The sequence below is a fragment of the Procambarus clarkii genome, chromosome 31 (genome assembly GCF_040958095.1).
Source record: "Procambarus clarkii isolate CNS0578487 chromosome 31, FALCON_Pclarkii_2.0, whole genome shotgun sequence".
Lineage (NCBI taxonomy): Eukaryota > Metazoa > Arthropoda > Malacostraca > Decapoda > Cambaridae > Procambarus > Procambarus clarkii.
The window spans coordinates 6,795,881-6,867,969 of NC_091180.1; the positions used below are offsets into that span (position 1 = coordinate 6,795,881).

The 72,089-nt window shown below is 45.9% G+C and overlaps 1 protein-coding gene across 2 annotated transcripts; it reads right to left on the reverse strand.

The window, feature by feature from the left end:
- Nucleotides 1–13,132: 13,132 nt before the first annotated feature.
- On the reverse strand, nucleotides 13,133–56,538 carry nrv3 (nervana 3). Of its 2 annotated transcripts, none has more exons than XM_045743037.2 (7): nucleotides 56,350–56,538; nucleotides 23,750–23,896; nucleotides 18,555–18,674; nucleotides 18,273–18,454; nucleotides 17,729–17,848; nucleotides 17,110–17,272; nucleotides 13,133–13,872 (listed from the first exon to the last, which is right to left on the reverse strand). In XM_045743037.2, exons 1-7 carry the CDS (start codon nucleotides 56,462–56,464, stop codon nucleotides 13,769–13,771), a joined length of 951 nt encoding a protein of 316 aa, XP_045598993.1. In that variant the 5' UTR covers nucleotides 56,465–56,538; the 3' UTR covers nucleotides 13,133–13,768. The 2 variants fall into 2 exon arrangements, with proteins under 2 accessions (XP_045598993.1, XP_045598994.2); XM_045743038.2 differs by lacking the exon at nucleotides 56,350–56,538 and adding an exon at nucleotides 55,974–56,109.
- Nucleotides 56,539–72,089: the final 15,551 nt, after the last annotated feature.

Consider the following 72,089-nt stretch of genomic DNA (forward strand, 5'->3'; position numbering starts at 1 on the left):
TGGAGTTCATGGAAGTTGGCATAAAATCTATGAATATTCCACTGAAGAATAGACATTATCAAAGAGAAAGGACAGTAACAGAACAAGAAAGAAATAAATGTAAAGAGGAACACAGTTTATTAAAGAATCTCAGGATCAGGAGCAGGGTCGGCAAAATCAGGGTTAGGGGGCATGGATAAATTTAGTAAGGATAGAGGGAAGGGAGCGAGAGGACAGACCAGAGGCGGACTGACGGGGTCCGGAGGAGGAGACAACTGAGAGGGGCAGGTAAGGACAGCTGGAGGAAAGGGGGCAGAAATCAGGGAGTTCACCTCAGCAAGGGCAGCAACCGAGAAGGAATCGGGGGCGAAAGAAACCTCCATATCTGGAACAGGGGGTTCGACCACTGAAATGGGAGGGGATGTAGTGACAGAGTCAGAGGGAGGGGGCGAGGAAGAAAGCGAAATCTTCTTACCCGCTGGAAAGGAAGGAGAGGAGCCAGGCTTACATTTCTGACTCGAGGAAACAGGCATTCCAGTAACAACGTACCGGGCGACAGACTCAATGGTCTCAGCAAGAGAAGAGGAACGGGAGCAAACAACACGAAGATTGCTGGGAGGATGATGGATATCAGCCTGGACAGACAGGTGGCGTGGAGGGTCAAGAGACTGGGGGGGGGGGGTCGGGAAGAAAGAGTGGGGGGAGATGGGGAAGAAGACAAAGGAGATATGGTGGACTGGGTAGAAAGGGAGGAAACCTCAGATGGAGAACCGGGAGGGAGATCTTCCAGGACAGGAGGCAAAGGAATAGGGGAGGAGGTGGTGGCTGTGGCCGGGTTGAAGGCCTGGAAACGGTTGTGAGACTGAGGAAGACGGAAAGGACGAGTAGAGGTAGAACGCAACATGCGAGCGTAGGAGACGCCCGCGAAAGGGGTGAGACGACGAACTTGGCGTCTCGCTTCAGGAAAAGACAGACGATCATGGTGCTTCAAGTTGAGGACGGCTTCCTCGAGTTTGTAGTGCATACACGAGCATGAGAAGGTAGGGTGGGCTTCACCGCAATTGAGGCAGCGAGCCTGGGGAGAAGTGCACTCGAGCTTAGAATGACTATCGTCCCCACACATGGGGCATAGATATACAGTACTGGTGCATTTGAGGACACCGTGCCCGAACTTCCAACACTTATTGCAAAGTCTAGGAGAGGAAATGTACTCCTGAATGGAGCATCTGGCACCAGCAAGAATAATAGAGGGTGGAAGGGCCCTACCTGGTTGATACCTGGTTGATGGGGTTCTGGGAGTTCTTCTACTCCCCAAGCCAAGCTTGACTTGTGAGAGTTTGGTCCACTAGGCTGTTGCTTGGAGCGGCCCGCAGGCCCACATACCCACCACAGCCCGGTTGGTCCGGCACTCCTTGGAGGAATAAATCTAGTTTCCTCTTGAAGATGTCCACAGTTGTTCCGGCAATATTTCTTATGCTTGCTGGGAGGACGTTGAACAACCGTGGACCTCTGACTGTTTATACAGTGTCCTCTGATTGTGCCTATGGCACCCCTGCTCTTCACTGGTTCTATTCTGCATTTTCTTCCATATCGTTCACTCCAGTACGTTGTTATTTTACTGTGTAGATTTGGTACTTGGCCCCTCCAGTATCTTCCAGGTGTATATTATATGATATCTCTCTCGTCGTCTTTCTAGTGAGTACATTTGTAGGGTTTTGAGACGATCCCAATAAGTTTAGGTGCTTTATCTCGTCTATGCGTGCCGTATATGTTCTCTGTATTCCCTCAAGTTCAGCAATCTCTCCTGCTCTGAAGGGGGAAGTGAGTACTGAGCAGTACTCAAGATGGGACAACACAAGTGACTTAAAGAGTACAACCATTGTGATGGGATCCCTGGATTTGAAAGTTCTCGTAATCCATCCTATCATTTTTCTGGATGTCGCAATATTTGCTTGGTTATGCTCCCTAAAACGTTAGGTCGTCAGACATCATTATTCCCAAATCCTTTACATGCTGTTTTCCTACTATAGGCACATTTGATTGTGTTTTGTACCCTGTATTATGTTTAAGGTCCTCATTTTTACCGTACCTGAGTACCTGGAATTTATCACTGTTAAACATCATGTTATTTTCTGATGCCCAGTCGAAAACTTTATTAAGTTAATATCAGCTTGAAGTTTTTCAATGTCTTCAGCCGAGGTAATTTTCATACTGATTTTTGTGTCATCTGCAAAGGATGATACGAAGCTGTGACTTGTATTTTTGTCTATATCTGATATGAGAATAAGGAAAAGCAGCGGTGCAAGGACTGTACCCTGAGGCACAGAGCTTTTAACTGCGCTCGGACTAGATTTTATATGGTTGACTATTACTCCCTGAGTCCTGTTTGACAGAAAACTGAGTATCCAGCGTCCTACTTTACCGGTTATTCCCATTGACTTCATTTTGTGTGCTATCATGCCATGGTCACATTTATCGAAAGCCTTTGCGAAGTCCGTGTATATCACATCAGCATTCTGTTTTTCCTCTAATGCCTCAGTGACTTTGTCGTAGTGCTCAAGTAGCTGTGAGAGGCACGATCTTCCCGCTCGAAATCCATGTTGGCCTGGGTTGTGAAGGTCATTGGTCTCCATGAAATTGGTGACCTGCCTCCTAATCACTCTCTCAAATACTTTTATTATGTGCGATGTTAGTGCAACTGATCTATAATTCTTTGCCGATGCTTTGCTCCCTCCCTTGTGTAGAGGGGCAATGTCTGCTAGCTTTAAGTGCATCTGGTATCTCCCCCGTGTCCGAGCTCTTCCTCCACACTATACTGAGTGCCTGTGCTACCGGCACTTTGCATTTCTTTATAAATATTGAATTCCATGAATCTGGACCCTGGGGCCGAGTGCATGGGCATGTTTTAAATTTCTCTTTCAAAGTCAAGTGCGCTCGTGTTGATATCAGTTATATTTACAGGGGTTTGAATATCCCGCATAAAGAAATTGTCTGGATCTTCCACTTTCATGTTGTTTATTGGAGTGCTAAACATGTCCTCATACTGCTTTTTTAGGATTTCACTTATTTCTTTGTCATTCTCCGTGTATGAACCTTCACTTGTACGAATAGGTACAATACTGGCAGTAGTTTTTGCTTTTAATTTGGCATATGTGAAGAAGTATTTTGGATTTTTCTTTATTTCCTGAATTGCTTTCTGTTTTAACTGCCTTTCTTCAGTTTGATATGAGTGTTTCAATTTCCGCTCAATTTCTTCAATCTCCCTATTTAAATTGTTCAGTAAAGAGAAGAGAGAAAGAGAACTTGAAGCCATGATCGATGGCCCAAGACGACACGGCATCAATCGCAAGTTGAAGCCGGCGCTGAAGGAGAGGCGAATCATCACCCTGACAGCAAAGGGTAAAGATCATCGACATAGAGAGCGGAGAAGACGCCTGAAGGAAGAGAGGAAAGACCATTGAGGGCAACCAGAAAAAGAGTAGTGCTCAGAACACTACCCTGGGGCACACCTTCGTATTGCTGACAAGAGGCAGAGAGAGCGGTACCAAGCCGCACTCGAAAGGAACGACGGGAGAGGAAGCTGCGGAGAAAGAGAGGGAGATGACCATGAAGGCCAAAAGAATGAAGCTGGGATAGAATATGATATCGCCAAGTGGTGTCGTAAGCCTTTTCCAGGTCAAAAAGGACGGCAACAACGGACGGTCTTCGCAGTAAAAGCAGTACGAATATAGACCTCCAAGTTCACCAGGACATCTGTTGTGCTGCGGCACTTGCGGAAACCAAATTGAGAAGGGAAGAGAAGGTGATGGTGTTCCAGGAACCACATCAGACGAACGTTAACCATACGTTCAAAGAGTTTGCAGACACAACTTGTGAGGGCAATAGGGCGAAAGTCCTTAAGGGATGTTCGCAGAGACCCCGGTTTGCAAACAGGGAGGACAACGGCATCGAGCCAGTCCTCAGGGACTGACGACGACTGCCCAGATCCGATTATACAGACTCAGTAAATACTGAGACGTGCACGGAGGGAGATGGCGAAGCATCTTATAATGAATACCATCGGAGCCCGCCGCTATAGAACCGCAGAGGGCCAGGACAGAACGAAGTTCAGAGAGAGAGAAGGGATTGTTATAGGGAAGTCGAAGACGATTGCAGAAATCTAAAGGACGAGACTCAAGGACAGGTTTACGAAGAAGGAAAGATTGGGGAAAATGAAGACCAGAGCTAACAGAAGAAAAGTGGGAACCCAGTTCGGAAGCGACCTGCAACGGGTCCGCCACAAGAGTACCACGGAGGTGAAGGACTGGTGAAACATCGGGAACAAACTTACCCGCTGTCTTGCGGATACACTTCCAGATCTGTGGCAGAGGAGTTTCGGACGTAATGGTGGAGACATAAGATGCCCAACATTCACGTTTAGCCATACGGATGGCCCTACGGGCCACCGCACTCGCCTTCCGAAAGAAAAGAAAAGAATCGGCCGTCTCCCGACTCCCGACAGCGGTGTCTGTTCCAGGCTGCACGCTTACAGCGGACAGCGCGAACACAGTCTGCATTCCACCAGGGAACGCTCTTTCGTGGACCCCGAGAGGAAAAGTGAGGAATAGAGTGGAGGGCAGCTTCGAAGACAGTGTCATGAAAAAGGAGGAGAGAGCGAGGGAGAGGTCAGAGAGAGCAGCACTGAGGGTAAAGAGGTTCGAGTCCGCTTTCGCAAACTGCCACCTAGGGAAGGAAAGTGGAGGGCGAAAAGAGAAAAAGGTAACAAGGATGGGGAAATGGTCACTGCCATGGAGGTCATCAAGAACCTGCCACGTGAAATCTAAGTAAAGATAAGACGAGCAAAGAGAAAGATCAAGACAGGAAAGGGTACGAGTCCAAGAGTCCAAATGCGTGGGCTCACCAGAATTCAGAAGAGACAGGGAAGAAGTAAGAGGATAAAAGACTCAAGAAGGCGACCCCAGGTGTTCGTCAGAACATCACCCCAAAGGGAATGACGGCAATCGAAATCACCCAGGAGCACAGGCTCCGGCAAGGAGTCCAGTAGGTGTTTCAGATCAGGAAGAGAAAGCGGGATACTCGGGGGGAGATAAATGGAACAAACAGTGTACCATTTCCCCACAAAGATACGAGCAGCAGAACAATGGAGAGGCGAAGGAAAAAGTAAGGGGACAAAGGGAACATCAGAGCGAATCAAGAGAGCAGAAGAGTTAGGAGCCCCAGCAACAGCTGGGGGGGGGGGTGGAAAAAGGAATAGCCACGAAAGCGACCAGGTGCATGCACCAAGCATCGGCTCCTTGAGACAGACACAAAGGGGCGAAAATTGCGAAATCAGAAGTTGGAGTTCAAGGAAATTGGCGTAATAACCCCGAACATTCCATTGACCTTCGCCCCCACACAAAGGACAGAGAGAGACAGTCCCAGAGCAGCGGAGGGCACCATGCCCAAACCTCCAGCACCTATTACAGAGCCGAGGAGAAGGAATGTACTCCTGGACAGAGCACCTGGCACCAGCAAGAATGACAGACGGCGGAAGGGTCCTACCATCAAAGGTAATCTTCACAACCCGAAGGGGTTTATGGCGACGACCACTAGGGGGGGGGGGGGACGAGTAAACAGTAACACTTCGGTTTCAACTCTTTTTAACCCTGCCATAGCTCAGTCGATTAAGGCAGTGTCTGGGATGCTCCCGGACGCAGGTTCGAATCCTCGTCACTGCCCTTGTGGATTAGTTCATTTGATGCATCACGTTAGTGTGATCTCTGTGTGTAGAGATCAAAGTATTTGGCCCACGAAGCGGGACCAAACAGGGCTTGATATGCATCAGAACGGGAAGGAATCGAGGGAGTGCGGCCATGTCGAGGACGGCGTTGAGAACCCCCAGAGAGAGAGGGGTTAAAAGGCGCAGTAGTCAAAACAAGAGACTGAGCCGTGCCAGGGGATGGGGAAGTCACCACTGGGGGCTTAGGGCTCGACCCAACCACAGAGGAGGGAGGGGAGATGAGGGGAGTAGTCAGAGGCCAGAGGAGGAGGAGCAAGGTCGGGGCCCAATGCAGCGGAGGCTACAGAGCCCGGTCTTCCAATACGGACCGACTCGGGGGCATGGTCACCCACCCCCACGAGCCTGAGAAAGTAAATGAGGAACAGAATTAGACATAGGTACGAGGAGAAAAATATTCATTCACGAATGTGCCCCCACACCCACCATGGAGCCACAATTAGAGGCAGGACACCCAACAAGAAGCTATCGCCGATCATGCCGGGGCCTCCTAGGGGTGCGTCGTGAGTATACGCCCCACAAACGCCACCTTAAGAACCGTCAGTCCGTCGAGATCGGGTTCAGTGACGAAAGGAGGATTGACGACAAAAAGTTCCCCTCGGTCTCGACGTTGGGTACTACAGTTCTACGGGTGCAAGAGTATGCCTCCTCAAGCACCCGGGCGTCAAAAGAGAAGTCCAAAAGAATAACCAAAACAAGCAAAAGGTCGGCAGGAAATGACAAACAGATAGGAGAAGAGGGGGGAGAAAAACGAAACATAAGGAAAAGGAAAAGCGATCCGGCACAATTAGAGAAGACAGCAGCAGGAGCATAAGGCCACAAAAGGGACAGAGGACCGTCCCACGGAGCATCACACTTTGGGCAGCCGTTCACCAAGCCCCCTCACGGCGCCAACGGGCCGGATGGGAAGGGGCACGAGATACCAAATAATACATACGTGGAAAATACTGGAGGGCCAGGTCCCAAATCTACACAGTAAAATAACAACGTACTGGAGTGAACAATATGGAAGAAAATGCAAAATAGAGTCAGTGAAGAGCAGGGGTGCCATAGGCACAAACAGAGAACACTGTATAAACATCAGAGGTCCGCAGTTGTTCAACACCCTCCCAGCGAGCATAAGAAATATTGCCGGAACAACAGTGGACATCTTCAAGAGGAAACTAGATTGTTTCCTCCAAAGAGTGCCGGACCAACCAGGCTGTGGTGGGTATGTGGGCCTGCGGGCCACTCCAAGCAACAGCCTGGTGGACCAAACTCTCGCAAATCAAGCCTGGCCTCGGGCCGGGCTTGGGGAGTAGTAGAACTCCCTGAACCCCATCAAGCAGGTATTAAGCAGGTAATACATACCATGGTCTTTGTATCTTTAATTGCAAGCTGATGTGTGTACCTTAATGTTTAGCTCTATTAAACTGAGCTCTACTTAGATCTGGAAAAATGAGAACCAACATACCTGGCAAACGTTACCTAATAGGAAGACTAAATATTTGTGGGATTACTCCAAAACCCCCAATGACTAGTGTAGGACAAAAATAATTCTATTTAATACTGGCTCTACCACACCCTTACCAGTCAAGGCCCAAACATCCTAACTCCTGCACAACTTTTATACTTGCTCTTTTGTCTCCAAACAATTACTCTGCAGCCAAAATTAAGTGGGAAAATAACATTTAGATCAACTCTTAGAGTTAATTGTAATTCCTAAATTCATATAGCATGTTAAGAAGTATGATGACACGTTTAAAGGCGAGAAAAATCCATAGGAGCTGTGATGAGGATTCAAACCTATGTGGTGGATAGTTCCAGGCGCACACCCCAGACAATCAGGCCACAACTTGACTATGTTGTGGTACCTGTCTGGGGCGTGTGCCTGGGACTACCTCCGAAAAGCAGATGTCTTGCTCTCTGACTCTCTCACTTATGCTCCTCTGACTTCTAACCCTTTGGATCGCATCAAAACTTCATTTAACCGCAAACTAAGACAGCTCTCTAGTCTTTGTCCTCCTGACTTTGATCTCATTAAACGTTTCCGTGTCATCTGCCCTTCTCTTCCTTATTTCTATGGTCTTCCTAAGACTCATAAACCTGGTGTTCCTCTTCGTCCTATCATTTCTTCACGGGGCTCTGTCAGCTATCCTCTTGCCTCCTGGCTCGCTAAAACCCTGACACCTTACCTTGGCACTTTTTCCCCTGCCCACCTTCGTCACTCTCAGGACTTCATAAAGACTGCGCCTGCAACCCTCTTGTAAGATGCTTAGTCGTGATGTCGACTCTGTTCACTAATGTTCCGCTCGATGACGTTCTCTTTCCTCAGACAGAAGGCGTCTGAGGGCCTTCTTCCTCTCCCGTTTCCCACTGACGTTTTCCTCGAACTCATTAGACTGTGTTGACTAGCTTTCTCTCTTTCAACGGTAATTATTACACTCAAATTTTCGGTGTCGCTATGGGTTCCCCTCTCTCCCTTGTTCTTGCCAATTTCTTACATGGAATACTTCGAAACTACTGTTCTTCCTTCTATTGATACTCGTCCCTCTCTCTGGCTTAGATATGTTGACATTTTTGCTTTATGGCCTCATGACAGTCTTTTCCAGCCTTTCCTCTCCTCTCTTAACAATCTGGCTTCTATCCATTTCAAAGTTGAGTGGAAATCTAATTCCCTCCTTCCTTTTCTTGACGTTCACGTTCACAGCTCTGTGTCTGGGTTCTCTTTCTCTGTCTACCGTAAACCCATGCATAGTGGCATGTACATTCACTTCTTTTCCTACCATCCTCCTTCTGTTAAGAAAAGTGTCCTCGTCTCTCTCTTCCTCCGCACTCTACTGCTCAGCGACCCTCAGTTTCTTGATTCTGAAATTGCCTATCTACAAATCATTCTCTCGTTTTGGTTACCCTTTGCATTTCATCAACTGTGCCCACTCTCAAGCAAAACGCAATTTCTTTTATCCTAAACCTGCTTCCAACACTAGTAGCACTGTACTGTCTTCCCTTCATATCTGAACTCAAAACATTACCAATACCTTTCGTCCTCTTGACAAAGCTCGCCTTTTGACAAACTAACACACTTCGTAGCAATCTAGTTCACACTGCTGCTCCTGCTTCTAATGCTGCTGGTGTCTACTCTATTTTCTGTTCGTCTTGTCCTTTCCAATACTTTGGCGAAACTGGCCGTACACTGAATGACAGACTTAAAGAACACAAGAGAAGTGTAAAGTCTACAGACACTTACAATGCTCTCTACTGTCATGTGAGGGATTCTAATCATCCTATTGATTGGTCTTCCTCCAAAATAATCTTTCCTGCCTCTACTCTACACAGACGCCGTCTTGTTGAATCGGCTCTAATACACAATGTACCAAACATGAACTTGAGTCCTGGCTTTGTTGCTGTGAACTCTTCCCTTTCACAGTATATACTTAAATGCTCTAATCTTTCTAACAAACGTGACCTAATATAAGCTTGCCCTTCCATTTATCTTTCTTTCCTTATCTTTCTGTTCTCTATTCTTTGTTTTCTTTACGTTCCCTTACTATCCTCCTCTTATTCCTATTACTATCTCCTCATTCGGTGGTTATAATAGGAGCTGCCTCGTATGGGCCAATAGGCCCTCTGCAGTTCTTATTCCTACTACAGTACTATCTCCTCTACTACACTTTGCTCCTCACCTCTCTCTAGCCTATTTATTGCCTGCATCTACTTCCTCTTCACCCCACCTCCGCCTCCATCTGAAGCCTGGAACTTTACTTTAGCAAACTGGGACCGATTTCAAAACCTCATTTCTGAGGGCATAGACACTATGATCTTCCCGAAGACATTAATCAGGCAGAACAAGAATTTGTCAAAGCGATTCAAAGTGCAGCCAACCACTCAATCCCACTGAAAAAAAAGTCCACCGGACACCATAAAGATCATTGGTACTATTGCAAATGTGTCAAAGAACTCAACCATAGACAACAGAACAAGAAAGCTATACAAAAAGCAGCCAAGTGACCGCAACAGGACCTTACTTTGTGAGGTCAAGGAACACGTGCATCGAGAGACCAGACAAATAAAAGAAAAGTGGCTGGAATGGTGTTCACACCTGAATGAACACACCTCTCAGATGTGGCAGCAAATTCACCGAGCCAAAGGGAATAAAACACCTAAAGCTCCACACCCCAAGGATCCTCAACAAGAAGCCGAAGTACTGGCAACTAGGTTTGCAGAGAGCAGCCAGCAATCAACTTCCACCAGATGTATTAGCAGTACAGATCGGACTAGAGGAAGAAAGGTGGCACAGAATCCTTACAGCATGTTGAAGTCTGACACTATTGCCCCCTTCACACTGGATGAGCTCAATCGGGCTAAGAAAAACTCCAAGGATACATCCCCTGGAGCCGACAAAATAACCTATAAAATTATTAGAAACCTCGGCCCAGAGGGAGACGCTGCATACCTAAGGTTAATTAATTTAGCCTGGACTTCTCAAACTAGACCTTCTGCTTGGAACAGAGCAGACAGTGCCGATCCCAAAACCCAAAGATCCAGCTAATCCCAGGCCCATCTCTCTACAAAGCTGTGCATCCAAGACAGCCGACAGAATGGCACTCAACAGACTGGAGTGGAAAATGCCTAAACTGCATCATATGTATGCCTATAGAAGAAGGGTTGGCACAGTGGAATGTATTACAACTTTGTTAGCCCACTTGAATGACAAACCAGGAATGCTGATATTCCTGGACCTCGAAAAAGCCTTTTAACTGGCTAGCGCCCCAGCTATTCTCTGCTGCCTCATTGACAAAGAGGTCAGAGGCAACCTGCTCTCCTGGACCAAAAACTGTCTCCTAAACAGAGAAGCAAGAGTAAAACTTCATGGCACAGTAAGTACAAAAGACATGAAAATGATACACCGCAAGGAGGTATTCTCAGCCCTCTTCTCCAACTGTTTAATAATAGAAAGAATAATAAGGTTGAAACTTCCACATCACTGCAGGCTGCTAAACTACGTGGACGACTTTGTCATCATAAAAGGAAGGGATGCGGCGCGCCTTGCACCCAATTGCTTAGACTACATCAGTAAAGAGGCAAAACAGATTGGGATCAAACTCAAAGGCCATGCCCATAAAAATAGCAAAGCCCAACATCCAACTCACAGTACAGGGTCAACCAATTGAATGGGTGGACACCTATCAGTATCTAGGAATAATCCTGGACACATGAATTTTAATGCTGAGGTCACTTACTTGAGAGTGAGAACTGCGGCCCGGACGGCAATCCTCAGGTCGCTAACCTCCCTCTCTGGAGGAGCCAATCTGCAAGTCCTTCGCATATACTATGTACAGGCAGTCAGATCAGTGATCGATTATGCCGCACCTGCACTCACAAATCTATCACACCAACAATGGAAAAAGCTTGAAGTTGCCCAAAACAATGCTATGAGAGCCGCACTGGGAGCCCCCATGTGGACCAGGCTTGAAACTAAGACTGAAGACAGGTTTGCCCTCTCTACAAGAAAATATCACAAAGGACAGCTACAATTATCAATAAGATAATTATTTCTTCTGATTCAATCCCAGTACGGCAGGCCTTGGTGGTTGGACTAGGCCAAAACAATGGAAACTTTAGGCCTACAAGAGCAGGAAAAGTCCTAAACAGACTACATTTAAAAAGCATGATTCTTGATAGAGAGTGATCATCCACACCCAAATTACACTCCTTCCGCACCATGGGAAGAGCCTACTTTCAAAATAGTAATAGAAAGTCTCCCAATGAAAAAGGCCGTCTATGATCCGACAATCCTAAGGTACATAATAGAAGAGCAAATGTATAGCACAGCAGTAGCCACCCACATCTTCACAGACGGATCGGTGGACACAATATGAGTGCTGGCGCTGCTCTTTGCACGGCCAGCGTACAGGCATATTGGAGACTGGGAGGACTAGTATCAACCCAAACTGAGCTGTTTGCCATACAACAGGCATTCGCATATGTGATTGCACAACACACTCAAAATGCAATCATACACACACTCAAAAGCTGCACTTCAAATACTAGGACAAAAACAGTGGAAAGATAATGTGGAAATGGAGCAGTCACTAAAGGCAAAGGACTCGACATAACCTTAAACTGGATCCCATCCCATGTTGGAATCCCATTAAATGAGAAAGCTGATGAAATTGCTAAATTAGCAACTCGTCATCCAGTGATACATAAAACAATTCAACCCAGCCTATAGAACATGAAAAACATCACCAAAAAAACTCTCACACCTCAACAAAGCCTACCTGCACCAGAGAATAGCTGAAGGTTCGTCCTCTGCAACATGGTATCTTCAGGCAACCAAATTAGAAAGGTTAAATATCCCAAAAGGAATCCACAGGGAAATAGCAGTTAGGTTATATAGACTACGTCTAGGTTACAGATGCAACTGGGAGATTGGTGAACCCCGACAGAGAGAGTGCATCTTCTGCCAAACTGTCACAGAAAAGCCATTACTTCACTATCTTCTGGAATGTGAAGCAACCAACGACCTTAGAAGAACTTTAGGAGTTCCTGAATCTTGCAGTGGCCACCCTGAAGCCATCAACACAGCCACTCTCCTGGTCAACAAAGGTGTCCAGCAGCTGGACGCCCTCAAAGATTGAAGCAGTATCCTCCCCCACGATAACAGCTTGATTAAATGCAACCTCAGAATACTGAAAAGAATTACTGAAAAAATAATTGTACCACTTACGGGCTATTCATGCCCGTGCCACCTCTTGGGTGGCTTAATCTTTATCAATCAATCTTCCTCTTCACAATCTACTCGAGAATGGTCCAGGACGGGCCAAAACGTCGTCGTCCCTTCACCTAGTGTGTGGTGTGGTCTGGTCAACTTTAAAGCCTCATCACTGCTATGGATTTTCTCTGATACATCACATTGTTATTACTCTGTTTACAAGGTATTACCAAAATGAGATTTCCCAGCCATGTACAAATTCCAAGAATTAATAGAATGAATTAATATTATCTATAACATTCCTTTAAAATAAACTCAATTTAATTCTACTTTTATGACCATTATCTTCAGGTACATACTATTACTTAAAACTATTTATGGCATTACTAGCCAACTTCATGGTATTCAAAACAACTTCATAATCTTCAAATTGTACCTAATGAACTAGTTTTGAATTCGTGTGGGGTTGCAAACAGCTGCGTGTAACAGCCTAGTTGATGAGGCCACCAACCAAGAGACCTGGTAAAAGATCAGGTCATGGGGAAGCTGATCCCCAGAACCACCACAAGGTATCCATCAGGCTGACGTAGTTACAGCTACAGTACTGCACTGCATTAACAACAACAATGTGTGCTTTAGATATTTCACAGCAGTTTCGGATCTCTAGCAATAAAACTACGACACTGGAGTTAAAATCTTTATTGCTCAACAGAACAATTTGTTAAAATCCACTTTCCAAGATGGACCCCCAATTTATTTTTTAAGTTATTCTGCCACCCAGCGAGTCAGATGCTACTTAGGCAACTAGGTAATACAATCAGCAGCCATGCCAAGTATATACGAGGTTTTGGCTTGACGTCATGAATCGAGCTAAATGACCACGTATGCATCAGTGACACGCTGGGCAGCAGGTGCTCGGTCGATTGCACGAAATATAATTTCTCCATAAAAGACTATTTACATTAAATCAAACCAAGGAATTGCAACAGGACTACTGTAGTTAAGTTCTCTACGTACTGCACACAGCAGGATTAATTACAGTTACACAAAATTACACAATAATAACCATTAACAATCTTGAAAATTTTTAATACACTCCGTTTGGTCACAAAACGGAAATTACGATACAGTACATCAGTACTACGACATTACCAGTGTTGCCTCAAGGAGCAGGAACAGTAATGCACCATTTTACACCTTCACAACAATAACAATTTACAACAACTTTATATAGCACAAATTATAATTTAATAAAAAAAAAAACCACTGTTCCTTGAGTAGGTATTTAAAGTCCAGCCCCGGCTGGTGGAGTGAAGTTACTAGTCCTTCATCAACTCGAAGTGGACTAGACCAAGACGATCCTGTCGATCGTGCTTTATATTCTTGGCCCATGCACGACATTCTATGTTGATGAGAACATAGGCTGCAAGGAAAGCATTTTAATTGAGAAAATGATCTAAATTTTATTTGGTTGTTTTAGAAGCACATGTACAGTATCCCATCACCAGCAATACAAATGCCACTATTAGGTGCAACATGTATTCATAAATACTTTTCAACAAAATTGGGAGTGGATGCTGGGCTAATGTATGCCTCAGGTTTTGAGATCTATTCCCTTTTGGAATGTTGCAACTGATGCACCCATTGTACTGAACTGGTAAGGGTGTTCTCCCTTCCTAAAGCTTATTACAATACTTTAACAACACATTTTAAATTGTTCACCATTTGTCTCCATTCCTGACAACCTGTCCCAATGGTCCTGTAGCATCATTGTGTATCCCTCACTAGGTATTAACCTTTTAACAAGTAAGGCATCTAAACATTCACATGTACAATACTAACTACTCTGAAACGTCAAGAAATAGGAAACGGTGGTGGTTAAAACAAAGCTTTGCAGAATCCCATACAGAACCATCATATCATCCAATTACAGTAAGGAAAAATATGGAATATAAAATACCCTAGGAAATGAACAGAACCACAAGGGCCGTGATGAGGGTTCAAATCTACGTTCGGGATGATCCCAGACGCGCCATAGTCGACTGCGCCACGACATGGTAAAAGAATTTCAACCGGGAGTGCTATTGCCCTCATACGGACCCCGCAGCCTCTCCTAGACAAACCGGGGTTTTACACAACTCCCCCATGCACCCAGGCTCTCAAGCTGTTCGCCCTTACTTCAATACACAGAAATCACAATAGTGCAATACATCAAATGAACAAATCCACAAGGGCCGTAATGAGGGTTCGAATCTCCCGGTTGAAATTCTTTTACCATGTCGTGGCACAAGCGACTAAGGCGCGTCTGGGATCACCCCGGACGTAGGTTCGAACCCTCATCACGGTCCTTGAGGATTTGTTCATTTGATGTATCACGCCATTGTGATATCTGTGTGTATACCCTAAGAAAGTTACTGATACCCTTTTAATATACAATTACAAACCATAGGAGGCAAGAAAACTGGTTTAAGACAACTTGCTACAAAGTGGATTATTAGGTCTCAAGCAGCAACATGTGGCTATAGTAAAAGGAAGACTAGGTATAAAAGAAATGAGATGCAAGATAATCAAGAGGCAAACATCAAAGCTTTTGTACAGCCACATACCTAAAGAGGGACTCACTAAGAGGATGTAGCTTCACAATGACTAGGATGGTTAAAGACTAGTACAAATAACCTAGTAGTAATGTACTAAAGTTCAGGAACTGGGTAGGAAGAAAGCTTTTGGCTCGGACTCAATCTTGCCGTGAATTTTTACAGTATTATGCTAGGCAGCGAGTTTTCCCCCATTGCAGCAAACTTTAATTCCACAATGCAAATTAACAAATTATCATATATGGAAATTGCTAATGTGATCACCCTTATACAAAAAAACTAATGTCACTAAACTAGACCAATGTCAAAGTTCTTTGCCTATAATGCATTGGAAGAACTGAAGAGTTTGAGCATGAAATTGGTAGGCTTACCATTCCTTTACTGGCAGGAAATGTTTATACTGCCCCACATGAAATACTAATGCAACTTTGAGAAAGGTGGTGTAGTTTGGAGTATCCTGGGATTTGTCACCACCTGTCTAGCAATAAACGGATTAACATAACTGTGGTGAGAGATCACACACACACAAGGTGCAGTGGAAATCAATGCTGTGATCCATTATGATGTTTAAATTTGTGGAATTCAAAAACTAAGTTATGACTGGTGCAACTACTAATGCAATGATGGAAGTAAAGATGGCTACTTGGCTAATGCCCATCATAAAAGCAATAAGGATGAGAGCACAAAAGATGATCCAGGAACATTACAGACAAGAGTAGATGGCTCCTACAGACCAATATAACTAATGTAATTAAACACGGCACCTGTGCAATAACACCAAAATATCCTATGACAAATTTATTAAAGTTTGACTAGACTTCAGAAAACTACACAGCTTAAATCAGATCAACCCTCAAGTCTCAATGTCAAAGATCAAGAACTTAACAATTACAGAAGTATGGAACAACAACCGAGGGGATTGTAAAAGCAGAAAGTTGAAGCCAAGTCTTGCAATGTTGGAAGAAAAACTGGAGATGCATGTATTGAGGGGAAATCTATAGTGGAAAAAGTTAATGAACATTAGAAACCGAATATGGACATGGGAGAATGATCAAGATCAGTTAAGACTAATGTCAAAAACATTTAAGGAGTGGAATCGCCTGTATGCGATTTTTTTTTAGGTCAATTAGCAACTCCAAAAAGTAAGAACACAAACATTAGGAATGAAAGCCTCAGCACTTGCCATGAACTGTAAACAAGCATATGCAGCAAATGCTCCAAATACATTAAGAAATAATTCAGAAAATACACAGCATGCATCAGACTAACCCTAAAATATGCAGCACCTCCAATGAATACTTTAAGGCCAAAATATATTGGGTTTCACAAAGTCCATATATCTGGTATTAGGATAGTATCAGTGACAAAGTTAAGCTATAACTGTGCCAAGCAACACTGTCTTCCAGATATGGCAGAATGAGAGGCCATGTGGAAACAATACTAGTCAGACTTAGCAATAACTATTTAGTGTACAGGTATGGTAACTATCAGGAGAAAGTGCTAAGCCATTACAACTATATGGCACTTGGAAGGGATAAGAATACAAGGATTTGACACAGGACAGAGGAAAGGAGTGGTGCCCAACCACTTTGATGGGGAATTTAACGCCAACCTGCAAGAAATGTGACCATCCGAGCGCAAGTGGTTGGACAGCCACTTAGTGTAGAGGGTTGTTACTACCCTAAGGTTGTCCTACCTCATCACACAAGTTTAACCACCTTGCACTATACTCCTTCCATTCATACTATACATATTAATTTTAGTCTAACTGGGCTGTAACCAAGCAATCCCTTTTAATTTGTTACAGGTATCCTCTATGTAGCTTTTATTTTAAATGCAGCCAATTGTAAAGCAAAAGACTAAGATACCTACAGCTACAGATTGGAAAAACAAAAGTTGGAAAACTGTTCCCAATAATAAAAAACAATAAATTTTTGTACAAAATCATGAAAAATTTACTTTTAAATTTGACTGTGCACCATTAATAACTAGCAACTATCCGCACTAAAATGTGAAAATGCCATATTCTTCACCAAACATTGACCAAAACCCCCAACAATACTTACAAGCTGGAGCGTTAAACTGGACTGCAACTATCGGCGAGAGGTAGCCTGGATTGTGCATGTAGGGGAAGTAGTAGGCAGGGAACCCTTGCCAGGGAGAGTAAGTGATGGGTCCTATGTACTCCTGGTCGGCAGGATTCTCTCCCTCGCACGACACCCAGATCATCTGACCGGTGCAAGAGGGAAACATTAGTCCAACAATGTTTAATGAGCAACAACGTTTAATGAGAATTGTTCAATAAGATTTGTTTCCTAACACTGAAATAAATTCAGATGCTAATTCTGTGACTGACATTACTGTATTACATTTTATCCACCTGAAGTACACAAACTAATATATAAAATACTGAAGTTTCCAGCAACAAGCATGGTTTAGATTTATTTCCTTATTTGCTCAAGTTTATGAGCCTGTCTAATTGACATTAAGATTTTAATTAGAGAAAAATGCCCACAATTTGTGCAGTCTACCTTTACAATAATTGGCAATTAAAAATATTCCATACTATGCCATATGTATAAATGGCTTTATACTTTTAGAATTTAGTTTTATAAAGATTTCTGTAAAAAGTACATCAAGACAAATGGGAATAAGGATACCGAAGTAATTCGACAAAAGCCATACCCTCGGAATTTTGCCCTGGTTCTCTTCCATGCTCGTCTTAATGTGATCTTTCAGCGACTGTGGCATCGCATCGGGTAATTCATCCAGCTTCTCGTAAACTTCTGGTACCCACTTGATCATCTGCAAAATTTTAACAAGCACATTAAATAGTTCAAGAAGCCTGCCATCAAGTAAAATTCTGACTAGTACTAATGATTACACACTTTACAATTCCTTTAGACACCATACATCCTTTGGTAACTGTCCTTGACCGAGCGAATGGTGTACTACCATCAATATTTTCAAGAATGAAAAATAATTACAAATTACATTAGAACAAATGTGTTATCCAGTGAAAGCTAGAGCGGGGGAGCATGCCAACGTACCGTGCCACAGGAATTGTTGCTTAAGGCTAACATACTGTATATCCTATTCACAGTCCATTATTTGTAATTCTGGTCATCGGTTTGCTATACCCGAGACATTTTACAGATTTGTTAAACAGGAAAAATATATTACATTAAGATAACGTATGTACAATTAGTTCTTAACGAGTGATAGTCACCTTATTGAGCTTCAGAAGAATACAGGGGGATTCACGCATATAGCCCCAGCTCTCTCCCTTCTGACATCTATCAGTAAGCCAAGTGTCCTGGAACTTGCATACTTCTCCTTCCTTTGGTGGGTTATCTTCAGAACAGTCTGTTATGTGCTGGCCAGAGATCTGATCGCTTGTCCCTTCATAAGCTAAGGGGTGGTTAAATAGTTATTGCAGAAGCTGTTAAAAAAAGAAAGACTATTGCACATGTTAACATTGTTGCATTTTTAAAGACGTTCAGTAACTTACGCTTGATGAATCGGTTAAGAGAGTCTACCCAATGCTTAATGTTGTCATTATCACCATTCTTGTACCAAATTAACGTCGATTCTACGTTTTCATGACGCGGCAGTGGACGGAAACCCATAGCTGAAAAAAGGTACTTTTTAAATCGCTTGTTACACAATTTTATGAACAAGTTAAATCAAGGAAGGTGGAAGCCTTATTCACAAATAAGGGAGCAAGTTGTCATAACACTAAGCTAGTACTGTTTAGCTGTAATGTATAGAAATAATGAAAAAAAATAAATCATTTATTCTGAACCCACGAATCCTCAATTTAGCATCTGAATACTTTTGATACGAGAACAGTTTTCAGGATTTTTTGTTTAACCACTGAACTGCACAGCGTGCCTGCAAGTGCTTGACAGGGTGTGAGCAACGCACCTCCGGGATCTTTTAAGTATAGCATATGATTCAAAACTCCCACGGCTACATGGGGTTCACATCAGCTTCTTCAGGGCTCTTTTAAACAGACGCCATTTTTTTTTTTTTAAATCGTGGACCACATTCCCAGGCGTGAGAGCCTCAGTACTACGTGAGCAACTAAGGCTGGCGCACACAGCACGAGCTCACAGCACTGCTGTTCAGCTTGTGACCACAGCATTGCCTAATAATTTCAAAATATATATGTAACTGGTATTAGCCATGATAGTATTACAGAAGGGTCTGAGTGTGATAATGACCGATTCACTGATATTTGAACATTGTACAATGCTGTTCACGATATTCACAGCAATATTTCGTCCATCTAGGAATCTTCAAACAACTTCTTATGCTCCTTTACAAAATAAACTTGGTCAATTATTCATTTACAGAATTTAGTGACCAGAATTGTGATACAGTAGCAGATTGTGGTGATAATTAGTGCTAGGTGTAGTATTGTGGGAGGAGGAAGTTTGGTGAGGGAATCGAGGAAGCATCACTGTGTGGCAGCCACTTCTTTTGTTCACAATACTAGCTTAGTGGTTTGCTATGGTGAACACACATGTGCATGGGTATATGCAATGTGTGTATATAGTGTAATAAAAGGAGTATGTTGAGAGGAGCCATTTTGACGAGGGAGGTGGTGTCGTACCCGTAGCATCATCAGCTGGCTGCTGTGTGATTTGTCAAAGTGTATGGTGACCACTGTGCTGCTTGGACAATACCAGCTTAGTTGAATAGTTATGGTAGATACATGCGTAGATACAGCAGTCTCCGTGGTGTAGTGGTAAGACACTCGCCTGGCGTTCCGCGAGCGCTATGTCATGGGTTCGTATCCTGGCCGGGGAGGATTTACTGGGCGCAATTCCTTAACTGTAGCCTCTGTTTAACGCAACAGTAAAATGTGTACTTGGATGAAAAAACGATTCTTCGCGGCAGGGGATTGTATTCCAGGGACCTGCCCGAAACGCTACGCATACTAGTGGCTGTACAAGAATGTAACAACTCTCATATATATCTCAAAAATAAAAAATATACAAAATGTGTGTAAATAGTGTGTAAATAGTGTGTAAATAATAAAAACAGTATGGTGGGAGGAGGAATGTTGGCGAGTAAGATAGATGTTAGAGGAGTGAGGGAGGGAGGGCTGGTTGGGTGTGGCAGCTCACTCGCAGACTTCTGAGTGTGTTGATGGTGAATGTACAGTGCGAGATAATGTATAGTGTGTAAATTTGTTAATTAATATACATAAATGAACATGAAACATTGGATATATGAGCAATATATGTGGACACATTTGTGATGCATGTAACACTGTCTTGAGACAGTACGGATGTTCTACCGCCATAATATTGAGTACGTGTTCATTATACAGTACATAGGATTGATAAGAAAAAACAAAAACGTATTTGGAAATGTATGCAAAAAAGAGAAAATATATATTTGTGGCAACTCACGCATGTTGAAGCTGGCGCGCGACTACCTTCGGGAGTCTACGTCATGGACAACCAAATCGTGATGTCACACGCCATTTTCCGGACCCCATTGTCGGAAAACCCGACACCATTTTCTAATATTAATGCAATATGCAGAAAATATTGCTGCTGTTGTATACACAAGTTAACCCATAGAAAATGTAGCTTTTAGTGGAATTTTCCGTCAATAGAAAACAGGATATCATTGCCACATAGTACTATAAATTCACCAGCTATTCTGTTGGGAATTATTCTTAAATACAGTAGTCTTTGGACTTATTACATCATAAAAACATTCATTTGAATTAACTTAATTATTAGTATTATAATAAAGTAAATGTGACTTCTATCAGTTACTGACATCTGGACAAGGAGAGCAAGGCATCAGTGGTGGAGAGAGGTCAGCCATTGTAAAGACCAGAGTCGTTGGAGCAAGTTCCGCTTCTATAATTCTCTTGGACAAAGTGTTATGGAGATCAAATTAGTGCTCTACCATCAACACGCAGTCAACCACAAGGAAAGTGTCTTTCCAAAATCTTATCCAAGTCATTATTGGCCAGTAATGTTATGTTAGATAGGATTATTTCCGGTTAGAACACGAACGATCGACTCAACATGTAATTAAGCCTTGGTCCTTATATAATATAGTGTTTTCTCCGATATAGCTGTCATACATTTGGATTCCGGCTTTACAGCTAGTGCCCTTTGACAGGAACAAGAGGAAGCAAGAATTAATCTTGGTACATCAGTTACTTGGGTGATGGAAGCTAGCCTCTCACGAGGATAATTTGGTGTCTACATCCCAGTTATACCTGGTGGACTAAGCCTACCATACAATAAGATTTCAATTTCAATTTCATAAGATAAGGCACCTCCTCAAATTTATTCACTAATATATGTAGTTTAATACTGTAGTTTGATTGGCTGCATATATATAAATTTAATATAAACCCCCTAATGTGTAAGGATCGATTTGCAAGAAATATTGCAGAAATACAGTCCACTTAACATCATACAAATTGCTATCGAAATACAATAGGGGCCTCAACTTACGATGCTAATCCATTCCCAGAGACGGATCGTAAGTCGAAGCAATTTTTCCCATAAGAAATAAAGGGAATTGAATTAATCCGTTCCCCACCCTCCAAAATATTAACATACACATACATTTTATACTGAATACAATTTTTTCTAACTACAATACAGTACCTAAGTTTATCTTACCTTTATGGAGGGCTCTTGATGGCGTATGGAAGATGGTGATGAGTGGGGAGAAGGAGAGTTGTTACCATTTAGAAGGGGAGTCTCCTTCCATTATCACATCAGGCAGTGGTGATTTCTCTGGGGTGTACTCTCCTATGTTTTGCCTGAATACCACTAGGCCCTGGATGTGGTTCAGTGCTTGTTTGTCTCACTACAAATTTGCCAAGAGACATTTGTTTTTCCCTTCATTTGTCTGTAATGATGCATCACTTTTGCACCCATAATGTCCTTTTTCTTAGCCAGTATGGTGGATATCGTTGACTGAGATTTATTGTACTGCCTAGCCAGTTCAACAACCCGCACACCATCTTCATATTTACGAATGATCTCGTTTCTGCTCTATGGTCATTTTTACATGGGATCTCATGTTGAGCCTTACCAATGACTTTCCTGGGACTCATGGTGTTATACATAATTACTTTAATGTTCAAAACGCAAAAAATCACCAAACGCGGAATTTCTTATAGGCGCGATCGTTACTAAGCGGGCAGCTGTAGTAAACAGTCAGGTCGGACCGCTTGACCGGGAACCATGCACTCTGTCGACCCAAACGTGTACCAACAAATATCGTATGTCGACGACACCATCGGTTTTTAGTTTTAGTTTAGTTTGAGTTTTTAGTTTTAACTTAATTACAACAAAAAGACATTCATAATTTGTAATGTTTTTATAAATTATCAAAAAACAGCTAAGAATATAGCAATAAGCGAGAACCTTTTGATAGCTGGGAAACTATTGAGAATAGTTTCAAAATAAAACAATCCATTCCATCAAGGAGCCACAAAGTTCAAGCAGTTTTTTCTAATTGTATGCAATGGCAATGATCAACCAGGCTGAGACTCATACGTCAGGCTGCGAGCAGCAGTGTCCAACAGCCTGGTTGATCAGTCCAGCAACCAGGAGGCCTGGTCGACGACCGGGCCGCAGGGACGCTAAGCCCCGGAAGCACCTCAAGGTATGGCTGAAACATTAAGATTGCTCTACAAGACACGTGTCATCATACTTCAAGCTTACATTTATATATTCAGTACTCAAATTGACAAGTCAAAGAATTGTGGAGTGTTCAACACTGCTTAAAGAATGATACCTTTAGAAATATTTCAATTTGGTCCAACAGCCTGTTTGGAGTAGCCAGCAGGTCCAGTACAACCCAGTTAGTAACTTCTTGCATGAACCAAATATTCTCTTGGACCCCTTCCATTTTTGTTTGGGGAACATTTGTTACACTTGTTGGAAGCATATTGAATAGCCATGGACCTTTTGAAGTACAGTGTTTTCCAATTGTGTTTATTGTACCTCTACTTTTTACTGGCCCTATTCTGCATTTCCTACCTCCTCTTTTGCCCCCAGTATGTTACCATATTAGTGTGCAAATTCGGGACCGTGTCTTTCAGTATCTTCCATGTGCATATTATGTGATGCCGCCTCTTTCTAGGGAGCACATTTTGAGAGCTCAGAGACGGTCCCAATAATTAAGGCACTTTATAGTGATCCATGCCATGTATGTTCTGTATTCCCTCTACAGTATTTCAGAAATCTCCTGTTTTGAGAGGAGTACAGAACAGTGTTTTAGGCAGTGTGATGGGATCCCTGGATTTGAAGGTTCTCAATCCATCCTATCACTTTCCTGGGCAATTCAATATTTGCTTTCTTATGCTCACTAAATGTTAGGTCATCTGACATTCACAGATCCTTTACACATTTTTCTTCTGCGAACAAGCCTGAATGGTCCCCAGGACTATAAAGCTGTGAAATGTTTTTACATCAATACCCGACACTAGTGATACAATGTAGTGGTGCAATGACTGCCTTGAGGTACATCTCTCTTCAGTGTTGGGACTTTGTTTTAACATACATACGCATTCTGAATATAAATTATCATGCAAGGTTACCACACTTTGGTTCTTGATTGAACAATGTATGACACCAGCTTAAAACTATGCCCAAGTTTTCAATGCCTGTAAACAATTCCCTTCCCCTCCTAAACACACTGACATCTCACCTGGGTTTCGAAGAAGGGATCCTCCACCACCGGGGGTGTACTTGGGAAGATGGTTGGTGTCTAACGTTTGGTAGAACACCGCCATCATAATGGCGAAGAAGCCAGCCAGGCATGCGTAGAAAATTACGTAGAACACGCCAATCTTAACTGGAAGATAAAAACAAAATTTGTAAGTATTTAGCTAACAATGGTGTTTCAGTAGATATACTGTACTTAACTGAGCAAAATTATGAACCAAGGAAGTGGTAAAAAAGTAAAAAGCTCTACTTATGAATTCTTGAAAGCAAGGACAGATGTCTAGTCTATATAAATAAAAATGGAAATGTTCGTTTGTTCAAAATCGGTAATCTCCAAAAGTTCTTCACCGATTGCTTTGAAATTTTCACACAATGTTCCATTCGCATACAAGCAGGTTTTTATATACATATTATATGGCTGTCACGTCTGAAGGAAAAAAACATGTTTTCTTAAAAAACTGTTTTTCATGTGTTTTTCATGTGAGAAATCTTCAAAACCTCTACCGATTGCTCTGAAATTTTGACACGTTGCATTCGAATAGGAGTGTATTTCTATACTGTACCTACTATATACATGCCTTACCTGTGACCGTAGAATTTTTTTTTTTTTTTTTTTTTTTTTTTTAATGCCATCTGTTGGATGTAAGAGCAACACATGCTGTAATCTCCCAAAGTTCTTCAACAATTGCTTTGAAATTGACAACGTTCCATTCGAATATGCGCATCTTTTTACATACCTACAGTATAGATGCCATCCTTGTGGCAGGTAAAAACATGCATTTTTGAAAAACAGCGCCATCTGTTGCACATAATAGCAACATGCACGCTATATGCAGGCGATGAGTCACAATAACGTGGCTGAAGTATGATGACCAGACCACACACTAGAAATTGAAGAGACGACGACGTTTCGGTCCGTCCTGGACCATTCTCAAGTCGATTGTGACAATCGACTTGAGAATGGTCCAGGACGGACCGAAACGTCGTCGTCTCTTCAATTTCTAGTGTGTGGTCTGGTCATCATGCACGCTATACTAAATGTCAAATTCCATTTCAATTTTTCCGATTGCATCGATAAATTTTATTTTGGTAGGTTTCTTTTTTTTTTTTTTTTAAATTATTTTGTGTGACATTGTGTTGGAATTGAGCTGTGTTTTCCATACCATTCATTTACTAAATATAAGTATATATGCCACACCTGTGACAGGTAAAACTATACATTTCTTGAAAAACGGCACCATCTGTTGCATGTAAGAGCAACACACATGCTATACTACATGTTACAATTCCATTTAAATGTTTCTGATTGCATTGATAAATTGAATTTTCATATTGATTTATTTTCATTTTGATTTAATTATTTAGTGTGAATTGCGTTTGAATTGAGCCGTGTTGCTTACCATACCGTTCATTTCGTGAGTATAGTTTAGTTTTTCTTTTTCATATCTTTTCATTTTTTAACTTTCTTATATTTCAGTGATGGGAACATCAGGTCACTTTATGTTCCCAACTTTCTGATAGGAACCTGAGACCATTTGGGAAGGCATCAGACTTGGGAGTGGGGAATGGTGGGGATGACAAGGAGACGGAAGTGAGAGATGGTGGGGAGGATGAGGGGGACAAGGGAGGGGGTAATGGTGGGGAAGGACGAAGGGACAGGGAAGTTTGGGATGGTGGGGACGAGGGGATAGGGGAATGGAGAATGGTTATCTCGAGATGATTTCGGGGCTTTTTTAGTGTCCCCATGGCCCGGTCCTCGACCAGGCCCTCCACCCCCAGGAAGCAGCCCGTGACAACTGACTAACACCCAGGTACCTATTTACTGCTAGGTAACAGGGGCATAGGGTGAAAGACTCTGCCCATTGTTTCTTGCCGGCGCCCGGGATCGAACCCGGGACCACAGGATCACAAGTCCAGCGTGCTGTCCACTTGGCCGACCGACCTTGGTGGGGACCAAGGGACAGGGAAGTGGGGCATGGTGGGAAGGAAGAGGGGATGGTGGAGTGGGGAATGATTGTGAGGCAGAGGAGATGGGTGAGGGGGAAATGGTTGGGAGGACTGTGGGACAGGGAAGGTTGCTGAGCCACAGCAACGCGTGGCCGGGCACTGCTAGTTATAATATAAAAAGCAAGCATGGAAGGATGCACTAATTGTTTAGTGAAGTAATTTAATTGAACAGTAAGGATAAACCAGCCCATCCTCCTCAAATTTAAGTACTGTAATTATTTTTTTTATAATGATGATGTGACTGAAAGTACAAGTATATCATGATGGACCAGCAAAAAGACTGATGAATTTGGATAAATTTGAAAAGCTTATTACTGTATTTGTTGCTAAAACCCTAATCTAACCATACACTGAGACCCAATATAGTACCCGTGTGCTATAATTGGCCTAGGAGTATTTATGTTCGGTTTTTTAATTTATTTTTCCAGACTATAAAAACCAGTACAAAAAGTGGATTACTTGGGCTATATTACCACATACTGATATGATTGACCATGGTTACAAACACTACTATCAAAACAGGAAGAGTGATTGAGAGATACTGTACAATAGAACATTTTTAAATTTTGTACAAAAAATTAAGTGAATTAAAAATTTATCTCTGCACCAAATGGCCATTGTTCAAAATCACATTCTTGTTACTCAAGATATTTAAGTAACTTCAGCAAAGGCATCATTCGGGCCACAGCAGTTACTACAAAATTTCATGAACTTTTGTATTTTCCATATACAGGGTAATCCTATCTCTGACACACTAACATTTAAGTTAATGCCAACCAACATTAATCCATGTTTAATAAGTTACCTGAAAGATAAGCTATTTCATTTACAGCATTTTACAGTAAAAAAAATGTAAAACTTGTCAACTGTATACTAATGCAGCGTAATAAATTATACAAACTTGACAATAAAGCAAGCAGGTATTTAGAAAGTCATCCATACCAACACATAGCCAAGTGACACTAAGGGTTTGAAGTGCCCCCCCCCCCCTCATGTGCACATAACGAGCTAGGCTGTCAACAGTGATTTGAAATGGCCAAGGTTCATCTACACATGTGAATTTGCATGCTAGTTGAGTAATTCCTGCAGCCCATTATCTAGAGTATGAATATCCATGAGTAAAGTGTGAAAATTGAGGCATAGCCTTTTAATCTCACTAATTTTGCATCATGAGTGACATGAATGTTCTAGTTTAATTCTTATTCATGCAATTTGGCATATTGCATGTCAGTAATTATACGTAATAGCATTATGCAAATGTTATAGGCCTACAAAATTAGTTATGGCAAAATTAACAAATGTAATCTATAGTGACAAGGTTTTGATTGTCATTGGCCTACAAGTTCCAAGGCCTATTTGAGCTGGGTTAGTAGTAGGCAGAAGTAATTGAGAGGATTAGATTGTAACTTATGCCCATTAAACCCATATCTGTCGATGAATTAAAGTCTGCCGACACTTTCAACCCAGGCTAGAGATCAGTACAAGCCTAACATGTACTGTATATAATCTGGCTGCCTGTCCCCCCCCCCCCCCAGACAATTTAATGAAATTATTATATTTATAAGCTTTCCTGTATTTGTTTTTTTAAATAATTTATAGTGCAAGTTTTGCCAGAGTGAGCATGTACACACTCCAACAACAAACCAATGCAATACTCCTGGAATGTGGTTTAATCTAAGAAAACAAGAAATGTATTGCAGCTCTTGTTTCCCAGAGGTGGCCACGTGTCATGACCCAACAGTCTGGAGGAGACTGCTAACATCTATGAGCGCCGTCAGTGCAACCTGTCCTCCTACGAAGAATGTCGCATTTTGTATGTACAGTATGCTTTACACAAGGCCAAAAATTGTCGTATTAGAAAATGGAAGCAGCTCGCGAAAATGACACTGTCCTGTTTTCGGTTTTGGATCATCTGGCTTAGGTTATAAGAGGACACTTTAAATTGACCATTTCCTTTACGTTGGGAAACCTTAGGAGGACGGGTTGGTCAGTTGTCACGACTTAACTTGTACCCATATTGGTCTACTAGATTCACCTAAATCTACTTCATAAAATATTCACTTTGGTCACAATATGCCTAAGAGGCCCGACAGCTGAGTGGACAGTGCTTCGAATTCGTAGTCCTGATGTTCAGGCTTCGATCCCCAGTGGAGACGGAAACAAAGGGGCAGAGTTTCTTTCTCTCTGATGCCTGTTACCTAGCATTTAATAGGTATCTGGGAGTTAGACAGCTGCTACGGCCTGCTTCCTGGGGGTGGTAACAAAAAGGAGGCCTGGTCGAGTACTGGGCTGCAGACACACTAAGCCTTACAATCAAGATGAGCTCAAGATTGTAACTTAATTTTATTAGTACATTTGTTTTCAGTTTTTTTTACCACTTACATAAAAATTCTTCTGGTTTGTTAATAGCAAAATCTTACTGCTCGAATTAACACTACTTCAGGTCAATTATAATTAAACAACTTGAAACTATAAATTACAGTACTTTATAAATTATAACAATTTCATAAATGCTATACATTGCACTTTGCCCCTCTTGCATAATCTATTTTCTACGCAAATTCTACATACAGCACAAGTTGAATTACAAAGGCATAATCTTATCAAAAGCAGTACAAATTGAATTTAAGTGAAAGTACAAGAACTGACCATGTGGGATTATCTAGGCAGGCATAAAATATTTACTAGGCCTATTGAAGAAAGATGGCAGACTCCTATTTAGATTAAAATGAAGATGACATCTGAAAAAAGATTTTGTTTTAAAAATAAATGTGCCCTAAATATGGTGTTACAATGGGAATATGGAGCAGGCAACTCCAGGAATAGGGATTACAAAATGAGTTAGAAAACGAGGCAGGGGAATGATGGCGTCACAGTGGAGTTGGAGAGAGCTGTTGCCGGTGACGCTACACACTCTTGGCTCCACTCCAACAATACCCCCCCCCCCTCAACCCCGCCCCACCACCCACCAGCGTGTCCTGTCACCTCCCCCCGCCCCACCACCCACCAGCGTGTCCTGTCACCTCCCCCCGCCCCACCCACCCACCACCGTGTCCTGTCACCTCCCCCCGCCCCACCCACCCACCACCGTGTCCTGTCACCTCCCCCCGCCCCACCCACCCACCACCGTGTCCTGTCACCTCCCCCCGCCCCACCCACCAGCGTGTCCTGTCACCTCCCCCCGCCCCACCCACCAGCGTGTCCTGTCACCTCCCCCCGCCCCACCCACCCACCACCGTGTCCTGTCACCTCCCCCCGCCCCACCCACCAGTGTCCCCCGCCCCACCCACCAGTGTCCCCCGCCCCACCCACCAGCGTGTCCTGTCACCTCCCCCCGCCCCACCCACCAGTGTCCCCCGCCCCACCCACCAGCGTGTCCTGTCACCTCCCCCCGCCCCACCCACCAGTGTCCCCCGCCCCACCCACCAGTGTCCCCCGCCCCACCCACCAGCGTGTCCTGTCACCTCCCCCCGCCCCACCCACCAGTGTCCCCCGCCCCACCCACCAGCGTGTCCTGTCACCTCCCCCCGCCCCACCCACCCACCAGCGTGTCCTGTCACCTCCCCCCGCCCCACCCACCCACCACCGTGTCCTGTCACCTCCCCCCGCCCCACCCACCCACCACCGTGTCCTGTCACCTCCCCCCGCCCCACCCACCCACCACCGTGTCCTGTCACCTCCCCCCGCCCCACCCACCCACCACCGTGTCCTGTCACCTCCCCCCGCCCCACCCACCCACCACCGTGTCCTGTCACCTCCCCCCGCCCCACCCACCCACCACCGTGTCCTGTCACCTCCCCCCGCCCCACCCACCCACCACCGTGTCCTGTCACCTCCCCCCGCCCCACCCACCCACCACCGTGTCCTGTCACCTCCCCCCGCCCCACCACCCACCAGCGTGTCCTGTCACCTCCCCCCGCCCCACCCACCCACCAGCGTGTCCTGTCACCTCCCCCCGCCCCAACGCGTGTCCTGTCACCTCCCCCCGCCCCCCCGCCCCACCCACCCACCAGCGTGTCCTGTCACCTCCCCCCGCCCCACCCACCCACCCACCAGCGTGTCCTGTCACCTCCCCCCGCCCCACCACCCACCAGCGTGTCCTGTCACCTCCCCCCGCCCCACCCACCCACCAGCGTGTCCTGTCACCTCCCCCCGCCCCACCCACCCACCAGCGTGTCCTGTCACCTCCCCCCGCCCCACCACCCACCAGCGTGTCCTGTCACCTCCCCCCGCCCCACCCACCCACCAGCGTGTCCTGTCACCTCCCCCCGCCCCACCCACCCACCAGTGTGTCCTGTCACCTCCCCCCGCCCCACCCACCAGCGTGTCCTGTCACCTCCCCCCGCCCCACCATATGAACAGTTCATATATGTGTATGTATGAACAACTCTATAAATAATATGTATGGCAACTCGATAAATAATAATAACAGAATAACATGTGTGGAAGCATCGGAGTGTGTATATATGAATGCTACACAGTATTCATCTATGGACATCCATATCCCCCACCAGTGGGGTCCTGCCCCCCCATCCCCCACCAGTGGGGTCCTGCCCCCCCACCCCCTACCAGTGGGGTCCTGTCCCCCCCCCCACCCCCTACCAGTGGGGTCCTGTCCCCCCCCACCCCCTACCAGTGGGGTCCTGTCCCCCCCACCCCCTACCAGTGGGGTCCTGTCCCCCCACCCCCCTACCAGTGGGGTCCTGTCCCCCCACCCCCTACCAGTGGGGTCCTGTCCCCCACCCGTCCTCTTACAAATTATGTCGATTTTCCCTCGTATGCGCGCCTCGGACAAATATCTACGCAATTCAAAATAGAAATTTATTTTCCAATTAAATTTTGGATTGTTGTTTTCCAAAACAACAAGTTAAAGATCCTCTGGTAGGTTAGGAAAGCTGGACGTACTCCCAAGGTTACACTGACTTAGGGCCAGCACGTCGTACTTACGACGTACAGATGTACGTCATCCATACGTCAAGAAAACCGTCAATTTAAAATGCCCTCTCCTCGGCCCGTCGTCTCCTTAGGTTTCAAAACGTCGTAAAAACTCTCAACTTAAAAGTGTCGTCGTCCTCTTACCCAGCAGATTAAGCCAAAGGACCCAAAAGTGAAAACGGGACAGTACGTCACTTCCGCCAGTCGCTTCCATTTTCTAGTATAGTAGGACAATTTTTGGCCTTGACTAACGCATACGAACGAAACGCGACGTTCGTTATAGCACAGGTTGAGTGGATTCTTACATGCTAGCATAATAATAAGCTAGTCAATTTCACTGGTAAATGAATTTAGGTTATCTGACCGGCTATTAGCAAGCTAAAGTTATAACTTGCTTCACCCGGGTATGGATGGACAGTCATTAGATGTATGTTGCACTCACCCAACATTATATGAAACATTAAATACAATCTTCATTTTTTAAAACTATTTTAAATAGCAATGTTGTGTAGCTGCTAGTGCAAAATAGATCCACTTCTAAACCTTTATCAAAAGACTCCAATCGCCTCGTTTCCACAAATAAATCTGCATTTCAGCAGCTGAAAGTGACTTGAGAACCAAGAGTGACAAAACTTGTACAAGTGTGCAGAGTAAGGCATAGTGTTCAACAAGACATTAAGCATATTAAGCAAACAGTTGCCACACAAGGCGGCATTTACTGGGCTGCATCACTGGTCGTGAGGGTCAGCTACAGTAACAACCACAACACTCACGCTACAATGTTTACAACACTGCTCCACCAAGAGACAAATGTTTCCCGCAGTTTAGCGTTAAATCTCCTTATGAACCAAGTTTAAACTGTACATTACACTCCAGGGTTATTGTGGGGGGGGGGGGTAAACGCGCTCATCGGGAAAATTTACACTATAAAATAATGTGATTATCCGACAATTGAGGGACAAAAAAAACCGTGCCGGTCAATACGCTTGTCGCAACATTGATCTTTACCTCGTGTCCCCGCCCGGTCCAGCAGGCCGCCCACCCCAACCTCCCCCCCACACACACCCTCAGCCTCCACCACTACCAACGCCACCATCACTGCAACACCTCGCACCCGCTATTATTCCTTACCATGAAATGCACACTTAAGATAACCAAGGTGACCACAGCCGCATTGCTACTACTGCAGCTGGCTGTATGGAGGAGGGTGGGGGGGGGGGGGGGGTGTTTGTACCCTTGTCACCGGCGCCGCACTCCACATCTAACTTTACGGTTAATTCTTCTCCAGTGTCTGCCATCACCCTCTTTCACGCTCCCCCTCCCTCCCCACGGCCGTCCTCCCCCCCCCTCCCCATCAACTACCTCCCCCCCTCCCCATCCACTACCTCCCCCCCTCCCCATCCACTACCTCCCCCCCCTCCCCATCCACTACCTCCCCCCCCTCCCCACGCCCCTCCACAGCCTCGGCCATGGTCTCAACGCTGCAGCAGACTTTCGAAACAAGTGTTATGACATGTAACTCTGCCGTTCTGGGAAGTGCTCGCCTCTATCCTGCCGGCTTCTCAAGCTCCTTTAAAGCAACCCAACCACAAACCATTTACCATAACTACCAAACAGGTGCCAGAAATAGATGGGTGTGAGAGGGAGGCAAGCTGCGCGTGTACTGTATACGGAGGCGGGCGGGCGCACTGACCTCATTTACTTACCCAAGAGACTCAGCCTGCGCCAAGCTATGACCTGACCTCCCACCCTCTCTCTCTCTCTCTGGACGGTCCGTCTAATTACCACAAGCTACACAAGCTTCAGAAAGCTTCCTGGCAATACGTTAGTAATGAATAAATATGATATATTTACTCATTATAATGTTGGTGCTGAATGTACAACACGAAAAAACATAAGTTTTAATCTGAAAAATTATCTTTTTATAAAGAAATTAGACAAAAATAAAAAGCTGGTGACGCCAAATCAAGTCGACGATCCATGCTTCGGTTAGGTTAGGTTAGGCCAGCCTAACTTAACATATCATATATATGCATTACTAACGTATTGCCAGGAAGCTTTCTGAAGCTTGTGTAGCTTGTGGTAATTAGACGGACCCTCTCTGGATGGTGTCACCACCATTGAAGTCAAAACTTCTTGCGCACTGACTACTAGCCAATTATTGAACGTCAGAAATAGTATGTATACTTTTAAAGACGCTTAACCAAATGTCTCATCCGTGCCTTAAGCACAGCTCCAAGTCTACGCTTCCATTATGTGATGGGTGACTTACATTTAGGAACGGCATTGATGCACATAACGGATCTGCACATCTTACTTTTATATACACTGATTAGTCAGTTTCAAAAGTTTATTAATTTATCCCAGACTGTAAACGCCAGACTATCACAGGACGTCAACTAGGAAAATGTTGCAGCGACCGCGGCATGACTCACAATGTCTCCTACACGTCAGCTGATGTCTTGAGCAACACTTCTTTGGAAGTACACGAGTTGGGGGGGGGGGACGAACCTCCACGGGTGTTGGGGGGGGGGGTGACGCGAACCTCCACGGGGCGGGGACACGAACTGGCAGAATAATTCGCAAGCACGTACAAGAGCGCGAACACACACACATCTAGTTTGAACCGGAGGAGAGGAGCGTGGCGGCGGTCCCAAGGTGCATGTTGAAGAGGGAGCCAGCCAGCCGGGAGGGTGGAGAAAGGCAGAGGTAGAGCTGGGGGGTTGCTACTCTCCTAGCCTCTCTCTACCACACTAACTTTACTCAACTCATAATATTGGCTAGGCTAGGCTAGGCAGGTCTACGGCAGTCTAAATCTCCCCGCACACAACCATTTATCTTATTTGAAAAGTAATAAAGTATTTAAATAAAGTAATAAACATTGGGGGAAAAATGTTTACCAATGTTTTTTGGGATTTTGGAAGCCGGTCGGCCGAGCGGACAGCACGCTGGACTTGTGATCCTGTGGTCCGTGGTTCGATCCCGGGCGCCGGCGAAAAACAATGTGCAGTTTCTTTCACCCTATGCCCCTGTTACCTAGCAGTAAAATAGGTACCTGGGTGTTAGTCAGCTGTCACGGGCTGCTTCCTGGGGGTGGAGGCCTGGTCGAAGACCGGGCCGCGGGGACAAAAAAAAAAAAAGCCCCGAAATCATCTCAAGATAACCTCAAGATGTTAACATCCGACAAATCCCTAACTTTGCGTCAACATCCAAGACACACGACCCATATGATGGACACAATAAATAAATTACACATGTAGCCTATTATACGTTCGCATTAAGATTAAGATTTTAGCAGGGAGGAAGGAGCAGAAAGCATAGTAGTTTAAAGTGTTTTCGATATGTTGATAAAGTACATACGATTAAAAGTATAAAAAAATAACTTTTCTAATTATATAAAAGTCAAGTCTAGTTTTTCCCTATATTACTACAAATACAATAATACCTATCTAAATAATCAAATGTGAACGATGCCATATCTTGCACACACGCTCTGCCCACCTATAGCAGGCTAGCACCAACAAAAAGCTTAGATCTGCCAAACATTTTGCACAAAAATAAAATGCCAACTCGAAAATGGGAGTTCAACAATTCTTGAACTTTTCCATGCATAAAACAGTGCCGTCGCTGGCAACACTGCGCCAACAGCTGAGCTAGACGAAGCCTCGCACCAACCACAGTACCGCCAACCACAGTAGCGCCCATCCGTGACGTCACAATCTGCTAAACCCAGTGTGGCCCAAATCTTTGACGTCAGGAGACGAGCGCCAACCAGAGCGCAGCCCCTGTGACGTCACCAAGACACGTCAACCACAGTTGTGAGCAAATGTGATGTCATAACTAACAGGCGAGCACCAATTAATAGTAGTTCATGATGCAAGAAATTCCTTTGCCTTATCTAAATTATAATTATTCAACGTTTCAGGGCTGTCGTTAGTCATACAAACGGAGAAATTCTTGTATCAAAGTCTCGGTACTCAAATTCGACAAATTCTTACGTCAAGCCGAAACGTGTTTTCAACCCAGGCGAATTTAAAGTTTTCAATACGGCTTAAAAGTCGTACAGTAATGTGGACAATGCAACATTTACAATTATAAAGTACATCTTCGAGTCTTTTAAGAGCCTAGATATTAAACCGTACAGAACAAACTGGCACACTTCAATACAAGCCACAGGATATTGCTGTTTAAGTCCATCTAACTCTTCCTGCAGCCAGGGACTGCAGCTGCCACCACTGCTGCAGTAATATGAAGTAGAGAACATGCCACTATTACCATCATGGGCACATACAACTGAACAACCTCCACCTAACGTACTCTACGTCTCACCTATTCACAAAATATTTTCAAATGGTAATTAACAAAAAACATCCAAATTAAACGTGCACTCGTCTGGCTGGGAGATTAACTACTAAAGGCTTTACACGGCACATTCAAGGCATGTCCATACAGCGCACTAGGTTCAAACATGGAAATCTACTCCAATGGAATTGGCCTCAGACGAGAGCAACGCGACTACTCGAGAGGCGGGGCAGAAATGTATTGATTATGCCGCCGTCGATGACAAATGGTAGACCATCCTCCTCACACATTGTGTACATTACCGGCTAGTTTACAGAGCATGCGCACACCAGCTTAATTAACAAAAATACCTATAAATCTCTTCCACCCTGTTATTTCACATAAAATGAGTTCAAAAGGAATTACCGAAAAAATAGGCAGATGGATCTACAATTTCCTGACTAATAGAACCCAATGTGTAGTCAAATAAAATCCGGTCCATCAACCGTGAAGAGCTGTCCCCCGGAGTACTGTGCTTGCTCCAGTACTTTTTTTCATCCTCATAGCGGACATAAACAAGGACAACCTATAGTACTGTATCATCCTTTGCAGATGACACTAGGATTTTTTAGAACAGAGGACACAGCAAACCTCCAATCAGACGTAAATCAGGTCTTTTTATGGGCTACAGAAAATAATATGGCGTTTAACGAAGTTCCAGCTCATGTGCTACGGAAAAATTGAAAATATAAAAATTGAAACCACGTTCAAAACGCAGTCAAATCATAACATTGAACGAAAAGAATGTAAAGGATTTGGGTGTACTCATGTCGGAAGACCTTACCTTTAAAGAACACAATAAAGTAGCCGTGACAACAAGAAAAATGACAGGTTGGATAAGAAGAACCTTTCACACTAGAGATGCTATACCGATGATACTTTTTCAAGACGCTAGTGCGCCTAAGAGAAATACTACAGCCCCTTTCAAAGCTGGAGAAATTGCTGACCTGAAGAGCGTGCCGAGATCCTTTAGTACTAGAATCTACTCAGTAAAACATCTAAACTATTGGGACCGACTGATAGCCTAAATTTGTATTCTCTTAAGCGCAGGCGGGAGAGAGTAATTTCCACATGGAAAATACTAGAGGGGCTGGTCCAAAACCTACACAGAAAAAAACATCACATGAGACCAGAAGGCATGGCAGGATGTGCAGAATACCCCCGTTGAAGAGCAGAGGTGCAACAGGTACTCAGAACTAACATCAGAGGTCCTAGACTGTTCAACACGCTTCCACTACACATAAGGTGTCATAACTGGCCGACCCCTCAGTGTTCAAGAGAACTTGACAAACGCCTCTCAAGGTTACCTATCAACCAGGCTGTGACTCGTACGTCAGGCTGCGAGCAGCCGCGTCCAACAGCCTGGTTGACCAGTCCAGCAACGAGGAGGCCAGGTCGGGCCGCGGGGTCGCTAAACCCCGAAATCACCTCAAGGTAACCCTCCCCCAATCGATACCACAATACCTCCAAGCCCATCAACCACCCCGTTCACGAGAATACTGTCTGTACCGTTACACGCGTTACCAACATCAAACATCAGAACCTATTAAGATAGGCCCCAAGTGTCTTTAAAGTGTAGACTGTTGAGCAACAGTTACACTTTCTCTCCCCCCCTCCCCCCCCCCCCCAAGCTACACTAGCATGCCACTGACCTAACCAAGTAGTGATGAGTGATCGGGTGCATCAATACTAGCATGCGCCAACTGCAGGAATTTTAAGTGTGCATTTGTAGGAAAAATTTCAGGTTTATGCGAATGTCGAGTTAACATTCCTGTGGTTCCTTGGTGACGAACACATTAACAAGTCTCATTAGCACAGAGTACCCCGAGGGCCCAGATTTTAATTACAGATACCTGCCTCTTAAGTGATCATACCCTAGCACCTACTTTACCCTAACACCTGGGAGGCAATTATCGGGGGGAAAGCTCAAAGCCATTGCGACTATACAGCACCCTGAAGGGGTCAGGATAAGGATTTGGGATGGGACTGTGTCCAACCACTTGAACGCCGACCTACATGAAGGTAGACCGTCGCTCTACCATCCAGTCCAAGTGGCTGCACCACTTGGGAAGAGGAGAGTCTGGGGCGTGTGCCAGGGAATACCCAGCGCATAGGTTCGAATCCTCGTCGCGGATCCTACTGATTTTCTCCTGGCTGCATCACGTTAGTGTGAGTGTATAGCAAGATGAGGGTGGTGCACGCACACAACACTCTCCTGGTGGTGACGGCCGGCATAACTAAGGTCAGCAGGCCTGGCCAAGCCAACAACTCGTCCCAAGTGACAGCCTCTGACTACAGCGGTCACGGACTACTGCACCATTTTATACACTTCAATTATAACGTAATACTTAGAATTTTGCTTATAAATTCTATCTGATAGCACACATTAGTGAGGTTGGGCAAATAATTTATGCTCTAAATAACTACCGACGCCGTCAAAATATACAATTCATCCCGAGTTCGCTGTACCTAAATGTCAGGCAGCCTGAACGCATTGACCACCATTACGTTACTGAAATACATTTCGAACGTCTTCCAAAAAACCAAATGTGTATTATTTTGTTTAAAGAAAATGAAAATGAATTAAGCCATATCTGTCCTGCTAATTGGTCTCCAGAACGACCTTTATCATGGCCCAGTGACCGTAACCTCCGCCATTTTACAGTGGAAATTGACCTTCAATAAAGTGCAACCCGGCAAGCACGACCGTTGCTGCTGAAGAACACCACCTCTCCTCAAAGACGGTGAAAGTCGACAAACCCAAATGCGATCAAGTTCTTTTGGGCCTTCAAGAAATTTTACCTCGAGCTCCCAAGTCGTGATCCCAAAATCTTTATCCGGTTATACGGCGCAACTTCTTTACAAATATTATGGGTAACCTTTCCAATAATTAACATTAGAACGCTACTAATATAAACCTACCAAATGCCAGTAACTGTTCCGACTCAACCACTCGGGGACAGCTGCCCCCCCCCCCTCCCTCACGTCCTCTGACGCCTAAGACACCTGCCCCTCTCCCTCTCCCCCTCCCCCCCAACCCGTCGCGACGGTCAAGAAAGCTCCCCCAAACCTCCCGACGCCCAAGATCCCTTCAAGATACGTCACGTCCTGTGACTAGCCCAAGGTAACAACTGGGATCCCAAGTTGTATCCGCCTTCTGAAACGCCCAGTAAGGTGTCCCAGTCATACCAGAACTGGTTATGAAAACGCCGTATTCTTGACCTAAAACTAGACCGCCAAGCAAACGTCGATGAAGTCCTTTGAACTGAAGTATTTAAGCTAGCCACTGAAGAGCCGAAGACAGGATAAGAGGATGACAAAGCAATTTTCACTACCTCATTAGCAGCAAAAATATACAACTCATACTAGTTGAGGCAACAAGCTCAACAACTGCAGCAACACGTTCATTATACAAGCGGTTAATTGTTGTGTACACAATTCCAAGGACTAAGGAGACGTCACAGGTAGAAAGCTACTATCCTTTGTCGTTTTCCTTCTAGGCCTGCCGCCAGCTCCTACTCACAAAGAGCAACCATATTCAAGTAGAAGAGCCCAATTCAGTGTCTGGGAGATTGAGTGCTTGACTGTGGGGGAGGGGGTAGGGAAGACCTTTACCTGAACTTGAGGGATCAAGGCCCCACATGCAATAGTGTAAAGGTTAGTAGCCAAGACGCCAGACAGCTGGCACTGCTCTGTTGTCCGCACCACCACTACCTGCCCTCACTGACTGACTGACTGTCTGTCACTGGACGGTCACATCACAACTGCAGGAAATGGGAGGAGACAATAAGAGGAAGAGAAGGAGGGTACTAAAAAGATTGTTAGGGATGGAAGGAAATGGAAAGATAGGTGAAGCAGGAGTCAACTTTGTACGCAAATCCAACGACTGAATATTTTTAAGTCCCAACTATGGACAATGCCACGTACATGTTCCACACATAATAAGCCGCTGTTAATGGTAATATGACTGAAGAAACTACAGGGATGGCAATCTACTCCCCACCAACCAGCCAACTTAACATTCAATATTACAACAAAATCTACATTTAAAGTTGCCAGCCATCGACAACAGCCGCCAGATACACTAAGAGATGTGAGCCTGGGAGGGACGGGAGGGGGGGGGACGATAACAGTGTCAAGCCAAGCCTTACAGAGATGGAGGGTCCTCGACAACCATCAACCACACGGCCAGAATACACAAGCACCCATTAACACGGTTACTACACACAAAACTTCAGTAAATACTTTTACTGTAACCGCCAAACCAAAAATAAAACTAACAAAATTGGTATATCTTAAAGGATCTAAGAGTGAGACTGACTTAGTAAAACCCTAAAGCATCGGTGATTTAGTGACTAGGGTAACTATGCCAGTAGGTTGTTTTTTAATGTCAGTACGGTAATTAGCAATATATCTAGCTAACAGTGTGAATACTGAGCAGACATCAATGTGAATACTGAGCAGACATTAATGTGAATACTGAGCAGCAGCAGTAGTAGTAGTAGTATGAATACTAACCATCTGCCGCTGTCGTAAACAATCAATCAGCAATGTGCTAGCGAGTCCATTTGAATTACAATATGTAATTAACAAAAACAAGTACTAAATACTGTACGAGTTCAACAATTTAACAAGCATCATTAACAACTGGTGTGAATGTACGGCTGGTGGTGTAGCAGTGATAGCAGCCATACGGAAATAATGTTCAGTGGGAAGCAGAATACAACCGGGAGCGCCAGCTACCCTTGCAAGGCCAGGGACATCATCCCTGGAGGAGATGGCGCAGGTGCACGCACACCCCCTCCCATCCACGCCGCGGAGGGAGCTGCCGGGTGGGTGGACCCCCCACCCATCCACGCCGCGGAGGGAGCTGCCGGGTGGGTGGACCCCCACCCCATCCACGCCGCGGAGGGAGCTGCCGGGTGGGTGGACCCCCTCCCCAAGGGAGCTGCCGGGTGGGTGGACCCCCACCCCATCCACGCCGCGGAGGGAGCTGCCGGGTGGGTAAGGAGTGGATGATTGACTATAGGAAGCAACTCAAGGAAACTGGGATAGAAAGATAAGAGTAGAGGTTGTAGGGACTAGTGAAGGCCACATCGTGTAGGCTAGCCTGAGGAGCGTGACCAGGGATACAATGAAGGTGTGGTGGGTGCTGCCAGTCTTCCCGTCACAGCAGCCTGGACAAGGGAAGGCGGGGCCACAACTGAAGGCACACACGCAAGGAAACACCACCACAAATCTTACCTTTAGACCAAGCTTTAACATCCTCTTAAAGAGAGACAGGTTTTATGGCCAATTATCCCACTAACACCACGGGTTAACCAAGTAAAAAATGGTATATTTTCACCGTGGTCAGTCTTAGGCCTACGAGATAGTGTTCTGACACCCCCCCCCATACGACCAAAACTATCTGAAATACACACGAAGTTTATTTCCAACACCATCACCGAGTAGTCGGCACTGAGGTGGCACCCAGTGTCAAGAACATACCACTTGACTAATTATTTAAATTAACCGACAGAAATACAGGGAGTAGAGACCACGAGTAGTTTAATAGATTTAAGAGAAACTAGTTAATTTGATGTGAATATTTGTGGTACTGAAGTAGTTATCAACTGATAGAATACCTGAGAATTTACATAAATTTACCCGAGGGCCATTATCTCACGTGGCCTTTGTGAACAGGAAGCCGGTGGCTTGTAAAAGGTGACCCCCCCCCCCATTTGTCCTGACGATTTTATAGAGCTTTGGCTTTAATTGCAGCAGCGTTTTGGCATACACGGCCATGGGTTTATGGGTGGACAAGCACCTTCTCTACCACTGGGGCTTGTTGAGTTGGAAACCATTGTTCCTTCTGAACAATGGTTTTGAACCATTTGACCTTTTAAAGTGGTCTGGGATCAATATCTACGAAATTGTTCAGTATTTTAAAGTTATGATCAGATCAGCCCTGTCATGTGATCTGCAGTGTTGCTAGTCCTGTGGCCCTCAACTGTTCCTACCATAAGAATAATTTTCTAGCCCGGTATTAAATTTTCTCCAAAGCAGGTGTGTATGAAGACACCTACTTTATGAGGTTTGATTGACTATTCCTCCAAGGGTTTGCTTTGCCTTTTTTAACTGCAGTTCCTACGTGTTGTGAAACTTTCAATGATTGGTGGATTCTGACTTCAAGGTCCTTTTTCTTCACACTGCTTCAAGGTAATGTTTGGTAGTTGTGATGTGAACCTATGCTCCGTATGCAAGATCTTGTATTTATCAACATTAAGAAGCATTTGCGCGTCTACCGACCATTTGTAAAGTTCATGTAAATACCTGTGAAAATTTATAGACCAGGTAAACATACAAATATGGTTAAACACAAGAGGGTTTTACAGCATTGGGTTTTACAGCATTATGTGCCGACGGCGTACTGACAGCCCCACAACACCAACTTCCACCCCCGTCTCTAAACAAGTTACATTATTTTGATCACTTAAGACATTGTCCGGTTAATTCCACAGTAATGCGGTAAATAGTGTGACGGATAACTCGAGCCTCTTAACCCTTCCAAGTGTTACATGTAGTCTAGGCTCGGCACTCCTAATTCCCTTATCTTTGACCCCTTGAAGAACTTTGATATCAAAGTTGGTGTGACATTGAGGTGGGTGGTAGTACTTCCAACTAGGCCTAGCTACTGGAACTTAGCAAGTGTTCCGGGGCAAGTGATAAGAGTGCCTCAAGCCGGGTTAGTGATAACGTCACTCAGATTGTGTAAGAGTTGATCCAAGATAATTTATGCTGGTGGATGTCCTGATAAGAATTCCCTAGGGAGGGGGGGCATCCATTATCAATGCTATAGCATGAGATTAAAAAAGACTAACAATATTACAGAGTAAAGCTAGAACTAACAGCTTGCCACAACCAATATCCCATAGCCACATGAAATACACACACCAGCAAAACCTGTTCAACAATAAATAGAGCACAATCCAGGACCACACTAATGTTAAAGTAGCCAAACAGCAACCACAAAGCAAAATACAAGAAAATATGGTTGACGACAAGCAAGGAGGGAACTGTGTAGCCGGCATCTTAGTGTTTACAGAGAGCGTGGCCAGAGGGGTGGTGGCCAGCGACACCAACCCAGCTAACTACAGCAACATTCACACACACGCACCACCCCTACACCTGGTCTGGCCCCACACCCCCTCCCCGCAACACCTTGTGGCATCACAACACCCTTGAGAAAATACATTGCAACGCTCGGCAATATTCTGTACACCGTCTGGCCTTAATAACAACCAAATTTAAAAATTACTAAAAAAAAAAAAAAAAAAAAGCGACCAGCCTACAAGATTAGCTTCTATAAATTTCTAAATTGTAATTCCTCCACAAGCAAGCAGTTTACTAACCTGGCCATTGTGTATGAAACAGTTTCTTGGGGCAGGGGAACCATGGCAGTAAACACTTGCTAGCTTCCCACCCTCTTCCTGTACGCTGGCACGGCTACTCCCAACCCGTGCACTACCTCCACCTACACGTGCCAGCTGTGCACCCACACTTGTAGTAGCAAGGCTGCTCATCTATGCTGCTCGCAAGCTCAACCACAAACTTGTACAAAATCTTAAGAATAAATTATTACACGTTATGTTGGCAAGTGAAGAACCTTAAGAGAGGTTCCATCAACCTAAAAGTTTGGTCACCACCTGCTTTACTTCATCTTTTAATGTCTTCAACGCGTAAGAAACTGTGTGCATATTTTACACGAAAATTTTAAAATAGAAAAGCTGTTTCCATCTTAAAACAAGTTCCAGCCCTCAAATTATATGACGGTTGGTGTAGAGTCAATCACAGAGGTTATCTTGAGATGATTTCGGGGCTTAGCGTCCCCGCGGCCCGGTCCTCTACCAGGCCTTTTTGTTACATACCCCCCAGGAAGCAGCCCGTAGCAGCCGTCTAACTCCCAGGTACCTATTTACTGCTAGGTAAACAGGAGCATCAGGGTAAACTGCCCATTTCTTTCCGCCTCAACAGGGGATTGAACCCAGAACCTCAGGACTACGAATCCGAAGCGCTGTTCCCTCAGCTGTCAGGTGCCGCTACAGGCAGGGCCTGTGTAGGCTCATGACCATCCCAGAGCGCGGCAGTGCCCGTTCTCTGCAGTAATCTCACGGACCTTGGGCAGGGTGGACCTCGGCTGTGCTGGACCTTATATCATAAACAAAGCCCTTGACGCTGCGACAGTGTGCTTGCTCTCCAGTTCCCAAGCAAGTTCCAACCAACCACCACACGCCAGTCAACACAATCAATGGTCACTTTCACCTCACTTTCCCCCCCCCCACACACCACAACCACCACAATGTCGCTAGTTGCAGTCTGGCTCTTGCCCCCCCCCCCCCGGCAACCACACACAAGGTGGCCAGTTGTACTCTTGCCCCCCCCCCCTACAACAAGGTGTCCAGTTATACTCTTGGCCCCCCCCTACAAGGTGGCCAGTTGTACTCTTGCCCCCCCCTACAACAAGGTGTCCAGTTATACTCTTGCCCCCCCCCCCTACAAGGTGGCCTGTTGTACTCTTGCCCCCCCTACAACAAGGTGGCCAGTTGTACTCTTGCCCCCTCCCTACAAGGTGGCCAGTTGTACTCTTGCCCCCCCCCCCCCACAACAAGGTGGCCAGTTGTACTTTTGACCCCTCCCCCATACAACAAGGTGGCCAGTTGTACTCTTGCCCCCCCACAACAAGGTGGCCAGTTGTACTCTTGCCCCCCCCCCCTACAACAAGGTGGCCAGTTGTACTCTTGCCCCCCCCCCACAACAAGGTGGCCAGTTGTACTCTTGACCCCTCCCCCATACAACAAGGTGGCCAGTTGTACTCTTGTCCCCCCCCCCCACAACAAGGTGGCCAGTTTTACTCTTGCCCCCCCTACAACAAGGTGGCCAGTTGTACTCTTGCCCCCCCCCTACAACAAGGTGGCCAGTTGTACTCTTGCCCCCCCCCTACAACAAGGTGGCCAGTTGTACTCTTGCCCCCCCCCCCCACAACAAGGTGGCCAGTTTTACTCTTGCCCCCCCCCTACAACAAGGTGGCCAGTTGTACTCTTGCCCCCCCCCCTACAACAAGGTGGCCAGTTGTACTCTTGACCCCTCCCCCCATACAACAAGGTGGCCAGTTTTACTCTTGCCCCCCCCCCCCACAACAAGGTGGCCAGTTGTACTCTTGCCCCCCCCCTACAAGGTGGCCAGTTGTACTCTTGCCCCCCCCACAACAAGGTGGCCAGTTGTACTCTTGCCCCCCCCCCCACAACAAGGTGGCCAGTTGTACTCTTGCCCCCCCCCCCCCCACAACAAGGTGGCCAGGTGTACTCTTGCCCCCCCCCCCTACAAGGTGGCCAGTTGTACTCTTGCCCCCCCCCCCCACAACAAGGTGGCCAGTTGTACTCTTCCCCCCCCCCCCCACAACAAGGTGGCCAGTTGTACTCTTGCCCCCCCCCACAACAAGGTGGCCAGTTGTACTCTTGCCCCCCCCCCACAACAAGGTGGCCAGTTGTACTCTTGCCCCCCCCCCACAACAAGGTGGCCAGTAGTACTCTTGCCCCCCCCCCACAACAAGGTGGCCAGTTGTACTCTTGCCCCCCCCTACAAGGTGGCCAGTTGTACTCTTGCCCCCCCCCCCACAACAAGGTGGCCAGTTGTACTCTTGCCCCCCCCCCACACAAGGTGGCCAGTTGTACTCTTGCCCCCCCCACACAAGGTGGCCAGTTGTACTCTTGCCCCCCCCCTACAACAAGGTGGCCAGTTGTACTCTTGCCCCCCTCCCTACAACAAGGTGGCCAGTTGTACTCTTGCCCCCCCCTACAACAAGGTGGCCAGTTGTACTCTTGCCCCCCCCCCTACAACAAGGTGGCCAGTTGTACTCTTGGCCCCCCCACACACACAAGGTGGCCAGTTGTACTCTTGCCCCCCCCTACAACAAGGTGGCCAGTTGTACTCTTGCCCCCCCCTACAACAAGGTGGCCAGTTGTACTCTTGCCCCCCCCCTACAACAAGGTGGCCAGTTGTACTCTTGGCCCCCCCACACACACAAGGTGGCCAGTTGTACTCTTGCCCCCCCCTACAACAAGGTGGCCAGTTGTACTCTTGCCCCCCCCTACAACAAGGTGGCCAGTTGTACTCTTGCCCCCCCCCCTACAACAAGGTGGCCAGTTGTACTCTTGCCCCCCCCCCCTACAACAAGGTGGCCAGTTGTACTCTTGCCCCCCCCCCCACAACAAGGTGGCCAGTTGTACTCTTGCCCCCCCCCCACAACAAGGTGGCCAGTTGTACTCTGCCCCCCCCCCTACAACAAGGTGGCCAGTTGTACTCTTGCCCCCACCCCCCCCTACAACAAGGTGGCCAGTTGTACTCTTGCCACCCCCCCCCCCTACAACAAGGTGGCCAGTTGTACTCTTGCCCCCCCCCTACAACAAGGTGGCCAGTTGTACTCTTGCCCCCCCCTACAACAAGGTGGCCAGTTGTACTCTTGCCCCCACCCCCCCCTACAACAAGGTGGCCAGTTGTACTCTTGCCCCCCCACACAAGGTGGCCAGTTGTACTCTTGCCCCCCCCCCACACAAGGTGGCCAGTTGTACTCTTGCCCCCACCCCCCCCCCCTACAACAAGGTGGCCAGTTGTACTCTTGCCCCCCCCCACACAAGGTGGCCAGTTGTACTCTTGCCCCCCCCCCACACAAGGTGGCCAGTTGTACTCTTGCCCCCACCCCCCCCCCTACAACAAGGTGGCCAGTTGTACTCTTGCCACCCCCCCCCCTACAACAAGGTGGCCAGTTGTACTCTTGCCCCCACCCCCCCTACAACAAGGTGGCCAGTTGTACTCTTGCCCCCCCCCCCCCCTACAAGAAGGTGACCAGTTGTGTGGGTGTTACAGGAGCAGGGTGAGAGTGGAGGTGTAGTGACGCCAGCTCCCACCTGTGCGTCGTCAGTTACGGGGGGAGCAGACGGCCCCGCACCACAACGTATCCCGGTTATTTGTGGCCTTAGTAGTATTTCCGTCGCTGGCGGCTACACACCAAAGCTACGGCAGCAACCGCCGATCAATAACACCGTCCATGTGTAAACTGCAGTGTTTTTGTCCAATATCAGTTTGGCTATGCGACACACCACAAAATCTTGTACATTAACACGTTCTAATGAACACTTGCCCATGAAGATAATTATCTCCCAAGCTTCAGGGAACATTTACATTACCACAGACATCCCCCCCCAGCCCTAGGCTTACAAGACTGGCCCACCACAGACTTCACATCGGATTTCCCCATCTTGCTCATCTCCGCTTGTATCAAACTCAAACTAGAGAAGCCATGTTCCTCCCAATTGTTTACGTATAGACTGGATTATACCGTATTCAATCCTTCATGTTTATCACAGTTTACCAAGAGATTCCTGGACCAAAATCAGGAACTTTAATAACCACGAAGCCATAGGTATGGTAACCTGGTCCCAGGCCCCCCACCCTGGACCAAGCATACTTGCCAATAGTGGCCCGTGTGCCAGTACCATCCACAAGTACCACTGCTGCCATGACTAATAACACTAGTTCCATCCCAGCCTACCACACCAAACCCGTACAACATTGTCAATACAACAGCTGTACCACAACATCTGAAGCCTCTACTCTACTAATTATTGTATACATCTTTCCCACTATTGCTGTTCCAGCTGCGAGAGAGGAGAGGAAGACAAGGATGCGGGGGTAGGATGGAGTAGGTCAGAGACGGGTAATGACGGAGATTAAGATTAAGCCACCCAAGAGGTGGCACGGGCATGAATAGCCCGTAAGATGACGGAGGTAGGAATAAAGAATACATGGGGGATGAGACAGGAAGGGGGGGGAGGAGTGTTCCACTCGTGCGACAATCCCCCCCCACGAGGAGACAACCAACACACTGCTAGTCTCAAGGCTAGCCAAGAAACCTTCCCAAACTTTCCTTCCTTTGACAAAATTATTTGTTATGTACATTATGATTATATTTTAACCGCCTGTAAAATGCATTTGAATCATTCAACCTGTAAATAATAACTCAATATAATAACCTGATTTTAAAAAATAACGGTAAAGACCGACTGTCTGCACACCCCTTAACGCGAAACAGTACCGACAATTACAGTAGGAAAATATAAACAGGTCGAGGGCTGGAGTGAAGTTGTCAGCCAATACGGACAGCGACCTTTTGTGGTCGGTCAGTGAAAGTACACCCCCCCCCCCCCCCACCTTAAACATTACAAAGGTCAACATTATGTACTTCCCCAATGTAAACAACTGCTACTATTTGTGACTGCTTAAGAGGACATTTAAGGCACTGTGCAAACTAAGTAACATTTGAATGTTACTCAAATTTCGACGTTTGATACACGACGATATAAACTACAAATGTTGAAACCTTCAATGAAAACTTGCAAGTCACAGAAGCAACATTACTCATACCAGAGTTGCACAAACACATACAAGAAGCACCACCAGCCTCCCGTCAACATGTTCACAGTATGCATAACACCACAACACCCTTGGTCACGACTCCCGAGGTCACCACAACCACTCACCACAACCAGCAAACATTCACACATTCAAAAATATACCTAAATTATATATTGCAATATATTCAGTATTTCCCAAATAACCAGAGGAAATTTCAACACTTGAGTGAATGAAGACCACAACAGTGGCATAGAGCACCAAGCTGGAATAGATGACCATGGCTAGCTTTCAAGGCACAAAGCAGACCTAAGAATTAAGGTCAAATAATTGAAGCTACTATGACGAGCTTTCTAAGTGAGAAAATTGCCGCCATTTTACTGTAGTTCAGTGCCCGTCACTGACGGCTCATCCAATGACACCACTATGTTAATCATCTTGTTTAAGGAGCTGTGCATTTGAGACAGTTAAGCAAGTCCCAACTGCGTCTGGGTACAAGTGACAGGATGAACCCAGCGGGTTTTCTTCCTATTGGGGAGTGTTGTACATGCTGCTATGGCGGTGTCTACTCACAGGAAGAGTGGCGAGCTAAATAAACTCGCCCCTCGGAGCAAAACTTAAAAATTAAAACCACTTCAGTTAAGTGACAACCACACGAGTGCCAGGCACCTGCAGTCTAACATTGTCTGTCTACCGTGATAAAGTACGTTGGATTAGTACTTAATCACTTAAATCTTTAAAGGTGAGCCAATTAGAAATGTAAAGGTAATGTTACTCAAATTTTACTGGCTTTTATTTAGTTCAGTGTTGTGATACTGTTGTGTATGAGGCTCTTTCTTTGGACGCCACACACAAACAGCAGTCATTTATGCCACTTATGTATTGTTTAACATTTCCATCTGTGTCAGGTAAAGTTGTTCACTTTATTCTTTTTTAAATTGTGTCTTAAAAAAGCGGAAAAGGAATTTAAATGTAGACTTAGGTCTGACCTCCCCCCCCCCCACCATGATGGACACGGGGGCTGCACATACAATAACGCTGGCCATAGAGGGAGGGATATCTTCTTGAGATGATTTCGGAGCTTTAAAGTGTCCCCGCGGCCCGGTCCTCGACCAGGCCTCCACCCCCAGGAAGCAGCCCGTGACAGCTGACTAACACCCAGGTACGTATTTTACTGCTAGGTAACGGGCATAGAGTGAAAGAAACTGCCTATTGTTTCTCGCCGGCGCCTGGGATCGAACCCAGGATCACAAACCAGCGTGCTGTCCGCTCGGCCGACCGGCTCCCCGGGATGGACAAGTCTTATTCCAACTCGCTCACACTGGCACAATTTAATTAATGTGGTTGCATGTCTGAGTGGATGGGGTGGGAGGAAGGGGGAGTCACTACAGGGGAAGGGGGGGGGGCGAGCTGCAGGAGGCGCCCACTGTGGATTCATCAATATGGTGACCCGGAGCCGGTAACCTGAGCAGCCGGAGCAGCCCCACCCTTGGTACACAGCTTCACTTGTATTGTTGTACCTTATAATGGGTGCACAATAGCCAACACCACAACGGAAACCTTCCCCCTAATTGTAATGGCCATTAACGCAAGTCCTCTTCCTCTAATCTTACCTTACTTGGCCAGGATTTCACGGCTTTGACAAAACTTATTTCACTACAACTTTTAGATTTTGATGCTACAAAACTCCCCAAATAAGCCAGCATTTACAAATTAGCCTACTATTTAAAGCATTTAATTTCTTGTGTTAAATGATTTCTACAGTATTTTAATTTTATTACAGAGCCCTGCCAATGTGCCAGGTAACTTGGGTCAATTAGGGCCCCCCGTAGTACAGTCGGGTTTGTTCTCTACGCACAATCGACAATTTCGGGTTCGAATCCCCAGCAGGACAGGTGATAGGAAAGAGAGAGAGAAAGATTAAGCCACCCAAAAGGTGGCTCGGGCATGAATAGCCCATAAGTGGTGGCCCTTTTGAGCCATTTCCAGTATCAATAGATGATACTGGAGATCTTGTGGAGGTGCGACTGCACCCTGCGTGACGGGAGATGTCTCCCGTCGGTGATAGGAAATGCGCCCAATTATTTAAGTACTCAGGAGTACTTGGGTGATGTACTGACTAAGTACTCAGGAGTTAGCTTGTTGTGGGGGTTGCATCCCTGGGCGGGGTCAGTAATTCCACCTACAGGGGGAGGGGGGGAGACGCCTCGACTTAAGCCCAAGTGTATAAATACACACTGGCTTCCTGTCCCTAGGCACAATGACAACTTACCAAAGACAATTACACAACTTACCACTGTACCAGCTCATTAATCCGAGGTAACGTTTAATCAAATACGTTAAAATCAATTTAAACAATTATTGCTAATAAAATACTATTACCCCAACCTGTCCCCTGGCTAGATCTACACCAACTTCAATGCTATCAGCCTCGTTAATATTATAGTTAATGAAATATTTACAATTCTAAAATGCATCAGCCATTATACATTAATGTGCTGCCTGCTTGCTGCCTGCTTGACGGGGTTCTGGGAGTAGTTCTGCTCCCCAAGCCCGGCCCGAGGCCAGGCTTGACTTGTAGGAGTTTGGTCCACCAGGCTGTTGCTTAGAGCGGCCCTGCAAGCCCACATAGCCACCACAGCCCGGTTGGTCTTGCACTTTTAGATGCCTACAGCTGTACACTTCGGGTGAGAAAACCACTACATATTCAGCACTCCAAATCTTCAGCGGGTTAGCTGGTTATAATCCACCTTAAATCATACCCTTCTATTAACCCTAAATTTAAATTTATATCCTTTCACTAATGCAAATATTTTGTGCAACCTTTCAGTATATATGAAGTCAAGTTTGTAAATATAACTCAGCACCTGGACACAAACCAAACAAGAACAGCGTATATGTAAAATGCCAAAAATACATTATTGCAACGACAAATGGTATCAAGTCCAAGAGTGGCACTACCAGGTACAGGGAAATCTGACGACCCTTCTTGGTGGCAAATGTCAATACTAAAGACCATAATCTTTAACACACTGGCACAGCACACCAATATCAACGCAACTTCCATATGCTGTAGAGAATTTGATGCAGGAATGAAAAGGTCCCCCCATCCCTGCACTGTAGGCTGGGTCCCCCCATCCCTGCACTGCGGCCTGGGTCCCCCCATCCCTGCACTGTGGCTGGGTCCCCCCATCCCTGCACTGTGGCTGGGTCCCCCCATCCCTGCACTGTGGCCGGGTCCCCCCATCCCTGCACTGCGGCCGGGTCCCCCCATCCCTGCACTGCGGCCGGGTCCCCCCATCCCTGCACTGTGGCTGGGTCCCCCCCATCCCTGCACTGCAGCCGGGTCCCCCCATCCCTGCACTGTGGCTGGGTCCCCCCATCCCTGCACTGCGGCCGGGTCCCCCCATCCCTGCACTGCGGCCGGGTCCCCCCATCCCTGCACTGCGGCCGGGTCCCCCCATCCCTGCACTGCGGCCGGGTCCCCCCATCCCTGCACTGCGGCCGGGTCCCCCCATCCCTGCACTGCGGCCGGGTCCCCCCATCCCTGCACTGCGGCCGGGTCCCCCCATCCCTGCACTGCGGCCGGGTCCCCCATCCCTGCACTGCGGCCGGGTCCCCCATCCCTGCACTGCGGCCGGGTCCCCCATCCCTGCACTGTGGCCGGGTCCCCCCATCCCTGCACTGCGGCCGGGTCCCCCCATCCCTGCACTGCGGCCGGGTCCCCCATCCCTGCACTGTGGCCGGGTCCCCCCATCCCTGCACTGCGGCCGGGTCCCCCATCCCTGCACTGTGGCCGGGTCCCCCCATCCCTGCACTGCTGGCTGGGTCCCCCCATCCCTGCACTGCTGGCCTGGGTCCCCCCATCCCTGCACTGCGGCTGGGTCCCCCCATCCCTGCACTGCTGGCCGGGTCCCCCCATCCCTGCACTGCGGCCGGGTCCCCCCATCCCTGCACTGCTGGCCGGGTCCCCCCATCCCTGCACTGCGGCCTGGGTCCCCCATCCCTGCACTGCGGCCGGGTCCCCCCATCCCTGCACTGCGGCCGGGTCCCCCATCCCTGCACTGCGGCCGGGTCCCCCATTCCTGCACTGCGGCCGGGTCCCCCATTCCTGCACTGCGGCCGGGTCCCCCATCCCTGCACTGCGGCCGGGTCCCCCATCCCTGCACTGCGGCCGGGTCCCCCATCCCTGCACTGCGGCCGGGTCCCCCATCCCTGCACTGCGGCCGGGTCCCCCATCGCTGCACTGTGGCTGGGTCCCCCATCCCTGCACTGTGGCTGGGTCCCCCATCCCTGCACGGTCCTGTCATACCTTTTAAGCCCTATATAATCGTAACAGCCTTAACTCTCCTGACTGCTTTATTTACTGTAAGCACAAATACTGCACAGTTCACTTTACACACAGTAAGTGGGGTTTGGGTCCTGGCCAGGGAGCATTGACTATACATCAATCCTTAAGCTGTTGGTTCACCAAGCAGTAATTGGGTGCTTGGTTGTTAAGCCAATTAGCCGGTTGAATTCTAGGGAAAAATGGGTAAGGCTTACCATTAGCTCTCAGCATGTTATCAGTAATCAGGAGTCAGTTCCAGTACCCACCCATGTAAGGAGAAAAAGAAAAAGATACCAAATCCAATACAAGTTCTGAATAAATCTCTAAACTATTGATTATGTGGTACAGGTTTGGTCCATACTCTAGATTTGAATGTTATTTAAAGACATTAAAGTGCATTAGGAATATTTTGGCCAACTACCTACTATCTTATTAATTACATGAAGTTAGCAAGTGGTGTTGAGGACATTACAGTAGTCCCAGGCAGGTAAGGTGGTCACTGCTTGGTAAGCACTGGTGTCAAATGAAAAAAGGATTGGTCCTCATGGCAGTGTCCCACTTGTAAGAGAATGAGGTCATGGGAGGTGTGCCACACCAGTGTCCAGCTAGTGGAGACATGTGTCTTACACGTGTACACTAAGAGGAACCCAGCCAAGGAAGCTTTACCCCAGTGGTTTCAGCCTCTTTCAGTGAATCAGTGATTCAGCCTCCAAGTCCCGTACCGAGCGTGGCACCTCGTGGATCTGCATCCACAATCCTAAGGTTCGGAAATTATCTGCACATTATGGCTTTGTATAAATTAACAAGTGCACCTACACTGCACTACATTTATCACATTACAAATGTACTTTTATAAATAAAATTTATCCAGTATTATTAGCCACACACATTGGTGAGCAGTGCACAGTTAGCTTATGCATCACTTAAGATTAATTAATTGTAAACAATTTTACATTTTATAGATTCTCAATTCACACACCTTTATCACCACAAACTTCAGTTGCATCAAAGTCATAAAAGGATATTGTACACTACAAAGCTACTGTAAAATATTAAATACTCTGTAGTCTCAATTTTTAAAGGAGAATTTGACAACTAATTACAGTGACCTTATTACTAATCTTTCCTTTGCCATAGGCAGGCTTTCCTTTCCTTTGGCAGCAGGCCATATTCCACTTGAGTGGGACTAAGGTACTGCTCAAAACAAAAGGTCTCTGTAAAACACTAAATTGTATGACCATCACAAATGCTTGCATAAAGGGGGAACTATAAGGAGAAAGCACCAAGCCATTACAACTATATAGCACTTGGAAAGGATCACAATAAGGATTTGAGATGGGACGGGGGAAGGAATGGTGCCCAATCACCGACAGTCGGGGATTCAACGCCGACCAGCATGAAGCGAGACCATACACCGTCCAGCCCAAGTGGTTGGGCATGCTTGTATAAAGTTCCCTGGGAGAAAGATTTATGCAGGAGCAGCAATATGCAGTTTACCTTGTGCATTATGGGCAAAATGACAAAACTTGAACTTTGAATCTGAGGTTAACGTAAGTACTGTATACAATTGTATTAAATACAACTTCAATCCATGTCACATAGGCCAGTAGCTAAAATGCAGCAGGCCATGGCCCTCAAATTTAAAGAAATTAAAGATGTACATATTACAGTTGCCACTGGCAACAATTTGCAAGATCTGTTAAAATCATTTACTATTTAGATATTAGACCACAGAACACTTAATCCTAGACGAGACTGATCGTCTAAGAACAATCGGACCAAAAACTGCACTTGCAATCAATATTTAGCAAAACGTGCAACAATCGAACACTTAACTGATCAACTGGTAAGTCTTAACAGTCTACATTTATTTTAATCTAACAGTTTAAAATAAATGTAGTATTCAACATCAAGACTACTAACTGGTTTTATACTATTGAAGGCAAACTAAGTATGAGAAAGCACCAAGCCAGAAAAAAATTACAAGAAAATGCTAAACCTGCATAACTAGCACATGGAAAGGACATGTGGACAAGAGTCGAGAATACAAGAATGGCAGGAAGGAATGGTGCCCAACCACTTTAATCTAGGATCTAAAAAAAAAAAAAAAAAATTAAGCTTCACTGTACTATCCTGTCCAAGTAATTGTGCTAAGTCAAGATGACTACAGCACTGAAGGAATACAAGGAGCTGGGATATGAACATGGCATTAAATATATTATACAGCCAAAATGAAAAATGCAGAGAATACCAAGCATTTTAACTTGAACACGAAAAATTTGGACAAAATAGCACGTGTAGCAATTAAACTTCCTCCTAAATGTTGGGTATAATTGTATACTACACACTATACATCTTTACATAAAATTAGCATTAAGAAATGGATACAGAAAAGACTTTGATGCTGTTCTGGACCCAGCCAACCTTTCAGAATTACCGTTTACATACACCTATTAATATACAATACAGTAAAGAACTAGACAGTTTTTACAACCTACTTAGTTTTCAAACGTTTGGGCTACAACCACCACTAGAGCAAAAGATTCAGCAGGCTCATTGTCAATTTCTCATTATCACTACACCTGTCAGTTGCTGCATCATATTACAGATTTTTAGGGAGAGGCTTTGGCGAGACCTTGCTGTACCCGAGCCCGACACCCAGAATACTAATTTTAAGATGTAACGGCTCAAACTGACAACACAATTGGCAAAAAATATCAAGATTTAACAGGGATGATTCCTCTTCCTGACCCTTATTAGAACAAATATTGGCAGTACAATACATGCTTACAAACAGGACCACATTTAACATGGTCTAACCACAGGACTGCCAGTCCTCCTGTCCCCTACCACCACATCCTCATCCTTGCCAGTGACGTCCCACTTGCAGGATCAAACCAGAATTCACAATATTCACATCCTAAGTAACAAGAGTTCTGTTATTTCAAACAAACAAGATAAATAGGTATTTGACAAGACCCTTAATTTTATCTAGTCCACTATGGGTGCGGAGGGGGGGGGGGGGAGCCTGGCAAGTTGGCAAGTTCAAAGGGTTGGACAAGGATTACGGGTGCCCTGGTGTGGGGGAAGGGGGCAGAAGAGGGGGGGGGGGTTGCCCAAGCTAGCATGGGGGGGGGGGGTTGCCCAAGCTAGCATGGGGGGGGGGGTTAAAAGATCGGTAACGAACGAGTCCCAAAAATAAATTGGATAAATTTGCACGTGGAATCTAGTGAAATCAAACTGGTGCCTGTCTTCATTTACCAGCTGAAAGTAACAATTACACAGATCACGTTAATGCGATATATCGAACACATCCACAGGAGCCTACATGGTGGTGCAGTCTACTAGATCGCGCCTTGACCCACCCGCCCACCCCAGAGGGTCCGACCCATCCTCACGTGCTCCACCAAGCTCTCGCCATCCTTCATTAATATTTGGTGGCATACTACGCAATGACAACATGGAAGGCACATGCGACGATGACAATTTTATCCTGGCCCTGGTGTCAAACTATAACGACGCTGTGGAAATACTTTAAAAGTTTAGTGGCTCGAGTTAAAAATAAAAATGAGCTATCGAACTCTCGACTGGTTAGTTAAGCGACCTCAACGTGCCCTTCACCCCGGGATAGACGATAAATTCACGGTAAACACACACACGACTAACCCCGACACACACGACCAACCCCACACATCACTACGCGACCAACCCCACACATGACTACGCGACCAACCCCACACATGACTACGCGACCAACCCCACACATGACTACGCGACCAACCCCACACATGACTACGCGACCAACCCCACACATGACTACGCGACCAACCCCACACATGACACGACCAACCCCACACATCACACATGACTACGCGACCAACCCCACACATCACACACGACTACGCGACCAACCCCACACATCACACACGACTACGCGACCCAACCCCACACATCACACATGACTACGCGACCAACCCCACATCACACATGACTACGCGACCAACCCCACATCACACGACTACGCGACCAACCCCCCCACACATCACACAATACTCAACGATCACCACCAACTTTCACCCCAGTCAGTGGACAATACCCAACAAGAGTGACATACTAGCAACACTACCAGAGGCACAATACTCACGCCAGGACCCCGCCGTCCGCCCCAGAAACTGACTCGTCTCAGAATTCCAAATGAACTTCTTAAAATTACTCTGCTGGCCGGCATAGAGCCGCTGCCTGTCCTGGTCGCCGCCTCCATGGTGACAAGACCTACTAGACCACACTGCCGTGACCTGACCCCTCCTGCTGCTGCGGCACCTCCCCCCCCCACCTGCGGCACCTCCCCCCCACCACCACCACTCACCAGCGCATGCCTCACCCCTCAGGTAATAACACCACCTGCATCATGCCACCCCTGGCCAGTCTGGGCCCCGGCGCCACACCTCTGGCCCTCCCTCGCCTCAGGGGCCCGCGCCACCATTAACCTAAATCGATACAAACTCCCGCTCAATACTCACTCCATGAGGTCCCCGTGCGGCCCAGGAACTCTTTCTTTTCAGAGTTCCATAAATACTTCTTGAAGCTGTCATCACGCTCAGCAATGTTTCTGTAGAGAGTGTTGTTGTCCGCCATCCTGGCTGGCCTCTTCCTCACTGCCGACTCCTGCCGCACTGATCAATACTCGGGCCGCTCCTTCCCTGCCAGGCCAGAGGCTCGCGTGCTAGCTACACAACCTAATGCTATAATTATCTTCCACAATTGACTTTCCTTCTACATAAATCTTTCAAATCCCTTTGTTTCTTGTTTGTCTTTACACGTAAACTTCATAGGTATATTATTTTAACATTTCAGATTTATATTATTGTTGTCGTTATTGCGTTTCTATGCTCGGATAGACTACACTTTTTTAGGGTACTTTTGTGAATGCTTACAGCCGACAATATTTGAGCAAAACGAGACACTGGTTTGAGTAACTATCCTAGCCTTTATTTATACAATATTTCTCAAGTCCTGATTACTACTCAACACGTTTCACCAAACACTTAACCCACCCTCACCATAACTTATATTCTGAATACCAACTGTGAGTATTTTACTTCCCTGTAATTCTCAAACAAATAGTGTCATATATTGGCTAGGCAACGCGACCATCATGTCGTCCTGTGACCCCTAACAAACTCTAATTTAAATAATAATAATAATAATAATCATTATTATAATCATAATAATAATAATATATTCACAGGAAGGTACGATGGGCTGGTGAGATTACATAAGATTAGTATTTATACATTCAAGCAACGCCACTAACACTCATAGCGTTTCGGGCAGTCCTTAGTCTTAAAAATATATTTTAAATATTTTAAATATTAAATAAATATTTAAAATAAAAAACTTTAATTAAACAATATCAGGTAAGATTGATTTTTAATGAACAATTGAAATTGAAATTGAAATAAGTTTATTGATGTAAAATACACACAAAGGGATGAGGTAGCTCAAGCTATTCTCACCCCGTTCAGTACATCGTGTTAATACATACATAGACACACATCACAAACAATAAACATATTACCAAACATTCTGAGAGATAAACATATACATTTCCTAAATGAACAAAGTAAGGTATATACAGCAATGTGCTGCTACCCTATTCTACATGAGATATTACCCAGTATAGATCAAAAACTAGCTAAAGGTTCAACTAATATTCCCATCTCACAGGATGGTTAGTCATACATGGAGTCAGGGGAGATAATACCTCCCTTAATACAAAACAAATCAACTATGACTAAAATTCAGGCGAGAACATAAAATGTGAGGCTGGTATATTAGCCCCCACTAGCAGTCTGGGTCAGCATATCAGGTGAGATGAAAAGGTACATTATAGCAAGGTTTTATATCAAGAAATAACTACAATAAAATTGAGAGCGGTGATTGCACTGGTAAAGATATGTCTTAAGTACTAATATCGGGGAAGTGGGTAGTACAAGATACAGTGTGAGTTGGAAGCACAAGGTAGGAAACTATGAGGATGAAGTTAGGTACTTTTTGGTCTTATTTTTGAATAGGGCATTGGTTGGACAATTGTTTAATTCACCAGGAAGTGAGTTCCAAAGACTGGGTCCTTTTATTTGCTGGGAGTGTTTACACAGATTTAGTCTGACTCTGGGGATATTAAAGATATATTTATTCCTGGTGTGGTGCTCATGGGTTCTATTACACCTATCAAGGAAAAGTTTCAAATCAAGATTAGCATTTAGGAACAAGGTTTTATATATGTAAACACCACATAAAAAATGTGTGGAATGGGTGTATGCTTAGTATGTTAAGGGACTTAAACAGAGAGACTATGTTGTCTGAAGATAAAAAATAAATAAATAAATATGTTTATTCAGGTAAGGTACATACATACAAGTAATGTTACATTAATGGATCGATATATAGATAGAGCTAGTACATACAATGCCTAAAGCCACTATTACGCAATGCGTTTCGGGCAAGAAAAACATTAATATCTAGAACATAATACTAATTGAGCATAAAGAATAAAATGTGTTGAGAACAAATACAAATAAAGATAAAAAAAAAGGGGGAACATGACTGAAAAAGCAGCACAAATACAATAGGTTGACAAACAGTGTTGATTAAAAAAAAATAACAGACATGGGTTGACAATAGAGGAGTGAGGTAGGTTACAGGGAATTTATTAGGTAGTGTTTAGTTCTTATCTTAAACTGGTTGAGAGGTGTACAGTCTTTAACATGGTTGGGAAGGTCATTCCACATTCTGGGTCGCTTGATTTGTAGAGCATTTCTAGTTTGATTAAGTCGTACTCTAGGAATATCAAAACTGTATTTGTTTCTGGTGTGGTGCTCATGGGTTCTGTTACAACCTTCTATGAAGCTTTTGAGGTCAGGATTGGCATTACAGTTCAGCGTTTTATATATGTATAATACACAAGAGAGAATGTGCAGTGACTTAATATTTAACATATTCAGAGATTTGAGTAGGGGTACCGAGTGATGTCTGGGGCTAGAGTTGCATATTGTCCTAATAGCAGCTTTGTGTTGAGTAATTAGAAGACGTAAATGATTTTGGGTAGTAGAACCCCAAGCACAAATACCATAGTTGAGATATGGAGTTAAGACAGAGATAAGACAGAGTTTGTTAGTGTTCTGAGAGCAGATTTTTGCTGGGTGATGATAGGCTTGAGGTAAGTTGCAGTGGCTGAACCCCATGCTCAGATGCCGTGTGTAAGATAGTGATAGATTATCGCGGAGTATAATGAGATGAGAGCAGAGTGGGGGAACATAATATCTGATTTTAGAAAGTATACCGACAATTTTTGAGACTTTCTTGGCTATGTGTTGTATGTGGGTGCTGAAGTTGAGAGTCTTGTCTGTGCATAGGCTAAGGAACTTTCCCATAGTTTTATTGGTAATATTGTGTATCAGAACCCGAATTTGATTTGACGATTTACTTCGAAATATAATGTAGTAGGTCTTTGCTATGTTTAGTGTGAGTTTGTTGGTTGACATCCACGAGTGGACTTTATTTTTAATTCATTATTGATATTATTATTATTTAGTGTGTGGGAGTTGGGGTCAGAATAGATGAAGGTAGTTATTACAAAAACATTAAATATATTATATATTAATATCCAAGCTATGGTGCAAATGTGAGAATTGTCAAAATGATGTATCTCTCATATATTAGGTCTCTGATTGATTATGCATCACCCATGCTTACTCTAGTGCCTGAGAGAATGCTTGGAGGGCAGGAAAAGATGCAAAACGAAGCCATGAGGATTATCCTCGGATGCCCCCGTACAACTAAGTTACTAAACATGAGGAAGGAACTGAATATTTCATATGTAACTGTTCGTATCACTGAAATTAATGCTTTAATTGGTATCAAGAAGCTTAGGCTAACCCACCCTAACCCCTGCACTGAAGCCTTCCAAACCTTCTTCCTTGAAGGTCAGCATCCCTCCAAATGGATTACCAAAACTGCCACTGTGCTCAGTATGTATAACTTTCATCACCTCCACCAAGAGAGACAACTACACTTTCCTGCCCCATGGGAGATCACTCCTTTCCAAATTACTGTCCCACCTTTCCCACCCAAGAAGCTGATTAAAGAACAAGCCTTGCTTCGACAAGAAGCAAAGTACAATGCCTTAAGCCAAATTAATGCTTTAGTCAGAGAGCGCTCCCTTTCCCAGATTATTTACACTGATGGATCCTTGCATCAGTCCCATGGTGCAGCTGGAAGTGCAGTTGTTGTGACAGGGAGAGATGGTTCCTTCTCCCATGAGTGTGGAGCGCGTCTAAGTAACTGGGCCTCCACTCTTCAAACAGAATTGGTTGCCATAATCCTGGCACTCGAGCGCGTATATGAATCCAAAGTTGACACGCTAATTGTAAGTGACTCCTTGTCATCCTTGACTGCCCTCAGCTCCCCAAGGCATAACTGTGACGTGCTTATCTCTGAAGCTAGACACAGACATAATGAAATAATCAATGATGCAGTCAGAGTCTGTCTCCTGTGGATTCCTTCCCATATTGGTCTCCGAATGCATGATAGAACTAATGAGTTTGCCAAGACTTTTCCTCGTAAAGAGGGAATTGATTACCAACTTGGATTGCCTTTGAGCAGTCTGAGGGCAGCAATATCCTAGGAACATCAACTAAATCTCGTAGACTTGAGGCAAAGTGAAATTCACACCAGTTACTCCATCTATCATCATTCTATTATGCAGGAAGTACCGCACGTCTATGGGTCATCCAGTAAGGTTAGCAGACATCTAGATGTTACCACTGCTAGGCTTAGGCTCGGCTACAAGTACCTCTGGGAGTTTGTAACATCTGCTGATGTAGATTTGACTAAATGTAAACTCTGTCAGCAGAACTATTCGCATACTTTGCGTCATTATATAATGGAATGTGCAAAAATTGCGGAATTTAGAGATAACACTATCAATAGTGTCCAAGAAATGTGTAAGTACTTCATTCATAATGATGTGCTGCCCGAAACCTTAGCGAAGTATCCAAAATTTGCTTACTGTGGGTAATGCATGCACATGACTGTAAAGCTGCCGCCCAGTTGGGTGGGTGTGGAGCACATGACTGTAAAGCTGCCGCCCAGTTGGGTGGGTGTGCAGCAAGACTAGTAACTGTGCGACTCACCATAGATGTAAAGTGCCTTGTATAGTGACTGTTGTGAGCCTCTTGTTGATCACTTGTGACACAAAAGATTATTGATGTGTGTATTTGTGTGGGTGATTAAATATGTATGTATATATGTATACGTATATATATATATATATATATATATATATATATATATATATATATATATATATATATATATATATATATTATTAAATATGACCGAAAAAGTAAGATTAATAATTCTAACACGAATTTTCTCAATCTTTCGTACATTATGCTTCACTGTTGGAGGTAAATCAAAAATCACTTCTCCAAAATTCATTTTTATTTCTAGTCTGACGCGACACGGGCGCGTTTCGTAAAACTTATTACATTTTCAAAGACTTCACAAATACACAACTGATTAGAACTTGCGTTTCCCTGATTTTATATCTACATTTGAGTGAGGTGGGAAGGGTGATGTGGCTTTACATTTGAGTGAGGTGGGAAGGATGATGTGGCATTAACACAAGACAGAACACTAGAGGATATTAATAGGGTATTAAAAGTATCAACACAAGACAGAACAGAAACAATGGGTATTGAATAGAAGTGTTTGTAGAAAGCCTATTGGTCCATATTTCTTGATGCTTCTATATTGGAGCGGAGTCTTGAGGTGGGTAGAATATAGTTGTGCAATAATTGGCTGTTTATTGCTGGTGTTGACTTCTTGATGTGTAGTGCCTCGCAAACGTCAAGCCGCCTGCTATCGCTGTATCTATCGATGATTTCTGTGTTGTTTACTAGGATTTCTCTGGCGATGGTTTGGTTATGGGAAGAGATTATATGTTCCTTAATGGAGCCCTGTTGTTTATGCATCGTTAAACGCCTAGAAAGAGATGTTGTTGTCTTGCCTATATACTGGGTTTTTTGGAGCTTACAGTCCCCAAGTGGGCATTTGAAGGCATAGACGACGTTAGTCTCTTTTAAAGCGTTCTGTTTCGTGTCTGGAGAGTTTCTCATGAGTAGGCTGGCCGTTTTTCTGGTTTTATAGTAAAGCGTCAGTTGTATCCTCTGATTTTTGTCTGTAGGGATAACGTTTCTATTAACAATATCTTTCAGGACCCTTTCCTCTGTTTTATGAGCTGTGGAAAAGAAGTTCCTGTAAAATAGTCTAATAGGGGGTATAGGTGTTGTGTTAGTTGTCTCTTCGGAGGTTGCATGGCTTTTCACTTTCCTTCTTATGATGTCTTCGATGAAACCATTGGAGAAGCCGTTATTGACTAGAACCTGCCTTACCCTACAGAGTTCTTCGTCGACTTGCTTCCATTCTGAGCTGTGGCTGAGAGCACGGTCGACGTATGCGTTAACAACACTCCTCTTGTACCTGTCAGGGCAGTCGCTGTTGGCATTTAGGCACATTCCTATGTTTGTTTCCTTTGTGTAGACTGCAGTATGGAAACCTCCGCCCTTTTCCATGACTGTTACATCTAGAAAAGGCAGCTTCCCATCCTTTTCCGTCTCGTAAGTGAAACGCAGCACGGAACTCTGCTCAAATGCCTCCTTCAGCTCCTGCAGATGTCTGACATCAGGTACCTGTGTAAAAATGTCGTCAACATACCTGCAGTATATGGCCGGTTTCAAGTTCATGTCGACTAAGACTTTTTGCTCGATGGTACCCATGTAGAAGTTTGCAAACAGGACACCTAGGGGAGAACCCATGGCGACCCCATCTACTTGCTTATACATGTGCCCATCCGGGCTCAAGAAGGGTGCCTCTTTAGTACAAGCTTGGAGTAGTTTCCTCAGAATACTTTCTGGCATGTCAAGAGGAGTACAGGCTGGATCACGATACACTCTGTCGGCTATCATTCCGATTGTCTCGTCCACAGGTACGTTGGTAAACAGCGATTCTACGTCCAACGAGGCTCTTATCCCTGTGGCCCGTGCGCCCCGCAGTAAGTCCACAAATTCCTTTGGAGACTTCAGGCTGAAGGCGCAAGGAACATAAGGAGTCAGCAGGCCGTTGAGTCGCTTCGCCAATCTGTACGTGGGTGTGGGTATCTGGCTAATGATTGGCCGAAGTGGGTTTCCAGGCTTGTGCGTCTTGACATTTCCATACGCATATCCAGGTTTATATTCCCCAATGATCTTTGGCAGGTGGAGTCCGGATTTCTTGGCGTTCACAGTTTCGATCAGTTTGTTGACCTTTGCTTTTAATTCGGCTGCAGTGAGAAATATGGACCAATAGGCTTTCTACAAACACTTCTATTCAATACCCATTGTTTCTGTTCTGTCTTGTGTTGATACTTTTAATACCCTATTAATATCCTCTAGTGTTCTGTCTTGTGTTAATGCCACATCATCCTTCCCACCTCACTCAAATGTAAAGCCACATCACCCTTCCCACCTCACTCAAATGTAGATATAAAATCAGGGAAACGCAAGTTCTAATCAGTTGTGTATTTGTGAAGTCTTTGAAAATGTAATAAGTTTTACGAAACGCGCCCGTGTCGCGTCAGAATAGAAATAAAAATGAATTTTGGAGAAGTGATTTTTGATTTACCTCCAACAGTGAAGCATAATGTACGAAAGATTGAGAAAATTCGTGTTAGAATTATTAATCTTACTTTTTCGGTCATATTTAATAATATATGTCTACAGGAAAGACTGCTACCAAAATATATATATATATATATATATATATATATATATATATATATATATATATATATATATATATATATATATATATATATATATATATATATATATATATATATATATATATGTACATGTATGTATGAGTATGTGTACATGTATATATAATATTAATAATTGTGTAACTAGCGTCAAAAGATTGTTATTTGCTTAGCTAAACGAACTAGAGGGTTCAGTTCCTGAACCGATTATGTGCCTCTGTAATCCTTCACACCACCGCCCACGGGATGTGTATGGGGTGCATAATAAAGAAAGAAATTGAATTGAAATTAATAATATTGAGATTAATATATTTTAATTTAAAGATTAAAATAAACATATTAAATTTTAACAAAAACAAAGACATAGTCGATATTCAAGTTAGAGCCAGTGTAATGTACAATATTTTACACGGCCTTTAATTACACAATAATAATATAAAAAATAAAAAAATGTATAATAAAACCGACCAATATTTATAATAAATAATAAATAAACCCTACATGTGACTGTAGGCCTACATGTGACTGGAGGCCTACATGTGACTGGAGGCCTACATGTGACTGGAGGCCTACATGTGACTGGAGGCCTACATGTGACTGGAGGCCTACATGTGACTGGAGGCCTACATGTGACTGGAGGCCTACATGTGACTGGAGGCCTACATGTGACTGGAGGCCTACATGTGACTGTAGGCTTACATGTGACTGGAGGCCTACACGTGACTGTAGGCCTACATGTGACTGGAGGCCTACATGTGACTGGAGGCCTACATGTGACTGGAGGCCTACATGTGACTGGAGGCCTACACGTGACTGGAGGCCTACATGTGACTGTAGGCCTACATGTGACTGGAGGCCTACATGTGACTGTAGGCTTACATGTGACTGGAGGCCTACACGTGACTGTAGGCCTACATGTGACTGGAGGCCTACATGTGACTGGAGGCCAACATGTGACTGGAGGCCTACATGTGACTGGAGGCCTACACGTGACTGGAGGCCTACATGTGACTGGAGGCCTACATGTGACTGGAGGCCTACTTGTGACTGGAGGCCTACATGTGACTGGAGGCCTACATGTGACTGGAGGCCTACATGTGACTGGAGGCCTACATGTGACTGGAGGCCTACATGTGACTGGAGGCCTACATGTTACTGTAGGCCTACATGTGACTGGAGGCCTACATGTGACTGGAGGCCTACATGTGACTGGAGGACTACATGTGACTGGAGGCCTACATGTGACTGGAGGCCTACATGTGACTGGAGGCCTACATGTGACTGGAGGCCTACATGTGACTGGAGGCCTACATGTGACTGGAGGCCTACATGTTACTGTAGGCCTACATGTGACTGGAGGCCTACATGTGACTGGAGGCCTACGTGGGACTGGAGGCCTACATGTGACTGGAGGCCTACATGTGACTGGAGGCCTACGTGGGACTGGAGGCCTACATGTGACTGGAGGCCTATATGTGACTGGAGGCCTACATGTGACTGGAGGCCTACATGTGACTGGAGGCCTACATGTGACTGGAGGCTTACATGTGACTGGAGGCTTACATGTGACTGGAGGCCTACATGTGACTGGAGGCCTACATGTGACTGGATGCCTACATGTGACTGGAGGCCTACATGTGACTGGAGGCCTACATGTGACTGGAGGCCTACATGTGACTGGAGGCGTACATGTGACTGGAGGCCTACATGTTACTGTAGGCCTACATGTGACTGGAGGCCTACATGTGACTGGAGGCCTACGTGGGACTGGAGGCCTACATGTGACTGGAGGCCTACATGTGACTGGAGGCCTACGTGGGACTGGAGGCCTACATGTGACTGGAGGCCTATATGTGACTGGAGGCCTACATGTGACTGGAGGCCTACATGTGACTGGAGGCCTACATGTGACTGGAGGCTTACATGTGACTGGAGGCTTACATGTGACTGGAGGCCTACATGTGACTGGAGGCCTACATGTGACTGGATGCCTACATGTGACTGGAGGCCTACATGTGACTGGAGGCCTACATGTGACTGGAGGCTTACATGTGACTGGAGGCCTACATGTGACTGGAGGCCTACATGTGACTGGAGGCCTACATGTGACTGGAGGCCTACATGTGACTGGAGGCCTACATGTGACTGGAGGCCTACATGTGACTGGAGGCTTACATGTGACTTGAGGCCTACATGTGACTGGAGGCCTACATGTGACTGGAGGCCTACATGTGACTGGAGGCCTACATGTGACTGGAGGCTTACATGTGACTGGAGGCTTACATGTGACTGGAGGCCTACATGTGACTGGAGGCCTACATGTGACTGGAGGCCTACATGTGACTGGAGGCCTACATGTGACTGGAGGCCTACATGTGACTGAAGGCCTACATGTGACTGGAGGCCTACATGTGACTGGAGGCCTACATGTGACTGGAGGCCTACATGTGACTGGAGGCCTACATGTGACTGGAGGCCTACATGTGACTGGAGGCCTACATGTGACTGGAGGCCTACATGTGACTGGAGGCCTACATGTGACTGGAGGCCTACATGTTACTGTAGGCCTCCATGTGACCTACATGGTCACATGGAGTGACCTACATGTGACCTACATGTAACATGTAGGCCTACATGTTACTGTAGGCCTACATGTGACTGGAGGCCTACATGTGACTGGAGGCCTACTTGTGACTGGAGGCCTACATGTGACTGGAGGCCTACATGTGACTGGAGGCCTACATGCGACCTCCATGTGACCTACATGTAACATGTAGGCCTACATGTTACTGTAGGCCTACATGTGACTGGAGGCCTACATGTGACTGGAGGCCTACATGTGACTGGAGGCCTACATGTGACTGGAGGCCTACATGTGACTGGAGGCCTACATGTGACTGGAGGCCTACATGTGACTGGAGGCCTACATGTGACTGGAGGCCTACATGTGACTGAAGGCCTACATGTGACTGGAGGCCTACATGTGACTGGAGGCCTACATGTGACTGGAGGCCTACATGTGACTGGAGGCCTACATGTGACTGGAGGCCTACATGTGACTGGAGGCCTACATGTGACTGGAGGCCTACATGTGACTGGAGGCCTACATGTGACTGGAGGCCTAGAGGACACCAAAGGAATGCAGTTGAGACTTACAATGACCAAACTGTCACAAGCCACGCCTCTCCAACCTTTTTTTGACAGACACAGTCAAATAAACAGACACAGAGAGACACAGACAGACAGACACAGACAAACACAGACAGACACAGACAGAAGAGGACTGTTTGAGGCTTCAAGAAGACCTAGACAAGCTGAAGGAATGGTCGAACAAATGGTTGTTAGAGTTTAACCCAACCAAATGTAATGTAATGAAGATAGGTGTAGGGAGCAGGAGGCCAGATACAAGGTATCATCTGGGAGAGGAAATTCTTCAGGAGTCAGAGAAGGAAAAAGAATTGGGGGTTGATATCACGCCAGACCTGTCTCCTGCAGCACATATCAAGCAGATAACATCAGCGGCATATGCCAGGCTGGCCAACATACGAACGGCATTCAGAAACTTGTGTAAAGAATCATTCAGAACTTTGTATACCACATATGTCAGCCAATCCTGGAGTATGCAGCCCCAGCATGGAGTCCATATCTAGTCAAGGATAAGACTAAACTGGAAAAGGTTCAAAGGTTTGCCACCAGACTAGTACCCGAGCTGAGAGGTATGAGCTACGAGGAGAGACTACGGGAATTAAACCTCACTTCGCTGGAAGACAGAAGAGATAGGGGGGACATGATCACCACATTCAAGATTCTGAAGGGAATTTATAGGGTAGATAAAGACAGTCTATTTAACACAAGGGGAACACGCACAAGGGGACACAGGTGGAAACTGAGTGCCCAAATGAGCCACAGAGATATTAGAAAGAACTTTTTTAGTGTCAGAGTGGTTGACAATGGAATGCATTAGGGGGTGATGTGGTGGAGGCTGACTCCATACACAGTTTCAAGTGTAGATATGACAGAGCCCGATAGGCTCAGGAATCTGTACACCTGTTGATTGACGGTTGAGAGGCGGGACCAAAGAGCCAGAGCTCAACCCCCGCAAACACAACTAGGTGAGTACAACTAGGTGAGTACACACACAGACAGACAGACACAGACAGACACAGACAGACACAGACAGACACAGACAGACACAGACAGACACAGACAGACACAGACAGACACAGACAGACACACACAGACACAGACAGACACAGACAGACAGACACAGACAGACACAGACAGACACAGACAGACACAGACAGACACAGACAGGAAAACACAATAAGATGGTGTCCTGTCTCGACGACTAGTCGTTTGTGTGTTTATTTTATGTATGATTATTGTGTGGTCCCTGTCATTATTGTGTTGCCTGAGCACCGTGGTCCCTGTCATTATTGTGTTGCCTGGGAGCACCGTGGTCCCTGTCATTATTGTGTTGCCTGAGCACCGTGGTCCCTGTCATTATTGTGTTGCCTGAGCACCGTGGTCCCTGTCATTATTGTGTTGCCTGAGCACCGTGGTCCCTGTCATTATTGTGTTGCCTGAGCACCGTGGTCCCTGTCATTATTGTGTTGCTGAGCACCGTGGTCCCTGTCATTATTGTGTTGCCTGAGCACCGTGGTCCCTGTCATTATTGTGTTGCCTGAGCACCGTGGTCCCTGTCATTATTGTGTTGCCTGAGCACCGTGGTCCCTGTCATTATTGTGTTGCCTGAAGCACCGTGGTCCCTGTCATTAATTGTTTGCCTGAGCACCGTGGTCCCTGTCATTATTGTGTTGCCTGAGCACCGTGGGTCCCTGTCATTATTGTGTTGCCTGAGCACCGTGGTCCCTGTCATTATTGTGTTGCCTGAGCACCGTGGTCCCTGTCATTATTGTGTTGCCTGAGCACCGTGGTCCCTGTCATTATTGTGTTGCCTGAGCACCGTGGTCCCTGTCATTATTGTGTTGCCTGAGCACCGTGGTCCCCTGTCATTATTGTGTTGCCTGAGCACCGTGGTCCCTGTCATTATTGTGTTGCCTGAGCACCGTGGTCCCTGTCATTATTGTGTTGCCTGAGCACCGTGGTCCCTGTCATTATTGTGTTGCCTGAGCACCGTGGTCCCTGTCATTATTGTGTTGCCTGAGCACCGTGGTCCCTGTCATTATTGTGTTGCCTGAGCACCGTGGTCCCTGTCATTATTGTGTTGCCTGAGCACCGTGGTCCCTGTCATTATTGTGTTGCCTGAGCACCGTGGTCCCTGTCATTATTGTGTTGCCTGAGCACCGTGGTCCCTGTCATTATTGTGTTGCCTGAGCACCGTGGTCCCTGTCATTATTGTGTTGCCTGAGCACCGTGGTCCCTGTCATTATTGTGTTGCCTGAGCACCGTGGTCCCTGTCATTATTGTGTTGCCTGAGCACCGTGGTCCCTGTCATTATTGTGTTGCCTGAGCACCGTGGCTGTGGTCCCTGTCATTATTGTGTTGCCTGAGCACCGTAGGTCCCTGTCATTATTGTGTTGCCTGAGCAACCGTGGTCCCTGTCATTATTGTGTTGCCTGAGCACCGTGGTCCCTGTCATTATTGTGTTGCTGAGCACCGTGGGTCCCTGTCATTATTGTGTTGCCTGAGCACCGTGGTCCCTGTCATTATTGTGTTGCCTGAGCACCGTGGTCCCTGTCATTATTGTGTTGCCTGAGCACCGTGGTCCCTGTCATTATTGTGTTGCCTGAGCACCGTGGTCCCTGTCATTATTGTGTTGCCTGAGCACCGTGGTCCCTGTCATTATTGTGTTGCCTGAGCACCGTGGTCCCTGTCAATTATTGTGTTGCCTGAGCACCGTGGTCCCTGTCATTATTGTGTTGCCTGAGCACCGTGGTCCCTGTCATTATTGTGTTGCCTGAGCACCGTGGTCCCTGTCATTATTGTGTTGCCTGAGCACCGTGGTCCCTGTCATTATTGTGTTGCCTGAGCACCGTGGTCCCTGTCATTATTGTGTTGCCTGAGCACCGTGGTCCCTGTCATTATTGTGTTGCCTGAGCACCGTGGTCCCTGTCATTATTGTGTTGCCTGAGCACCGTGGTCCCTGTCATTATTGTGTTGCCTGAGCACCGTGGTCCCTGTCATTATTGTGTTGCCTGAGCACCGTGGTCCCTGTCATTATTGTGTTGCCTGAGCACCGTGGTCCCTGTCATTATTGTGTTGCCTGAGCACCGTGGTCCCTGTCATTATTGTGTTGCCTGAGCACCGTGGCCCCTGTCATTATTGTGTTGCCTGAGCACCGTGGTCCCTGTCATTATTGTGTTGCCTGAGCACCGTGGTCCCCTGTCATTATTGTGTTGCCTGAGCACCGTGGTCCCTGTCATTATTGTGTTGCCTGAGCACCGTGGTCCTGTCATTATTGTGTTGCCTGAGCACCGTGGTCCATGTCATTATTGTGTTGCCTTGAGCACCGGTGGTCCCTGTCATTATTGTGTTGCATGAGCACCGTGGTCCTGGTCATTATTGTGTTGCCTGAGCACCGTGGTCTCCTGTCATTATTGTGTTGCCTGAGCACCGTGGTCCCTGTCATTATTGTGTTGCCTGAGCACCGTGGTCCCTTCATTATTGTGTTGCCTGAGCACCGTGGTCCCCTGTCATTATTGTGTTGCCTTAGCACCGTGGTCCCTGTCATTATTGTGTTGCCTGAGCACCGTGGTCCCTGTCATTATTGTGTGCCTGAGCACCGTGGTCCCTGTCATCTATTGTGTTGCCTGAGCACCGTGGTCCTGTCATTATTGTGTTGCCTGAGCACAGTGGATCCTGTCATTATTGTGTTGCCTGAGCACCGTGGTCCCTGTCATTATGGTGTTGCCTGAGCACCGTGGTCCTGTCATTATTGTGTTGCCTGAGCACCGTGGTCCCTGTCATTATTGTGTTGCCTGAGCACCGTGGCTGTGTCCCTGTCATTATTGTGTTGCCTGAGCACCGTGCTGTGGTCCCTGTCATTATTGTGTTGCCTGAGCACCGTGGCTGTGGTCCCTGTCATTATTGTGTTGCCTGAGCACCGTGCTGTGGTCCCTGTCATTATTGTGTTGCCTGAGCACCGCTGTGGTCCCTGTCATTATTGTGTTGCCTGAGCACCGTGCTGTGGTCCCTGTCATTATTGTGTTGCCTGAGCACCGTGCTGTGGTCCCTGTCATTATTGTGTTGCCTGAGCACCGTGGTCCCTGTCATTATTGTGTTGCCTGAGCACCGTGGCTGTGGTCCCTGTCATTATTGTGTTGCCTGAGCACCGTGGCTGTGGTCCCTGTCATTATTGTGTTGCCTGAGCACGCGTGGCTGTGGTCCCTGTCATTATTGTGTTGCCTGAGCACCGTGCTGTGTCCCTGTCATTATTGTGTGCCTGAGCACCGGGCTGTGGTCCCTGTCATTATTGTGTTGCCTGAGCACCGTGTGGTCCCTGTCATTATTGTGTTGCCTGAGCACCGTGCTGTGTCCCTGTCATTATTGTGTTGCCTGAGCACCGTGGTCCCTGTCATTATTGTGTTGCCTGAGCACCGTGGTCCCTGTCATTATTGTGTTGCCTGAGCACCGGCTGGGTCCTGTCATTATTGTGTTGCCTGAGCACCGTGGCTGTGGTCCCTGTCATTATTGTGTTGCCTGAGCACCGCTGGCTGTGGTCCCTGTCATTATTGTGTTGCCTGAGCACCGTGGTCCCTGTCATTATTGTGTTGCCTGAGCACCGTGGCTTCCCTGTCATTATTGTGTTGCCTGAGCACCGTGTGGTCCCTGTCATTATTGTGTTGCCTGAGCACCGTGGCTGTGTCCCTGTCATTATTGTGTTGCCTGAGCACCGTGGTCCCCTGTCATTATTGTGTTGCCTGAGCACCGTGGCTGGTCCCTGTCATTATTGTGTTGCCTGAGCACCGTGGTCCCTGTCATTATTGTGTTGCCTGAGCACCGGTGGTCCCTGTCATTATTGTGTTGCCTGAGCACCGTGGTCCCCTGTCATTATTGTGTTGCCTGAGCACCGTGTGTGGTCCCTGTCATTATTGTGTTGCTGAGCACCGTGGCTGTGGTCCCTGTCATTATTGTGTTGCCTGAGCACCGTGGCTGTGGTCCCTGTCATTATTGTGTTGCCTGAGCACCGTGGCTGTGGTCCCTGTCATTATTGTGTTGCCTGAGCACCGTGGCTGTGGTCCCTGTCATTATTGTGTTGCCTGAGCACCGTGGCCCCTGTCATTATTGTGTTGCCTGAGCACCGTGGCTGTGGTCCCCTGTCATTATTGTGTTGCCTGAGCACCGTGGCTGTGGTCCCTGTCATTATTGTGTTGCCTGAGCACCGTGGCTGTGGTCCCTTGTCATTATTGTGTTGCCTGAGCACCGTGGCTGTGGTCC

Bases quoted from the DNA above. Each gene is read 5' to 3' on its own strand.
- nrv3 (XM_045743037.2), bottom strand. From the start codon at position 56,464: ATGGCGGACAACAACACTCTCTACAGAAACATTGCTGAGCGTGATGAC. The intron at 23,897-56,349 runs GTGAGTATTGAG...TTTATCTTCCAG, and splicing joins CCGCACGGGGACCTCATGGA to TTAAGATTGGCGTGTTCTAC. The intron at 18,455-18,554 runs GTAAGTTACTGA...ACCACCCCTTAG, and splicing joins TCTTAACCGATTCATCAAGC to CTTATGAAGGGACAAGCGAT.